The sequence below is a fragment of the Anguilla anguilla genome, chromosome 15 (assembly GCF_013347855.1).
Source record: "Anguilla anguilla isolate fAngAng1 chromosome 15, fAngAng1.pri, whole genome shotgun sequence".
In the NCBI taxonomy this organism is placed as follows: domain Eukaryota; kingdom Metazoa; phylum Chordata; class Actinopteri; order Anguilliformes; family Anguillidae; genus Anguilla; species Anguilla anguilla.
Genome location: NC_049215.1, coordinates 34779295 through 34836821, shown reverse-complemented (window position 1 = coordinate 34836821; position 57527 = coordinate 34779295). Strand labels below are relative to the sequence as shown.

The following is a 57527-nucleotide window of genomic DNA, read 5'->3' as shown; positions in this document are numbered from 1 at the left end:
AGGTTGGTAGAAGGATGGATGTGATGTAAGGAAGTGATGGCATGTTTCCATGAACCAAAGAGGTTATACCCTTGGTTACGACTGCATAAAACCCTGAGCAACATAGCTCTGCTTGTGAGTTTGACAAGTAAACTGATAAATGAAAAATAACTAAAAGGTTCAGATGACTATGATTAGGCCGCTTCTTGAGCACGATATTCTAACTCAATTTAGCGCATCAGCGCACATCAGATGCCCCGCCCCTCGGGCGCGCGCATGTTGTGTCACAGCATTGGCCATAACCTTAGCCGATTCAATCCCCGATATCATGCATCCCTAAATATTACTGCATTTTTCCACCCCATATTGAAGACACGGTGGGGGTTGCTACGGAAACAGAAGCAGAGAACAGTGGGCACGGCTCAATTTATTTATTCAAAGTGAAAATCCACAGGTAAGCATCACAGGTGGGCTGCAGGAGGAACGACTCCCAAGTGCGCTCTGTCCTCGTCAGTCAGTCAGTCAGTCAGTCATGGAGGGGAGTCCGTTTCCCTTCCCCCTCCAGGGGCGGGGCTCCTGTCCGCGCCCGTCCCGTCCCGTCCCGTCCCGTCCCCGAGGCCGTCACGTGCTGGTGTCGGACATGGAGGTCTCCAGCATCATGTCGCTCTCGAACATGAAGCACTCGGGCGGGAGCGAGCGGGGGAAGGCGGGCTCGGGCGGCTTGTCCGGGTTGGCGGGGGACGTCTCCAGCGCCATGATGCCGCTCTCCTCCAGCGGCTGCGTCCGGCTCTCACCCGCCTCCGCCGACGTGTTCAGCACCTCCATCAGCGCCGGCGTGCTCAGGCCGCCCCGCAGCTTGTCCTTAATGTCCGTCCCTGAAACGTTCAGGCGACACGTTGCTGAGCAACTCACGGGGGCCTAGTGTAGTCAGCCGGCTTTCCAAATGGATGCCGCTTTGTTTTTTCTTTTCTTATTATTTTTTCTCGAGCTCAGATTGACGATCATGCACGTTGTCACGGTAGCCCATGGAATGCCGCATTGTTATAACGCGGGACATTTTAAAATTTGCGTTTTCTATTTTTTTAAGCAACTCACTTGTGTTCCGATAAAAATTCAGAACATTTCTGCCATGACATGCCACCTCACAATAATAACACAAATTTATATCGTTAATAATTTTATTACGACACTTGTAACAGAAGCTAGAGGAAATGGCTGGATCAAATAAAATGTTGTGCCCTAGGAGCGATTTCAGCTTTAATATACTCATGTTGCGCACACTAGCTAGAGCATGACATCTCGTTCAGACTTTTATTCAAATTAAGCGCTTTTTGTTTGAGTCTCGCAGTGATACCAACTGTGTAAATAAAGGTCCATAAACAGCAGAAATGTCAGGCACCAAAACACGCAAACTGGCTCAAAGAAATGTGTAATTATTTTGTTGTGGTTCGAGTCTAGGTCATCACCCGTTGTAATCTTAAAAACCTCGTAATATTAGTTTATAGAACGCAGTGGAATTTTTTACCTCTGCATTTTGGCTCTTTTCTTTGCCTAAAAAAACAGAATTCTGCAGAATTAACGCAACCACGGTGTAATGAGAAGATCGGTACTGATAAAGTTTTATTATTTTTTTTAACAGAAGATTGGTGGTCATGCTACTGCAATACATTAATATAGGGGGCTTTCAGACGGAAAAAAGTGACGAACAAATCTCACCTATATATGCATCGGTTTCTCCGATGTACATCTCGATACAGTGGCCGAGCATGGTCACAGAAAAGGTATCGTCCCGCTTGAGACCAAGTGCCTGACAAAAAGGGGAAGGCAAAAAAATTAAGAAATATTCTACAGAAATAAAAAAGGTCAAACACACGTTTTATTGAAGGAAACCTTTTTTTTCTTTCGTGGAGTTGGACATGGAGCTGGATTAGACCAGATTATGAGCCAGGGGGACACAGCTACTCTGTTGTGTACCAAACGCATAAAAAGCTTGTTTTTGGTGCTTACCGTGTGAAAGTAGTCGATGGCGTTCTCAAAATCCCCCATAAGGCTGTGCACATATCCTATGGCGGAGTAGGTGGAGGCGTGTTGGGGGATGAGCACCAGGGCCTGCCGGTGGTACTCCAGCGCCTGGTCGTACTTCCTGCCGAGAAAGCCGCACCGTCAACGGCACAAACATCGCCTTCCTCACACAACTTTACCAACCGCGAGTTTCCTTTGATGGAGGAGAATCAGTTGTACGACTGAGGTAACGCACGGGCAAAACGCAATTCTGGTCAAGTTTGACACGGCAGCAACGAAAAATCTTTGCCGTTATTAACATCGATTTTAACGAAAAACGACATATTACATGCGCCATTATTTTATAATACTCGTTTTATAATAACATCTCTTCAATATCAAATTCAGGCACAACAGTAATGTCGCAAAACGAATATCAAAATGACACTGCTGGTATGAGATGTAGCTATTATTTGTAGCAATAGATTTTTTAAAAAGTCTCCTTTAAACAGCAATACATATAGCTGGGTTCTGACAGGCCATATCACAAACAACGCTCCTACCAAACGCACACTTACTTTAGCTTTCGACACACATGACCCAAGTTGTTCAACAAAGGCTCCCATTTGTCCACAGTAACCTGAAAGCAAGCAGACAATCGGCTACATAAAAAACACAAACGTCAATCCATCGGTAACGTACGCAACAAACTGGCCACAGCAGAAACCAGCCTTGCTTTTCCAACAGAATTAAGAATTCACATTCAAAAAAAGACTAAAAACGGCAACTTAACCGATGAACAATGTTACGACATCAAATTCCAAACCATAGTTACCTCGTATCCAATCGCTTTCATTTTCTCCATAGCGTCCAGAAATAGCTTCTCTGCCGTTTTCCAGCTAGACCATCACACGCAGCAAAAAAACAAAAACAGAAAAATAAGTCGTGTTTTTACTTTTTAAAAAATTTTTAAGTAATGACACCTGTTTTCGCTCTGTTGCGGACGCGGCCTCGCGTAACGGGCGAGCCCCTCCCCACTCACTCTCCGTTCTGGAAGGCCACCACCGCCACCTCGTGGATGACGAAGGGGTCCTCCGGAGCGATGCTCAGGGCCTGGCTGAAGAAGCGCTCGGCCAGCTTGGAGTTGTTGGTCAGGCCGTACTCCAGCCCGATGTACAGCATGGGGAGGTGGCACCTGCGTACACGGGGAGATCGAATCAGGGGTTCACACCCAAAGAAACACACACATAAACCTCAATACCGCTACTACAAGGTTTACAGTTCAAAACCTTCATCTTTTATTTCTTTTTAATTTAATCTTTATTTTACCAGAACGATCAATTAAGAACATATTCTTACGCACAATGATGGTTTGGCAAAATAATCCATCCAAGAATAGAAGAACAATTCAACACAACTTGCAAAAGCTTACTCGTATAAATCACACCCTGAGCAAATTCTAGGACAACACAAGCGTTTGTGAAGAGGGATAAAAGCATAAAACTTTTCGTTTTGAAAGGCAAGCAGGAGTCCGTACTGGTTGCATTTGTATTGTACATTTACATGCGGCAACAGCATCCCAGTTACTGAACGCATGCACTGTGCCTGTCATCGGACCTCCCAGCTACCTGCAGTGGCCATAGCTAGAAGGCCGTCTGTGTCACACACACACACACACACACACACACACACACACACACACACACACACCCTTTCATGAGCTGAGCGGCAGTGAAGTACGCGGCCATGGCCTGATCGTGCTCGCTCTCCACGGCGAAGGAGTGTCCGTAGGCGATCCAGGCCGGCCCGTACGTCCTGTCCAGAGTGGTGGCTTTGCTGCCGGAGAACACACACACAAGCATTAACACAACTTCAACAAAGATCCTTAACACCACAGGCCACGGGATGCCTTAACACTGCTCTCTGCTGCTTTTCATTCTTACCCTGCACTTAATCAATTAAGAGCAGGTGATGACACAGTTAACTCACTTCACCTGGTTACCTGGGTCTGAACTGGGTGCTGATTTTATGGGGGGGGGGGGGGAAAGCAGACCCCTGCCTTAGCCTATCAGAGCCCGAAAGCCAAATGCAAGACACACACTCAGGAGGCATTTAACAGTATGAAAAGACTGAAGGTGTGCAACATTAGCTGGCCTGTACAAAGGAGCAGCTCATAGCATTTCAATCCCTCATTAGTCATTAACAATGATATCTGCCCATTACATTCTGAAGACAAGCATTTGGATACATGTGCTTTTCTCCTATTATTATAATGTGTAGTATCTGCAAGTATGCTTTTGTAAAATTTCTGCCCAGCATATCTAAATATGAGGACATTTATTTTTTAAAAATTATAGATTTGCTGGTCTACGACAGCTCTTACCTGAGATATCTACGTGCATGTTCATTTTTATGGCCAACCATTAAATAGTAGCATCCCACTGCAAACCAGGACACCTGTGGAGAACATTGAGCAGGGGCAGTTACTCCCTGTCCTCTATGCAGGCATGAAGATGAGACCTTCTTAGAAGTCACAGTTAGACTGCGTCACCAGCCATCAAACAAAAATCCAACCTCGACACATGAATCATCGGTCATTTGCAAACCGAGGTTTGTGACACAGGGACGGCACAAGAACATTGAAATAGAGGAAGAAAACACTACTTACAGGACTATTTGGGTACAAATCCACCAATTTATGAGAGAGGTAAAAGAGTTCTGTGGAAATAAAGAGTTGCACATCACTATAAATACCAGTTAAAATGCATATGAAAAGAGTTCTATATCACACAAGGGGCAAGTGAGTAAAATGCACTTACCATTTGCTTTGCTAAGCTCAACCAGTGTTCCTATGTGCACAGGTAGACAGTTAGCATGGAATGGATCTTTCACCATAACCCTTGAGAAAAGGAAAAAAAAAAACCTTCAAAACAAAGATCACACACACTTGTCTCATATCAGGGTCAAACTCCAAACTTATACAAAGTTCTCCTGACATTGTTTATCCTGAAACATCATCAATCATCTTTCACATTTTTACAAAATTACACGCAGTATCTACTTTTAGCTTTTATTTTGAATTATTAAATGACTGCGTGGGTGGCTGAAGTCCAGTGTGAACTGCAGTGGCTGGGGGAGAGGGACGGCTTGTGTTCATTAAGGGGGACAAGCGGAGCGCTTACATGGACGTGAGCTTGTAGCACATTTTGAAGTCACAGTTGTAGTAGTGCCTCTCTGCTTGGGAGACAACGACGTCCAAGTTGTCCTGCAGGCCGCTGACTGTGTCCGGGACAACAACCTTGCTGGGCTTGTTGTACTGGGAGGGCAGAAAAAATGAGGACTTATTACTGGGATGAGTACAGCAACAACATTAAAATTAGCATTTGGAGAAAACAAAAAACAACCCCCCCCCCCCCCCCCCAACTAAACTACTTGCATGACAGTGCATACTTCTGTAATTTTGTCTGCGTACAGCATGTACCATAGAGTTAGAGGAAGGAAGGGGATAAGCATCTCTCCATGCCACAGTGACCAACCCCCGTCACACAGGCACCCACAAGACACGCATGAAGCGTCATCCTAACAGAATCTTGATAACCATTGTTTTGTTGTTTTGTAAATCACCCAGAGCTGGAACAATGAGAAATGGACTTTTAAGACACAATAGGTTTTTGAACGGCACTGATGATTTGCATTAAATGATCTATGAATCAAACCCGTGGGAAAGAGAAAACCAAACCGTTAGCCGTCGTCTCTCACAAGGTCAAGACACGGCCCTCACCTTCTTTAACCTGTTCTCAAACAGGAACCGGAGGAGCTCCTGTTCCTCCTCTGTGCACTGTTCACTGAGCGGAAGGGAATCCAGAAAGTCTTTTTCTGCAGAGAGACACACACACGTTTGACATGTGTCATCATCGCTATCACTGTTGTGCTCATCGCTGACACTTCAGTTGTATTGCACTTTGACACCCATCACTGGCTCGGTTGTCATGACAATATAATTATGTTCTCATCTGAGGTAATTATCTTTACCGAATTGTAAAGTCATCAACTAGCCTAACCCTATAAAAAATAAAACTGAAAACTACACACATTTGTGGAGATTTTGATACACAACTACAATTTTTCCATGCCTGTATGCTGCTGACCAGGAAAACTACAAAGACGCCATGAATGACTCCAATTTGGCGATGTGTCCTTATAGCTAAACTTGTTCCTACATTTTATGAGCGACGGCATTCAATATCAAATCCTAGAGATGATGGAACGTTGGTGACAATGCAACGATATCCATCGGCCAATCATACGTCGCCTAACTGCACACTGGCCTTCGCACCTCGAAGCCGCTTACGCTAATAATTCAGGGATAGCCTTGTCTCCAGCATGAACGGGGGGGGGGGGGGGGGGGGGGGACCTTTTAGTCTTGTTACTCAGTTAAGAAAAAGGGTCACTGGAGCATTTTAAAAAATCGAGACCTTGGTGTTTGCACTAAAATACACTGAAACTCTTCGCGGCTACTCCCTCGTAAACCTCCGTACCTTCCTGGGCGGTCAGCATGTGATGGGACGTTAAAAGGTCGAAAGCCTCGAAGCAGAAGACGTTCAGCTTCAGGGCCTCTTTGTAGCTGGACGTGGCCAGGGGCCGGTTGTCCATGGCGTCATAGACCTTTCCTCGCAGCAGACAGATGAAGCTGTTGATCTAAGAGAGAAGATCGACGGGACCCGGGTCAACTCTGTCAGTATCGCTCAAGAAACAGGCATGAATCAACATCCATCCATCCATCCATCCATCCATCCATTATCTATACCCGCTTATATTGCTTTGTGACAGCAGTCAAGACAGTCACTAAGCATTTCAAACAGCTGCCACACACCCGCTTTGAAAACAGCCATCTTGCTAGACAGCAGAAACTGGGAGTGGGATAAGCGGAGAGTTCAGACTCACAGACGCAGTGGACATCCCCCAGTCCTTGCTGGCCTCTTTGATCTCACTGTCCTCCTTCACACTTTTGTCCAGCAGCCTCTTGCTTGCGGGTTCCTCCATGTCCAGGATATCCAGAGCTTGTTGGTACTCTTTGGCAGCATACTTAACCAAAGACCACGAAGGGGCTCAGTGAGCTTCAAAGCATGTTTGGAAACATACTAAATTGTCTTGATGCTTTCTCTCATTTCACATTGCATCAAACTTCAAAATACTTACATGGCATTTAGCAGCAAGATATTGACAGGCCGTATACGACTGAATGGGAATGGCGAAGGGAAAAAAGATTGAGATTAGAATCAATATCTATGTTAATACAAACCCAGAAAAGTTGTTATAGGGTTCTTCAAAATGTCATTTTGAAATCACCACAGCAGAAACCGAATGCTAAAAGGCTACCTTGTCCAGCTTGCGTGACCGGAGCGCGTGAGAGGCTCGGTGATACTGCGACGTGAGATAAAGGCACTGGGCCAGCCAATAGATGTCCTGCGGGTCTTCTGTCGAGACAATAATGCAGACCGGGTCATTCGGCGCGAGAACCGTCCAATGAACACGGTATCAGAAATGCACAAATGTACTGGCAGGAATGGAACGTTTACAAACGCATGCGTCACCGTGCAATGCAGTACTGTACAATGAGGACAGATGATGTACAGAAACACAGACACACACACACAACCAACACAAACACCACACATATTAACCTTAGATTACTTCTGAAAAAAGAGGGTATAAATGAACAGATTCTCACCATGTGACAAAGATGCTATTTTGTCTGCAAAAAACAGGGCACTTTGATATTCTTGCTGTAAAAAAATAAATAAACAAAATAAATAAAAAGTAACAATGGACTGTGAGGTGCAGACGAATGGCCACATTTAAATAACTGTCTACTAAAATAGGCTAAGTTAATATTTTACTCATCATCAAACACATCAACACAGTGCAAGTCCACGCAATTATTCTAACCAACGAATGTGATCATTATTCTGAAAGTTAGTCGTTAGTTAGCTAACCATTTAATGATTTCAACAAATGAACAAACTGCAACTGTCGTACATTCTAAGTTACCAGCTGGTTAACTGAAACGCAGTGGCTAGCAAACTGGCAAAGGACAAGTTCATGACTGCCTAGTTTTGCCAGTTACCTAAACTTTGCAGGTAATGTCCCTAACAACCAAACATCGAACATACCGACTAGCAAAGTCTGTAATGTGAAGCGCATTCAATCAACACCCCGTATCAATTCAAACAAATGATGACTTCAAATAATGAATTTAAAGAACGTCAGTTACGTTACTAATCCAAGGGTAGCCCAGCTCTGATTTAACTTAATCTAGCCCTTTCCATGGCCAGCAAGCCATTTATCGAACTTGCATCGTACCACGGGAGCCGGAGCCGTGGTTTAAAGACGATGGCTAAATAGCTGACAGAATAATGCTTTATTTTAGTGAAGCTAGCTAGCTGGCTAGAAAGTAACTACAAACTGACCATTAGCGCGCGTAATGTTGAGCAAGCTAGTTTAGGCCCATATATAAGAATTACGCGCTAATACTAATGTTAGACTACCTTGTCAGAATCTAAATATAAAATAAAGAGTCAAAATTCAGTTGGCCAGCCACAGCGTGTTACGCGAAGTCACCAAATCCAGCATGCTAGCAAACCATCTCGGCTACCGCAAAGCCCACAATGCTAGCTAACATTAGCTTATGGTCAATTTGTCCTACCTGATCGATATACTGCCGTACACGTTTTCGCAGCCTCTCAAGATTCATATTGGCTATCCTGATCCTTATCCTGCAATTTAAAAACGTATCTTTCTAGCTACAGACATACGCATTAAAACGAAAATTTGAATATATAGCGAGCTAACTATGTATACGCCATAACGTTATCTACTAACGCTGTCAGAGTCTGCAAGACTGCAACAAGGAGTGTGAAGCTAGCCCAGGCGTGAGAAACTAGCAACAAGAAGAAAGTGACTTCCGGTAAGCGCTAGAAAATGTAGATTTCACAATAAAAGTTAGAATTAACGCTCTCTTATCAGTATATTTTTATATTGAAAAATACAATCTGCACGTATCATTCTGTAAATTTAACATGATTTTGTCACTAAAACATAATTGCAAGTCTTCGTTAATTCATTTAACCACACGGTCAACCTTGAGAGAGTTTTTCGGGGCACACAGACTTTCAACGACATCATTGGCCACGAAGCGTTTTTATTGGTTGTCTCAAAAGGAACTTGTTGTATGTAGGCGTGGCGCGGTTTTTGGCGGCCATTTTGAAAAAAACTTACTGACAGTTAAGGAGTAGCATTATGAATTTCTGTTGTTGTGGACCTGCAGTGCAAATGTAGACGTTATTGTTGATAACAGAGGTGCCAGTGATTATGTTTTTACCTGTATTACAACGATGGACGAAACGCAGGGGAACCTAGATGATGGAGTCAAGGTTTGTACTTTTCACAATTCCTAACGTTATCTTGCGACAACAGAAGATAATGGGAGCGCGTAAAAAGTTGGATAGGTTAGCATGCGCTAGGTATTTATTATTTCAGGTGACGCGCAAACATGACCCATGGACCGTCATCCAATTACATAAACATTTTTCATATCGCGAAGCTTAAAGTTGGTAAAGTTGTTCACAGGAATGTCCGGAATCTGAACAAGAGAAGACGTTAACTAATGTGATAACTTTACCTAGTTAGGGCATGCAACCCAAAAACTTGCAATGCCATCTAAATCCCTGTGGGGTCACTGTAGTCCATTATTTGTTGCAACAGTACAAACCTGGTACACTGCATGAAAATGTAATCTTCACAAAATAAATAGATTTTTTTTGATTAAAAGGAAGAAAAAATAAAATAAAAATTGAGTAGGGGATGTCATCTGAGATTTCACATGCATTTTTGAGTGCAGATTTTCCACTTGCAGAAAGTTAAAATCTAATCTAATATCAAATTTTAGATTAAACCTCTTTAGATTAAAGCAGCTGATTGAAAGGAAGACACAAAAACCTGCTGATACTGCGCCCCCCCCCCCCCCTACGGATTCCGTTTGACACCCCTCAACCCTGGTCCTGGGGACCCACTGTGCATGCTGGCTTTTGTTCTAAACCATAGAAACCAGCTGTGCATTGTAATGAGCTGATAATTGTTCTTAATTAGACTTTTTACATCTAAGATTTACCCTATTAAATCCATATTATGCCAGAAACATTTTCTTTGTTTATAATATAACCTACTGCGTGGGAGCTCATTGAACCTAAAAGGTTCTGCTGAGTTTTTTTTTTTGTTTGTTTGTTTTTTATTCTTTCTTTGCGTTTATACTATACCGGGGCAAAGCTCTCCCAAGGAATTTATAATACTGTAATGTTGTGAAGTATACTTAAGTTGCGAAATGAAACGTGTTGTTGCTAAAAGCTTCTGGTTTCATGTCGGGGCAGATTGCAGGCGATGAGATGCACCCCTCGATGCGGAGCGGTGCGGAGCTGCGGCAGGAGCAGGGTGCCGGAGAGGTTACCTCGTCTCGCCCTCAGGGTGCTCTGTCCGTCAGGGGCCAGGAGCTGGCGGAGCTGGAGGACCTGACGGAGCTCCACAGCGATGCTCGCGCGGGGGAGCGCGCGCCGGGCGTAGATCGCGGAGGTAACGCTACTGTGCGGCGGCCGAGCGCGGAGCGACGGGACGGCCGGCGGGGTCTGCAGAGGACGTCCCGCTCCGCACAGCTCCTCCGGGACTCTGAGGCGGGAAACGGCGAGACGGAGGAGCGGCCGGCGCGGGTCCCGGCGAGTCAGGGCGTGTCCGAAACGCACCCCCGCGAAGCACTGCCCAACGGGACGGAGGAGGAGGAGGAGGAGGAGGAGGAGGATGTGGTTCGGCTCAACAGCGTGGTCCAGGGGCTCCAGGTTCAGCTGAAGCAGGAGAAGGGGGCGGGGCAGCACCTGACGTACAGGTACGCCGCAGAGTCGTCCACCTATGAGGTGCGGCTTCGGACGCTGGTGGCGGAGCGGGAGGAGCACCTGGCCCAGCTGGCGCAGAATCGCGGAGCAGAGCGACAGCGTTTGAGTGAGGAGCACGGAGAAGAGATTCTGCAGACCCAACAGCGCCCGAGGACCCGCCAGGCCCACGGAGACCACGTTTACTGGTACATCAGAAACCCTGAGAACCTCGCTGTGCACAGCGCTCACACAGACCATCTGGACCAGGATGAGCCTGGAGAACCCTGGGAGAACCCGGACCAGGAAGGCTGCCTCACCAGCGGTCAGGACCACCTGCTGGAGAAGTACCTCGTCTCGGCAGCCCTGAGGGACAGCCGCTGGGTAGAGGACAGCCTGGATGATCGCCACCTGCTGGAAGGAGCAGGGAACTACAGGTTTCGGCTTTACAGTGAAGACCTTCTGGATGGATCGGCGTCCCTCAGCAGTGACTCGCCAGGCCTGGACGGAAGCTCGTCGGAGGAGGAGGTGGACCTGGGAAAGGCGCTGCTGGTGCAACAGTGTCGGGACCTGGCCGCACAGCTGGAGGACCGTGAGAAACAGCTGGAGGACCGGGAGAAACAGCTGGAGGACCGGGAGAAACAGCTGGAGGAGCTCCGGGACGAGACTCGCGGTTCCGCGGTGGAACTTCGCGCGGCCCTGGAGAAGCGCGACGCAGCGACGGAGGCTCTGGAGTCCGCACAGCGCCACCTGGAGGCGGAGAGAGCGCTGCGGCTGCGGAGCGAGGAGGCGGCTCGGCGCCAAAGCCAGGAGGCGGGCGACCTCCGGGCGCGGCTCGGTCGCCTGCAGAGCCAGCGGGAGGGGGAGGAGCGCGCCCGGGAGGAGGCGCTGGGCCTGATCGCCTGGCTGAGGGAGGAGAAGGAGCAGCTCCTGGTCCAGCTGAGGGGACAGGAGCAGCTGGTCTGGGACGCGCAGGAGCAGAAGCTGGCCGGGGACTCTGTGACGTGCGAGGTGCAGGCGCTCTTCGGCCGGCAGCTGACCGTGCTGCAGGAGCAGCGCGACCGCCTGCAAGGCATGCTGAACCGCCAGCAGGCCAAGAACCAGACCGCCTCCCGGCTGCTGGGCCAGAGGACCCTGGAGGTGGACTCCTCCCTGCAGGAGGCTCAGCGCCTCCGGGAGCAGCTGGCAGAGAGGGAGGAGGGCGTGCTGAGGGCCGGGAGAGAGAAGCAGGAGCTGGAGTCGCGGCTGTGTGGCCTCCAGGAGAGTCTGGCGGAGGCGCAGCGGGCCGCGAGGCGGGCGGCGGAGGAAGTGGCCGCCGGGGAGAGCCGCGCGGCGGAGCTGGAGACCAGGGCGAGGAGCGCGGAGAACGCCACGGAGACCGCCAGGGCCGAGTTCCAGAGCCGGCTGGAGGCGCGGGACCGGGAGGTGCAGGAGGTGAGCGCAGAGAGGGAGCAGAGCGAGGAGGAGCACAGGCAGGAGGTGAGCGCAGAGAGGGAGCAGAGCGAGGAGGAGCACAGGCAGGAGGCGAGCGCAGAGAGGGAGCGGGGCGAGGAGGTGCACAGGCAGGAGGTGGGCGCAGAGAGGGAGCAGAGCGAGGAGGAGCACAGGCAGGAGGTGAGCGCAGAGAGGGAGCAGAGCGAGGAGGAGCACAGGCAGGAGGCGAGCGCTTTGCAGACAGAGCTCGCGCGAGTCAGGGAGTCCCTGAGAGACCGGGACAGGGTGTGTGCGGTGGCCATGGAAACGTTCCTCCAGGAGGAAGCGGAGAAGCTCCACAGCGCTGTGGAGGAGGCAGCTGCCCCCCTGAGGAGCGGTCACCAGGAAGAGACGGGCAGACTCAGGGAGAAACACCAGGAACAAGTGAGAGGCGTAGTCAGGTTTATCATCCTCTGAATGTCCCTTAATATGAATAATTAATGAAAAAATACAAAATCAACTTGGTTTCGTTTGAAAATGGCAGCGAGATTGTGGAATTGCACACCTTTATTCGTTTTAAATCCTTTATGTGACCAGTTTAGAAGTGTGTGGAAGAAGCGTGGCTTCTATAGTGCCAGGTATGATAGACAGGAGGGGGAAAGCATGGATGTACGCACTTTTTAAATCCCTGAAAAGGTTTTTTCTCTCATTTCCTGGTGTACTGATGGTGTACAGGTGTTTGGTTTTGGTAAATGGCTGAATCCTATTGGTTCTGTTTGAAAGGTGAACGAGCTGCTGGAGGAGATGCAGAGGAAGCAGTCTGACCTGGGGGAGGAGCAGAAGAGTCGCATCGCGCTGATAAAGCAGGTGAGCTGATTCACCCACCCGCGCGCGAGACCATCGCCTGTCCTACGCCCGCCTCGCCCCCGCCCCGCCCCGCGCCCGTCCTACGCCCGCCCCGCCCCCGCCGCACACCCGCCCCGCCCAAACGCGCGACTCTCACCGTCCCCGTTTCCTCTCTCGAACCCGAGGTCCACGAGCGCGAGCGCCGGCGGGAGATGGCCGAGCTGGCCGCTGAGCGGGAGGCGGAGCTCAGCCGCCTGGAGGCGGAGCTAAAGGAGGGCATGGAGGCCGCCCATCAGGCTGAGCTGCTGCAGGCACAGGTCAGAGGGGCACACGCCTGGGGGGTACAGAGGGGCATACGCCTGGGGGGTACAGAGGGGCACACGCCGGGGGGGTACTGAGGGGCATACAGAGGGGGGTACAGAGGGGCATACAGAGGGGGGTACAGAGGGGCATACAGAGGGGGTACAGAGGGGCATACAGAGGGGGGTACAGAGGGGCATACAAAAAACAATTTTTTGATCCGCGAATGATGTTCGTCAGCGCACATACCAGTGACAGATAGGTCAGCATTCATTCATAGCTTTTGTGCATATGCCATAGAATGATTGGCATGTGCCAATAAATGACATCTCATTTCTCCCTGGTTCTTCTTCCTGGCGGCCTTGCTGCAGACGCAACACTCTCTGGAGCTGGAGAACCTGCGGCTGAGCCTGACCAATCAGCACGCTCTGGAGCTGGAGACCATGCGGCTGAGCCTGACCAATGAGCACGCTCAGGAGCTGGAGCAGTGCCGGAGTGCGCAACAGCGCCACACGGAGGCGGCGCTGAGCGAGCAGCGGGAGAGCCTGGAGGCCGGGTGGGCCCAGGACCGCGCCCAGCTCCACGCTCAGCAGCAGGCCGAGCTGGACCGGGTCCACGACCAGAACCGCGACCAGGCCCGGCGGGTCCAGCAGCAGCATCGGCAGGAGAAGGGTGAGTGGCTCCGGTCCGGTTTTGGTCCGGTCCGGTCCGGTGAGTCCAGCGGTGTGGTTCTGTTACTGCGTTCGCTCTTGTGAAGCCCTGAGTCCCCTGTTTGCTGTGTCTGCCAGTGCAGCGCTCCTCAAACATCACCTGCAAGGAATGCAGCCCAACAGGTCCTGCAGCTCCCATAGGACAGCCCAATCTGATGGGCGGAGCCCAGTCTAAAGGGCGAGTTTAGTTTACTGTGATCAAAGCACTCCTTTATTTTGCTTTGGTTTTCGTTTTACGACATTTGGGATTTATGAGGTCAACTGGAAGAAAGAATACAAGAATCGGAACAAAAACAAAGGGTTCCAACTTCCACCCCTAAAAAATGGAAGGAGCGTTTTCTACACCCAGGACGTCGCACAGGGCACGGTTAACTCCAGGCTGCTCATGTCGGGTCTACTGCTGGTTTCGTCTCCACGGTGATGTAAAGTAAAGGCTCAATGGCTGCCGCTGCGTTTACAGATGATTTGAACCAGGAGTGGGAGGCTCGAATGCAGAAAGAGAAGGTCCGGATGGAGGAACTGCAGGCCAATCAGATTGAGGTATTCATGTCATGTGCTGTAAACAATGTGCCATGTGCCATTGAGGTTAAAGTTCTTTTCATGGGCAACTGTAACTGTGCCAGAGAGTGAGGTCCTAAAACCGAAATTGCTTCTATTAAGCAAATATATCATATTACACAACTTTACAGCCGAAATCATTGTGATTTATTTTCTATTGTGCAGGTGAGCCCTTTAGGTAAATAGTAAAGGACAAAGGCCAATGAAATGGCTGTATTGTAGATGTATTGGGCATAATGAATAATATTGAGATTGCATACAGAGCTGTATAGCAGTAGCTGCCAGGCCTGTTCCTGGAGATCTGCCATCCTGTATGTTTTCATTTCAACCCTAATTTGGCACGCACCTGGTTTGACTAAAAAGCAGCTCAACAAGATCTCTTGTTGTTGAATGAGGTGAGCTTTGTTAGGGTTGGAGTGAAAACCTAGAGGACAGTAGATCTCCAGGAGCAGGGTTGGGCAGCCCTGCTGTAAAGTGAGAGACGGTCCAGTACGGTCGGGTATGGTACATGTACCTCCATCCAGAACTCATTGTGCCTTGTGTCATTGTCTTGATGTTGTAGCTTGTAAAGCCTCCTAGTTTGACTTAGCATAGTTTAGGTCAGAGTAATTACTGTGTTCATGGCTATGAATAACTGTACATGATGAGTATTGTACCTTATCAGACCTGTGTTTGCAGTTGTTCCCATGACCTTTGGTATGCACTTATTGTACGTCGCTTTGGATAAAAGCGTCTGCCAAATAAATGTAATGTAATGTAATGGTACAATCTGGTACGGTACAGTTTGTTACGATACGATACGGTCCGGTACAATTTGGTACGCTCCGGTCTGATGCTGAATGGTCTGGTCTGGTCCGGTTTGGTCCGGTATGGTCCGGTTCGGTCCGGTCCACTGTGGTACAGTGCTGTACAGTGAATGCGGTTTTCCCAGGCGCTGAGGGCGGAGTGGCAGGGGGAGTCGGACCGGGCCCAGGAGAAGCTCCAGAGCCGGCTGAAGGAGATGCAGGAGGCGTGCGCGGAGTGGGACGCCGCTGTCGGTGAGTCATCGCCACCGCCCCACCGGCGGCTCGGCCGTACCCCGAAACCTGCTCCCTACGGACCGCCATGTCCACCCAGGGGCCCAGGGGCCGACGAAGGTCTAGATGGCCGAAACCTTAATTAATAAATTAATTTGTTTCCCCAAAGTGAGACATTTGTGTGAGGTACATTAACATGAAGTCATTGGGGGGGGGACTCTTGAGTTTTTTATTTAAGTTCTGCACAAAAAGAAAAAGTTCCACAGGTGTGTTAAAGCAAGAGTGTAACTTAACTGTTCGGTTTGCAGCGCGTGCTGAACCAAAATTCCCGTATCGAGCGACGTGTGGCGCCACACCCCTAAACCAAACGCAGCACCATCTGAACTGAGGCTTGGAGGAGGTGTGGTGAATGAATACGCTGTTCACTCTATACTGCCATAATTCCTGTCAGGCTGATGAGCTTACAGCCCAGTACCTGTGCAGATGTGACGGATCGCGGAAACGCGTCCAGGAAAAACGGCAGATATTAATGAGCCTTTCACCAATGTGACCCTCAGGAGCGGACGCGGATCTGGTGCCCAGCCACCAGGGGGCGCTGCAGGAGCAGCAGGACCGTGCGCGACACCTGGAGGAGCTCTGTAGCGCCAGCGCTGAGAGGGAGCAGCGACTGCAACAGGAAGTGAGAACCGGAGCCCACCATGACTTCCAGCTCAGAGGATATCACATGACCCGGGACCTGCACTTAAGGGACCAGTGTATAGAGCGCTTATCTGTCTACTGGAACTTTCTTTAGTTGCAATACAAGTTGTTTGTCGGGTTAACATTACACTTAGTGTGCTTAGTGATTATTAATGGGGCTCTGTGCCTTCTTGGGGGTGTTGAACGTTTTCTGAAAGCTACACTGATGCTCTCCACTTCTGTACGTAATGCCAAAGTTTTCTTTAAGTGTTTGTTTGTTTTCCAGGTACTGCTGATGTGTTCATGGAATGTGCTGTTGTCTTAATCATTTTTTTAAATCTTTCTTGCATGTGTGCGTCAGGTGAAGAGACTGCAGGCAGACCATGTGACCCTGAAGTGGAGCTCCGAACAGGAAGTGGACCGTCTGCGGACCGAGCTCGAGCGCATGAGGGCCAGCTGTCAGGAGCAGGAAGGTAAAATAACGATCGGATTGTTGATTCGCTGCCATGGTAACACAGGTGAGGAGGTCCTGTGTGACCCCCTAACGGCGGTCCTGTGTGACCCCCAGGGCTGAGGGAGCAGCTACTGGCCCGCTCCCCCCGGGGGGAGGAGGTGCAGCCGCAGGAGGAGGTGCATCGGCAGGAGCTCGCCCAAGCGGAGGAGGAGGTGCAGCGGCTGACGCGGGAGCTCTCCCAGGTGGAGGAGGTGCAGCGGCAGGAGGAGGTGGAGGAGCTGAAGCAGGAGCTCTCCCAGGCAGAGGAGGAGGTGCAGCAGCTGAAGCAGGAGCTCTCCCAGGCAGAGGAGGAGGTGCAGCAGCTGAAGCGGGAGCTCTCCCAGCAGCAGCAGGAGATCCAGGAGCAGAAGGAGGCGGAGCTGAAGAACTTGCGCTCCTACTTCGAACGGCGGCTGCGCGTGGCGGAGGAGAGCCACCGGGAGGAGGTGGCCCTGCTCCAGCGCCGGCTGGCGGAGGGCACCGAGGAGAACGCCGCCCCCCAGGGGGGGAACGCCAGGTGCGCTTATCACAAAAAATTAGCCCAATATTTCGGACTGAGCCTTTCAGTGTGTCTGTACGGCTAACTCATGAGGGACGCTGACAGGACTCTGAATGCGTTTGTCTGCAGCTTCCTGTCGGAGGGGGACGTGGATGAGGACAAGGCCGACATGCTCGCAGAGATAAACATGAAACTGGAAAAACACAAGGTACCCCACGATCTGCACTGAAATCCAGCACATGGTTTAGTTAGGAAATCGGGCATGAAAAAAGAAACGAATGAAGAATACAATACCATTCACCTCTCTCCCTGTCTGTCTCTCTATTTCTCTTCCCCTCTCCCTCTCTGCTTCTCTCTCTCTGCCTCTCTCTCCCCCTCTCCCTCCTTCTCTCTCCTCTGTTCCCCCCCCCCCCCCCCCCCCCCCCCCCCCCCCCAGGAGGAGCTGTACTGTCTGCGCTTGCGGTTGGAGGAGAAGCACACTGCGGAGCTGGATCAGCTGCAGGCCAGCCTGACCCTGTCGCACCGCGAGCAGCTCCTGCAGGTGAAGACGCACCTGGCCGACCGCTACTTCCGCCAGACCCAGGACCTGAAGGCCCAACACTCCCAGGAGCTGGAGCAGCAGCGAGCCAAGCTGACCGAACACCACGCCAAAGGTGCTGCTCCCAGCGGCATTTAGATAGTTAGATAGTTAGTTCGTTTTATTTGACTAATTGATAAGATGTAGTCTTCCATTGTCAAGGATGGCCCAATAAAGTTAAAAACTTATTTCCATCGTGGCCCTTGATGGTAAGCAGTAGCAGTCCAGGCCAGATGACTGCACAAGTGCAGTCAGAAGTTGGATGCCTAAACAACAAACTGGGTCCACCCAGAAATATAAAGACGATCAAATTTACAGTCTAAAAACATCTGCAAAATAATATCAGAATTAAAAACATCCATTTTCGCTTCCAACCAGTCCTTGTGCGTATTATAACTTGTCTCCCCACAGTAAGCTTCTGTTATTATTTTTTCCATACGTTGCACGCTCCAGGTTCACTCTGTTTTGTCTTCTCTGCCCCCCCCGCCCCCCCCCCCTCAGAGATCAGCAGGCTGCGTCTGCGCAGTGCCCAGGACGCGGCTCGGCAGGTGGAGCGGGAGCTGGAGGAGAGGGGCCGGGTGCTGGCGGGACAGGCCCGCTCGGAGAGGAGCCGAATCCGGGGCCTGGAGGAGCAGCTGGCCGCTCTTCGGACTGAGCAGGAGGAGCAGCTGAGGCAGGCCGCAGAGCGGAGCGGGGAACTCGCCCGAAAGGCCCAGGAGAAGGTGAGCTGGGAGCGCCCGTTTCTCCCGCCTTTTTTCCCCAGTACGTCCCACTCAGTCCACAAACGGCTCTGTGGACGCGCTTTACCGCCACACGTTCAGCGGGTAGACAGCGGCAGTGCTCAGGTTTAGCGGGTAGACAGCGGCAGTGCTCAGGTTTAGCGGGTAGACAGCGGCAGTGCTCAGGTTCAGCAGCGCTCAGGTTTAGCGGGTAGACAGAGCGGCAGTGCTCAGGTTCAGCAGCGCTCAGGTTTAGCGGGTAGACAGAGCGGCAGTGCTCAGGTTCAGCAGCGCTCAGGTTTAGCGGGTAGACAGAGCGGCAGTGCTCAGGTTCAGCAGCGCTCAGGTTTAGCGGGTAGACAGAGCGGCAGTGCTCAGGTTCAGCAGCGCTCAGGTTTAGCGGGTAGACAGAGCGGCAGTGCTCAGGTTCAGCAGTGCTCAGGTTCAGCGGGTAGACAGAGCGGCAGTGCTCAGGTTCAGCAGTGCTCAGGTTCAGCGGGTAGACAGAGCGGCAGTGCTCAGGTTCAGCAGTGCTCAGGTTTAGCGGGTAGACTGAGTGGGCAGCGCTCGCAGCGCCTGAAAGACGCTATATCGTGTGTTTTTGTTTGTTTGAAAGCTGAAGCAGGAGTTTGCGGAGCAGCTGCGTGTGGCCGTGCGGGAGGCCCAGGCGCAGGAGAGGGAGCGGGCGCTCCAGGAGCTCTCCCAGGAGAAGGAGGAGGCGCTGGGCAGGCTGAGGGAGGAGCTGCGGGCCCAGGAGGAGGCCCGAGTCTCCACCCTGAGGGAGGAGCTGGAGCAGGCGGCCGCTGAGGAGCGACGGGCCCTGCAGGAGCAGCAGGAGGAGGAGGAGCGGAGGCGCGGGCGCTCCCCACGGGACAGTCCGGAGAGCGAGAGCGACCCCCGCGTCCTGGCAGTGAGGCGCAAGGTGGAGGCGCAGTTCCAGAGGGAGCTCCTCACCGCCAAGCGCCTCATGGCCGAGGAGGTGAAGGAGCTGAACGCCGTGCTGCTGGAGCAGGCGGAGGCCAAGCTGCAGGAGGCGCAGAGGAGGTGGGAGACATCCGTCATGCGTTTAATCCACACTGCAGCATTTATACAACCAATCACACACTGCAGCATTTAAACAACCAATCACACACTGCGAATTTAAACAACCAATCACACACTGCGCATTTAAACAACCAATCACACACTGCGCATTTGTACAACCAATCACACACTGCACATTTAAACAACCAATCACACACTGCACATTTATACTACCAATCACATATTGATACAGAGTATATTTACCAGAGGGAATTGTGAAATTCAGAAAAATCCTGAGACAATTTGGAGAAAACCTAGAAAATGAGTGTGGGAGAAGGTCATCCAGAAACACTCCTCAGAACATGGTGGCCACAGTCATGCCTTTTTTCTACTATTATCACTGCATCGGCTGAAAGCAGACGTTGGGTGTTGAATTCAGAAAGTCGCTCTTTGTGTTCTTCTGCTCTCATTGTCACGTCAGCCCCTGTGTGTCAGTGTGAATGACCACACTGATTACTCCTGGTGCTGCATTAACGGGGTCACGTGCTGCAGGTTCGAGAAGGAGCAGAAGGAGCGGGAGGAGAAACTGGGCTTGGAGCAGGAGGCCGCTCTTCGGGACCTGACCAAGAAGCACGGCGAGGAGCTGGAATCCCAGAAGGCTTTGCTGGGGGAGCGCGTGCGCAGTCTGGAGGAGGACCGTCAGAATCTGGAGGAGAGGCACAAAAACAGGGCGGAGCTTGATTCGCTGAGGGCGGAGCTACAGGCCAAACACAAGGCGGAGCTGGACTCTCAGGAGGCGGAGCTTCGGGCCAAACACAGGGCGGAGCTGGACTCTCAGGAGGCGGAGCTTCGGGCCAGACTCCAAGGGGACAGGGACGAGCTGGAGGCCCGGATGCTGTCCAACATGGACACCCTGGAGTCGGCCTACCTGGCGCAGATCCAGGCGGGTCGAGACGAGAGGGACGGGGCGCTGCAGGCCCTGCGGGACCGGGAGAGGGCTCACGCGGCGCAGCTGGACCGGCTGAGAACACAGCACCAGGCCAAGCTGGGTCTCATCTGCATAGAGCTGCGCAGAGAGCTGGACCAGCTGCTCATGGACAAGCCCTCCAGCACAGCACCTCAACCAGCCCAGAACCAGCCTTCCACCACAGCACCTCAACCAGCCCAGAACCAGCCCTCCAGCACATCACCTCAACCAGCACAGAACCAGCCCTCCAGCACAGCACCCCAACCAGCCCAGAACAAGCCCTCCAGCACAGCACCTCAACCAGCCCAGAACCAGCCCTCCAGCACAGCACCCCAACCAGCCCAGAACAAGCCCTCCAGCACATCACCTCAACCAGCCCAGAACCAGCCCTCCAGCACATCACCTCAACCAGCACAGAACCAGCCCTCCACCACAGCACCTCAACCAGCCCAGAACCAGCCCTCCAGCACATCACCTCAACCAGCACAGAACCAGCCCTCCACCACAGCACCTCAACCAGCCCAGAACCAGCCCTCCACCACAGCACCTCAACCAGCCCAGAACCAGCCCTCCACCACAGCACCTCAACCAGCCCAGAACCAGCCCTCCACCACAGCATCTGAACAAGCCCAGGCCCAGAAGGTGAGGGCTATGATACGTATGACCCAGTGCGTTCACATGTAGAAAACACAAAAGTCCTCCTTGGTTTCCCCAGTGCAGGGTCCATTCGTATCTGGAAAGGGCCGGTGTGAGGGCAGGTTTTTGCTTTAGCCCTGCACTAGGACACCTGATTAGACCATTCATTTAACTATGTAACTAGTCCATGGTCTTCAGTCACGACCAGAATCAGGCGTGTAGGAGCCGTGCATCAGTCGCATTTCCCCACAGGAGCAACTGCAGGGAATGCGTGCCTGCGGGGGTGGGGGGGGGAGGGGGTCTGCTGTTTGGGTGTAATGGGGAAAGGGCGATTAGCACGCTCCTCGGGCAGTGGGCATGGCGAGCGTGCTGGCCTGTGTGTCGTGCTGCATGTGAGGGTATTCGCTGATAACAGGATTCCTGTCTGTGGCCTCCCTCCTGTCTCTGACCCAGCTGAGCGCTGGGACGTCCGGCCGGGAGGACCCAGAGGAGGAGGTGCCAGTGGAGGTGCTGGTGGAACAGCTGGAGGAGCCGGACTTTGTGGCTTCTGGAGACAGGGTCGCTCTGGGGCTGGGACAGCTGTTCTCCAAGCTAAAGACTGATCTAAGAACGGTGGCTGAAGAGAGGTGAGGTGGGCGGGGTTAGGGTTAGAACACTGGCTGAAGAGAGGTGAGGTGGGCGGGGTTAGGGTTAGAACAGTGGCTGAAGAGAGGTGAGGTGGGCGGGGTTTGGGTTAGAACAGTGGCTGTAGAGAGGTGAGGTGGGCGGGGTTTGGGTTAGGACAGTGGCTGTAGAGAGGTGAGGTGGGCGGGGTTTGGGTTAGGACAGTGGCTGAAGAGAGGTGAGGTGGGCGGGGTTTGGGTTAGGACAGTGGCTGTAGAGAGGTGAGGTGGGCGGGGTTTGGGTTAGGACAGTGGCTGAAGAGAGGTGAGGTGGGCGGGGTTTGGGTTAGGACAGTGGCTGAAGAGAGGTGAGGTGGGCGGGGTTAGGGTTAGAACAGCGGCTGAAGAGAGGTGAAGTGGGCGGGGTTAGGGTTAGAACAGAGCTGTAGAGAGGTGAGGTGGGCGAGGTTTGGGTTTCCATGGCGAGATCAGGGCCAGTGCAGCTTCTGAGAGAATGGAACAATGTATCAGACGAGCATGTTTCCATAACAACCACATAAACCCATTTGAATGGGATGAACTCCATTGGCCTCCATTGTCAGTGAGCTGGCTCAGTGTAGTGATGGTGTGTATAAGGAGAGGTGCTGTGGTCAGCAGTGCAGTTTTACTGAATGTAATGGAAGCTCTTCATCAACCCGTAATCCCAGGAGAGGCTTGCTGGAGGCGCACATGCAGCTGCAGGAGGTGCTGCAGGAGGTGGTGAGGAGGACCGTGGCCACAGAGGAGGAGGTCCTGCGGAGGATACGTGCCCACGCGGAGCCCGGGGTGGGCTGCGGAGGTGAGTCCTGCACCCGAGGAGCTCGGAGAGGGAGGGGGGATGTCCCGGGACGTCCGGGGAGGAGGTCAGATCCGCCCCACAAAATCCGCTTTCAGCTCCGAGCAACCTCACTTACCCCCACGGTCCTGCTCCCTGAGCCAGGGGTGTCCAATCTTATCCGAAAAGGGTCAGTGTGGGTGCAGATTGCTCTTTCAGCCCAGTGCTACCACTCCTAATTTAAGTATTCAACTAATCATGGTCTTCAGTCATGACCTTGATAAGAAGAATCAGGGCTAAAACAAAAACCCACACCGGCCCTTTTCGGATAAGATTGGACACCATTGCATTACAGGCATTCAGCAGACGCTCTTATCCTGAGAAACTTTTTTTTTTTTTTTTTAACATACCATTTATACAGCTGGATAAATACTGAAGCAATGCAGGTCTAGCACCTCACTCAAGGGTACAACGGCAGTGCTGTACCCGGCAATCTCACCCTTAGGTTACAAGACCAGCCCCTTACCCATTATACTACCCTGCCTCCACCCCTGCTAAAGACTGACTTCAGTAGAAAAATCAGCATAAGAAACGTTACTCTGCCCTTCCCCCCCCAGGGGAGGCGGGAGAGAAGCTTCCGGACTCCTGCCTTCAGTCGGCTCTGACGGACGAGGGTGTGGGCCTATCGCAGAAGCCCTGGCAGAGCCTGTTCTCCGGGCTGGCGCTGGGGCGGGACCCGCAGGTGGAGGAGGCGGTGCTGGGAGTCTCTGCCCGTCTGTGCTCTGTGGTGCGCAAGCTGCTGGACCTGTCACAGGTAGGACAGGGAGCCGGGCGCCGAGAGCAGAGGATCATGGGTAACGTCTACTGCTGTGTCCGTGTATCTTTACGGGAGTCACGCTACGGGCCTGATTTGTTTAGACCTTTAGCTCATGCAAAACCTTTTAGGTAACGTGACCAATCAGTGCTGTGGTATTGGCTGTGTGTTTTGCGTATGCTGAAGGTCTTAGTAAACCCGGCCCTATGATTGGTATTAAGCTTACAGTATCCATTGCAGTCTCCAATCTCATGTCATGGTATTCTGCTTGATAGATTGATTGGTGAAGTTATTATTTAGGGAAACCCTTTCTGAACCAGGGGTGCCCGTTCTTTCTCGCGGAAAGGGCCGGTGTGGGTGCAGGTTTTTATTTCAGTCCGGCACTAAGACACCTGGTTCTGCTTGTGAAGGCATTGACCAAAGCGCTAACGCAGTAGCAGAGGATAGCAGTGCGGTGCCCTGCCTGCTCAGGCTGGCCGACGGACCGGTGCAGTGTGAGGCGGGGGGGGGGGGGGGTACGCTCTGAGGAGAGGACTGTGTTTGTCCTGCTCTCGTCTGTGTAGTCAGAGCAAACACAGCGAGATAGTGAGGAATTCCGGTGTACTTTCTCACACTCCGGGGCATTCCGTGATAACGCTCCTGTTTTTCGGGCAGTTGGAGCCGCACCCCCCGAGGCCACAGGTGCCCCTGGAGGAGCACCTCATCCAGAGCGGGCCGGACTCTGCCCCATCCCAGCTGCAGGAGTACCGCCCCCCAGAGCAGCTGCACAGGGGTTAGTATTGCTTCTGATTGGCTGCTGGAACTGTCACTCAACTGAGTATCTGCACAGCAGTGGCTGTGATGTATTTGTTTAATAAAATGGCTGAAGTTTCATTTTTGCGTGTGTGTGTATGTGCAATTGTATGTGTGTGTCTATGCGTGTATATGTGTGTGTGTGTGTGTTTGTGTATGCATGTATGTGTGTGTGTGCATGCATGTGTGTGTGTTTGTGTATGCGTGTATATGTGTGTGTGTGTGTATGTGATTGTGTATTTGTGTGTGTGTGTGTGTGTGTTTTGTAATCAGGGCCAGCTGAATTTGGCACAGTGGAGAAGGCTGCTCTGGAGGAGGTGCTACAGCAGAAGGAGGCGCAGGTGCAGGAGCTGGTGGAGGAGCTGCAGCGGCTGGACGCGGAGCTGCAGGAGCTCCGTGAGGAGCGTGCCCTCCTACTCCGTCAGAGGGAGGCCCTTGCTGAGCCCCTGGGGGACACAGAGCGGGGTGAGGATGTGTCACATCCGCTAGGTTTCAGGAAGCGAGTTTAGTGAAATCAGCACTTAATGAATCCCACATTCACACGATGCCTGTAGAGCAACAGGCTCAAACTGGCCCTGTCCTGTACCTGTCCTGTACCACCTGTAAGAAAAGCTGGTTACCAAACAGAACCACGGGATTGGAGCACGCTTGTGAGATCTGTGACCACAATTTGTTGCCGTGGCGATCATTCCATTCAGTGCATCCAATGGCATGCAAAGGATTCGCCCCATGTGAAATGCGAGGGCGTACATGAGGTGGTGAAGCAGGTCTAAATGTTGTGTGTGTGGCTGAAAGCTCCAGGCCACGTAGAGCGGTGGTGCCCAATCATGTGCCATGAAGGGGCGGAGAGTACGCAGGTCTTCATTCCAACCAATCGCCACACCTGCTGACCTCACCAATTAGCACACCTTCAATCAGACAGGAGGGAGCTGATTAGTGAAATCGGCGGGCGTGCTCCTGCTCTCTCCTCCTCCACAGCGCTGCTGGAGGAGGCGCAGCGCCTCCTGCAGGAGAAGGTGGAGGCGCAGCGGCAGGCGGAGGAGGACCGGAGCAGGCTGGCGTCGAGGCTCCGGCTGATGGAGGTGGAGGTGGAGGAGCGGGACGGCGGCAGGCTGGAGGCGGAGCAGCAGCACCGCGCCCAGGTGGAGGACCTCCGCCTGCAGGTCCACGCCCTGGAGAAGCAGCTCCGCCACCACCGGCAGTTCATTGACGTGAGTTCCAGCAACACTCATATCACATCAAATCATTTTTATCTGTGTAGCGCTTTTTACAGGAAACTGTCACAATGACGCTTTACAGAGTAGCAGAAAAAGACCAGTGGGGAGGATGACCTCAAATGGTGGCAAGAAAAAATATGCCTAGTGGGATTAAATCTCAGGAGGAACCCGGCTATAGAGGGGGAGCCCATCCTCCACTGGCCAGCCTGGTGTAAAGTAGCGGTAGAATGGATGTACAGAAATGTAATAAGGGATCTAAGACTCCATTACACCAATAATTAATGCATTTTCATTATAAACATGCAGCCCTGTATATGGGAAGCATTCAGTCTGCTCTCAGTGCACCAGGCACATGCCCCCGTGAGCTTTGGGCTGAACTGCTCGAGAAAGGAGGGTCACAAAAAGCATCTCTGTGCTGTTTACACCCCTCCTCGGTCCGAAGGAGAACAGGCTACAGAAGGAGACGCGCGTCTTGGACCGCAGTGCGACCGCAGGCGTTTGTGTAAAAGGAAAACGGTCGCTGCGGAGGCGAGCGCTGATTCGCCCGATTTCTCTGGCGCTCGCGTCCGCAGGAGCAGGCCGTGGAGCGGGAGCTGGAGAGGGAGGAGTTCCAGCAGGAGATCCAGAGGCTGGAGGCGCGGCTGAGGCGCTCGTCCCGGCCCCGCCCAGGAGGAGGAGGAGGAGGCGGCGAGGAGGACAAGGTGGAGTCTGCGCGCTCTCCCGCCGCCGCGGCTACGCGACGAGGGCGAAGCCACACATCCTCATCCCCAGCTGTCCCAGCATGCCTTGCGGACGCAAAGAATCGGCTCTCGTTGAAAACGAAAGCAGGCGACGTGAGAAATTGGCTTCTCATTGGAGGATGTGTGGCTTCAGCCTAAGAGCTGGCCCCGCCCACAGCTCTTTAGCGACCTAGCCTTCGGCGGCGCGCAGGAGAGCGCTGAACGCAGCCGTGCTAAAGGTGCACGTTTCGCGCTCAGCAGGAAACCCGGACATCTTCACGCAGGAGGCGCGGCTGTAACTGATATTTAAACGTCGTGTCACGCCTTGCTCAGAGTTCTCTGTGTGTTAAACGATTCTTGTGCTTAAGTGGTAAATGCAAAATTCAGCGTCACAAGGAGTTAAAGTGGCTCCAGACTGTGACCCTTTTAAAGGCTTAATGGTGTTATGAAGCTTATGATCTTTTCAGTGTTCTTTTTGGCTGGACTGCATCAGCGGGGCCAGCCCTACAAACGCGAATGTCTACGACTGACTGACTGACTGACTGACTGTGATAAAGTTACACCACGCATGTCTGTGACGTCGGCCGGTTCGGTCCAGCCATACACTAGGTTTTAACCTGGTCTTGTTTCTTTTCTCTTTAATTTTAATATTATAGATTGAGGACTTGGTTCTCCAGGTATGGAAACTTAGCTTCTCCTTAGCTCTGTAGACGCTTCAGTGCATGATGTATGGCTTACAGTGTTAGCAGATACAACTGACATATTTTATCTGCGCTGATGTGTTTTAGTACTTTAAATTAACTTTAGCACTGGCCTTGAACAAATAGATTTGTGGAACAAAAAAGTAGATTTGCTTTGAGTCTAATTTTCCCCAACCTTTGAATCTTTGCCAAATTTTCCAGCCATGTTTAATTCATTTTGGGATGAATCCAAATTTTTCTTTTGTTTGGGTTCAGGGCTACTTTAGATTGTCCACGCTCCAGGAATTTAAGAGATTATTAAACCAGTGACTAAGAAAGTTAATTTAAAGGAACAGCAAAATTTTCGCCTGTTGCTGCATATAGGTGCTTCAATTATTAGTTGAATCTGATGCTTTAGCATGTGTGATAATGCTTTGTGCATGGAATTGCTCGGTTGTGCAGTTTTAGTGGCAGTAGAACTAGAATCTCTGCTTATTCCTTATCCGTATCTTTCTGATTTGTGTATGCTGTCAATCCTGCTTTGATCAAACGCTCTGTAGTAACTTCCTAGATCGGTTTTGGGAAAGAAAGCGGGATTGGGCTAAAAGTTTGGAGGTCATTTCATTCTCTCATTTCTGCGGGGGGACTGCGATTATCGGTTGTTATGGAACGCAGGTGTAAGTCAGACAGGAATAAGAGTGTGCTTTATACCTTAAATGGTTGTTTGCATGTAAGAATAAAGCTCACGATAACGCACGCGCTGGAACATGACTTTGCGGAGTCCGATCCGCGCCTGCGGAAGAGAACCGTTATTCGGTTTCCAGGATACGCGGCGCCCTAACGACTAACGATCGCCTGTTAACTACAGGTGGAAAACCTGCGGGCGGCCATCAGGCAGAAGAGCGAGGACTGCGAGCGGCTGCTCCTCACGAAAGAGAAGTACCGCGGCGACGTGGCCGAGCAGAACGAGCAGATCCACACCATGGCAGCGCGCATCTGCGAGCTGGAGCGCGCTCTGTTAGACACGAGCCCGTCCGGTCACACGCTGGCCCCGCAGGATGCAGCGCAGGTAAGGCTCCTCCTAGAGGCAGAATATGAAATACAGGATTCTCTGTTATTATTACATTGCATTTATTTGGCAGACGCTTTTATCCGAAGCGACGTACAATAAGTGCATAATTATGTTGCACTTTGCTGACTGTCAGTCACAACACATTTCCTGAAGACACCATCGCAACGGAATGTTTGTCCTCCTGAAATTAGTCCACGGAGAAAAGACTGTATTACAAACGAAATTCAAACATCCGTGACTTCTTAATTACCAATGTGACTGTTAGTAGGAAATCTTTATTAAATGGTCTTTAAAACTATCCAAGTGGAAATACACATTGTAATACCTGCTAAATAGCCACCCATGATCACAGGTGTTGCTAATAGCTTTTTTTTCTCCCTGGTGTTTAATTCCCCCCCCCCCAGGACAGAGCCCCCCTGCTGTGCTCCAGCTGCCTGCAGGTGTTTGCTCTGCAGCGTAACGCAGACGACCCCCGTCAGTGCCCCCCCAGGAGTGGGGCGGGCCACCCCCTGGACCAGCAGCTCCAGGCAATACAGATGGAGCTCCGTACAGCCGGTGTGGGGCAGGTACAGGTGGAGCTCAATACAGCCGGTGTGGGGCAGGTACAGGTGGGGCTCAGTACAGCCGGTGTGGGGCAGGTACACTGAATTCATTGAATACTTTAGTTTGATCGGTAAGCTAACGCTGGTCTTCCCGGGTTTAAAGTCCAGCGGCAGCCTCCAGCTGTCTGTATTTGGGTTGTGATGGTAACAGCGGCCTGTCTCATTCCCCCCCTCAGGAGAACGATCACGCCGCGCGCCCCCTCCCGGAAGCGGACGGACACGAGGACACGCCCTCCGTGCGTCTGGACCCCCCGGACCAGCTGGAGGAGCAGAGGCGGGAGATCCGCCAGCTCGGCGAGGAGATCCTCCGTCTACGCCGGGAAGCCGACGCCTCCCAGGACCAGGTGAGCGAGTCCCGCTTGGCGGCTTCTGTCCTGAGAGCGTGTAGTCATGGTAACCACGCGGATCTGAGAATGTCGGGGTCACACTTATTCATTAATTTTAGCCCGTTGTGGTGTGAGATCACTAATGTGGGATTAGAATGCTCTTAACTGAACATTCCGATGCTGATGTCACAATCGCTGCTGGTAACTGAAAGCAATGGAGCTCTAGAACACGGACTTAGAATTTTGGGGAGAAAAAGTCCTACTCCACAAAGGGTTAATTTTATTTAACTCTCCCCGTCTTTCCCCCCGTAGGCAGTGGAGGAGGCGCGCGCGGAGGTGGAGGAGCTGCGGTCGCAGGTGGAGCACCTCCGCAGCGACAGGGAGCGTCTGCGGCAGGACAGGGAGGTGGAGGAGGAGCGGCTGCACGAGGTCATCCACAAGCTGCAGGAGGAGCTGGAGCGGGCGGAGTCCGAGCGGTACGAACTCAGCACATCCTCCGAGAGCAGCCCCGCCCCGCCCCTCCCCCACACCCCCCGCGGCCTGGAGCACAGCCTGCGGCAGGAGCTGAGCCACCACGCCCCCGTCCCAGAGCCGCGGTGGGAGGCGCAGCCAGGTCCTGGCGGGACGGGGGCGCAGAAGCGTGGGGGAGACGCTCCGGACGGGCCCGTCCCAGCAGAGACCCTCCGGACCGTGCTGGAGGCCCTGGAGGGCCAGGTTCAGGAGGGCCAGGCCAGAATACACCAGCTGGAGACAGAGAAGGAGGAGCTGAGGCAAGCCAAGGGCCGGCTCCAGGAGGAAGTAGGAAGACTGCGACAGGAAGTGACATCAAAGAGAGACCACATCCAGCATCTGAACTCTGGGCTAGGGGGAAGGACGACGGGAGCAGGGGACCTGAAAGAGGTGCTGGTGAGTGTGTATTTCCAAACGCAGCTTACTCTTAAATAAGCCCAGCAAATAGGACTGTTTGGGTGAACCAATCTGATCCAGCTCTGAGATCATAGTGATAGTGCCATTGCAGATTGTTCATCTCTTGGATGGATATTTTAGCCTGTTTTAAGTGCCCTTTTAAGTGGTTATGGCTGGCTGAAAAATCCAGTAACCTGTATTTTTTATTTAATGACGGCAGCCTTTCAGCCTTCCACAGCACCACCCAGTGGTGTAATGTGAGCATTGCGGTTAGTGCTGCTTTACACTGGAGCACAGTCAGCAGGATCTGTGCCAGACGTAAGGTCTGTATTGGCTTTGGATGAATGCCTGGTCCCTGGTGGATGGCGATAATGATTGGTTACATTAATGATCACATGCTGCGTTCCCATCAGACCGTTGCCGAGGAGACGCTGGCCAAGGCGGAGGTGGCTCTGAGGGAGAACGAGGAACGTCTAGCTCAGGGAAGGGCGGAGCATGAGGCCTTGAACAAGGAGCATGATGCCTTGTGGGCGGAGCATGATGCCATGAAGGAGGAGCATGAGGGCTTGTGGGCGGAGCATGAGGCCCTGAAGGCGGAGCATGAGGCCCTGAAGGAGGAGCCTGATGCTCTGAAGGCGGAGCCTGATGCTCTGAAGGAGGAGCATGAGGCCTTGAAGGAGGAGCATGAGGCCCTGAAGGAGGAGCATGAGGCCTTGAAGGAGGAGCATGAGGCCCTGAAGGCGGAGCCTGATGCTCTGAAGGCGGAGCCTGATGCCCTGAAGGAGGAGCATGAGGCCCTGAAGGCGGAGCCTGATGCTCTGAAGGCGGAGCCTGATGCCCTGAAGGCGGAGCATGAGGCCCTGAAGGCGGAGCATGAGGTATTGTGGGCGGAGCATGTTTCCTTGAAGATGAAGTTTGCTGCTGTACAGGAGGAGCTGAGCTCCAGCGCACACAGGACAGAGACGCTGATGCAGGAAAGCCAGGTGCTGTTTCTGCTTACTGTCCTTCAGTTAGCCACACTGCTATACTAGCCCACTCTCCTGATTTAAACCTACCCTGGAGTTTTCTTGTGCTTGTAAATATGTAACTAACAAACATTCATTTCTTTCTTGATGGTTTATAAGTGCAGTTACAGTTACAGTGCAAGCTTTTGAGATATTTTTAGTCTCTTAGAATTATTTTAGTTGCATGAATGGTTTAAACTCACAGCTTTGATTCAGTAAGAGCTGATTTCCTGTTATCTGAGCGTGCTCCTGTTATCTGAACGCTGATTTCCTGTTATCTGAGCGTGCTCCTGTTATCTGAACGCTGATTTCCTGTTATCTGAGCGTGCTCCTGTTATCTGAACGCTGATTTCCTGTTATCTGAACATTCCTCCTCTCATCCTCTCAGACTGAGGACAGAGCGCTCGCTGACCTGGGTATCCACAGCCAGCTGCTTGGGCTGGCCGGCCAGCAGGGGGAGCCAGAGAGCCGCAGCCTGCAGGGCGATGCCTGCACCCGACACGGGGCCCCCGGGCGTGGCTCCTTCCTGCTCGGCCTGCGGTACGAGGCCTCCTCACGCCCCCCGGGAGGGCTGCGTACCCCGAGCTCCAGCGGGGACCCCGCCTCTGAGCTCCCCTCCCCCCCGCTGTCCCAGGACCTTTCCCAGCCCCCTGAGGCCTTCAGCACCCCGCTCACCCTCTCCGCCTCCGCCTCGGAGCGCCCCTCCACCCGGGACTCCCCCCTCTCTGAGCAGGTGGGTGCTGAAACCTGAGAGGCCCAAAGGACCCAGCGTTACGGCAGAAATTACCCATGATCCTTCACTCTCCCATCCCTCTCATTCTCAAAAGCGTTCAAGAAAAGCTCTGATGAGGGTTTTAGACCCAAAGCGTAGCTCTAGAATTAACACTTGTGAAATTTGCAAAGGGAGAAAATGTGCAGATGTCCTTCTATTTGAATTTATCATTTTGCCCCCAGAACTGTTCTGAGTGTGCGGTAGTTCTCGTTATGCATTCTCAGCTGCGTGTTTGGTAACTGAGGGTAAACGTTGGCAGGTGAAGACCCTGGACGAGCGGTACTTCACCGGACTGGAGGAGTGGCCCAGCGATGCTGACTGCAGCAGTGAGTCACTCCCGCTCCTCTCTAGGGTCACTCTGTCAGCAGAGTGAAATACCCAGCTGTGCGCCGGGTGGTACTTTTCACTGCAATTAAATGCAGCCGCTGAGATCAGACCTGTAAGTCACAGATAATTTATCATAACGTTATATGTGGCTGTTAACGCTCCTGTGGGAAAACATCGCTCTCTTTGACCCTAGTGTAAGGTAGTGTGGATGCCCAGGTAGGGAGGCTGTGTAGTTTAATGCGTAGACAGTTTGGCAAAGTTTGCAGGTTCGATTCCCAGTTAGGACACTGCCATTGTATACTGCTGTTCAGCACGATAATTAGCCTAGGTTACGTCTGTATATATGCAGCTGTATAAAATGCATGCTATGTGAAAATGAAAAAGGTGGGGTTAGGGTTAGGGCTGTGGATAAAGCCACTGGATAAATTATAATGGCTGGGCTGCTAGGGTAAGGGTTGCAGGTTTGAATCCCACATAGGACACTGTTCTTGCTATTGAGCAAGTTACTTCACCTAAATGACATCTATATGCTGTATATATGCAGCTGTGTAAAATGCACGTTGTGTGAAAGTGTCGCTCTGGATTGAATGTCTGTTAAAATGGCAGTAGTAAAATGCCCTGTTGGGGTAACTCGGGGGTAATGCGGGTGTGTTGTTCCCGCAGGCGTAAGCTCGCACCGGGACACCACTCTGCAGGAGCAGTGGGGTGCGCCGGAGGGCCTGAGTGCCAGTTTTCTGGAGTACCTGCACAATCGGGACATGTCTGTGGCAGAGAGGACGGACAGCGCCACGGAGAGCATGGGCCAGGACGCCGAGCTCCTCTCTCCCGAACTACAGGTTCCAGCATCCTCTCTGCTTTTCCACTGCCTCTTGGGTATCCTGGCGTTAAAGGGGTTAAAGGTTACATTAGCCCATGGGTGTGGTTATGGTACCAGGACAGGTCTGAGTGTCTCGGGTGATTGTAGAGGGAACTGCTGAGGGAGGAAGTAGCCACTCCACTGGGAGGAAATGCCTTGGAGCAGTGCCTTGTAGTTCTTTCCTAGAGTCCACAAGAAAAGGTGCATTACTAGTAGCTCCTTGACATCAACGTTGTGCGTGTGTGTGTGTGTGTGTGTGCGCACGTGTGTTTGCGTGTGTGTATTTCAGAGCTGGCTGAAGAGGGTGTACAGGGAGGGACACAGGGTCCTCTCCTTGTCCGAGCGCCCTGTCCCGGTCACCGTGACGACCCCCAGCCCTCTCGAGGCTCCGCCCCCCTCCTGGCAGGCAGAGAGACGGGCTCTGCAGCAGACCGTCCTCTCCCTCAGAGAGCTGCTGTGCAAGATGGCCGCCAGAGAGCCCAAGGTCTGTAGCGCTACCTTTGGCGAGTTCCTAAGTCATTATATGTTCAAGACATTGATGATGCAGCAGTTTTGTGTGTGTGTGTGTGTGTGTGTGTGTGTGTGTGCGCGTGCGTACGTGTGTCAGTGTGTCAGTGAAAGCCAACAGAGCTGGTTTCCACTGCTTCAGAGCATGCTGACTGGATGGGCCCCTGACAATTTAACTGAGGCATATTCTCGTTATAAATCATTATACATAATTAAAATTATTATACTGATGTAACAGCAGTGCGTCACCGAGGTGGCGCTGAACCAGAATGTTTTATCGAAAAGTGAGTCTGACATTGAAAGGATTATTTTTAAAAATTTATTTCTTATGCTTTGTCCCTTCCTGCCACATATGTGTTCTCATGGCTGTGTTCACTGGGTTGTGTTCTCAGGGCTGTGTTCTCAGGCCTGTGTTCACTGGGTTGTGTTCACTGGGTTGTGTTCTCAGGGCTGTGTTCACTGGGTTGTGTTCTCAGGGTTGTGTTCACTGGGCTGTGTTCACAGGGTTGTGTTTGCCTGTTTGTCTCTGTCCAGGAGGAGCAGTGGCGGCTGCACCTGGAGCAGCTCCTCTCCGCGGACCGGCTGGCCCTCCTGGAGGAGGTGCAGCACCTGCGCTCCCTGCTGTGCGCCTCCAGCCTGCGGAGCCAGGAGCAGCTGCGCCTCCTGCAGGCCTCCCTCAGCGCCTCACAGCAGGAGCACAGCCAGTACCGACACGGTGAGCCCACAGGTCAAAGGTCACGCGCCGCGCTAGCGATGCTAGCTCCTGAGCGCCAGGTCTGCTCCCTTTCAGCTGCCTGTGAAAGTGAGCTGCACTGTGGCGCAATGCAGGTGTGCTGGGGAGGTTAATGGGCAAATCTGGGGTTTTTTTTTTTTAAACTGCTACATTAGCCTCACAGATACTGTGAGTGTGAGAGCAGCCCTCTGTGAAGCAGCTCCTGCATCTGTCTGTAAGTCCTCGTTCCGCAGACGGACGGATTTTCAGAACGTCAGTGTGAACTTTCTGATGCAGGAATGAGAGGGTATAATATATAATGCATCTGTGTGTTCATCCGCACAGGGGAACTGCTGGAGCCCCATCTGACAGAGAGGCAGCTGGGACGAACGGATCAGCCAACTACACAGAGGGCAGGAGGGGCGGAGCAGAAGGCCCAGCTGTGGGCGGAGCAGACAGGAGGGGCGGAGCAGAAGGCCCAGCTGTGGGCGGAGCAGACAGGGGGGGCGGAGCAGAAGGCCCAGCTGTGGGGGGAGGAGCAGAAGGCCCAGCTGTGGGAGGGGCTGGTGAGCACGGAGATGTCCCAGGAGGCCGAGCGTCACCAGCAGAGCGAGCAGTCTCACTGCGAGGCGCTGATCGCAGAGGAGAGCAATCGGGCTATTGACCACGCCCGCAGCCTGGAGGAGGAGGTGCAGAGGAGGCGCGAGGCGCTCAGACAGCTGGAGGAGGAGGTGCAGAGGAGGCAGGAGGTGCTCAGACAGCTGGAGGAGGAGAGGGTGAGCCACGTCCACAGCCTGGAGGAGGAGGTGCAGAGGAGGCAGGAGGCGCTCAGACAGCTGAAGGAGGAGAGGGTGAGCCATGCCCAAAGCGTGGAGGAGGAGACGCAAAGGAGGCGTGAGGTGCTCAGACAGCTGGAGGACGAGAGGGCGAGCCACGCCTGCAGCCTGGAGGAGGAGGTGCGGAGGAGGTGTGAGGTGCTCAGACAGCTAGAGGAGGAGAGGGTGAACCACGCCTGCAGCCTGGAGGAGCAGGCCCGGCAGCACGAGGAGGCGGTGTCCGAGGACAGGAGGTTCATCCAGGAGCTGCGGGCTCAGCTGGAGCAGGAGCGCGGGCAGAGCGAGGAGCTGGCGGCCGCCATGGAGCGTCTGCACCGGCAGGTCGTTCACACCAAGCGGCAGCTGGAGGAGGAGGCGCAGAGGAGGCGAAAGGCGGCTCAGGGGGAGCACAAAGCCGCCCTCGGTCTGGAGGAGCAGAGGCGCAGAGCCAACCAGCTGCAGGCACAGCTGGACCTCCTGAGAGAGGAGGCGCGCTCTGTGAAGGACGAGTGCAGGACACTGAGGAGGCAGGAGGAGCAGGAGGAGACAGACAGAAAGCACAGCTCCATCTGTCACAGGCTGGTAAGTTGGGCATCAGTACGTCTGTAACAGCAGGAACTCTTCAGACTGCAGATAAAGGATGGCTTCAGTGTTCAGAGATTTTTTTCTTGCATATTTATCAGAAAATATACCAGTGAGATGTCTAAATGGGAGAGAAGATTCACCACTCATTCACAATGGTGGAATGTGATAATTCACAGCCTGACTGGTGCCTGTGTGTGTGTTTGTGTCCTGGCAGAGTCAGAGCGCCGCCCTGCAGGCTGATGGGTGTAATGCTGAGACTGAGCTGCAGCTCTCAGTCCACATGGCAAACCAGCCCTACAGCAGCAAGGTGAGTCAGCCCTGTTCCAGTGCAGCCTGACTCTCTCCTGCACCGCGGCTGAGCTTTCAGAGTGAGCACACTGCACAGCACCCGCTCGTGCAACAAGCGTGGTGTACCTGCACACATCTCAGAATTTACATCACCACAAAGCCCACAGTGTGTCTGATCCTCACATTTAAACATTAAACTCATCCTCCTCCTGCTCTTCCTCTCCTGCACTTTCTGCCCTATGATGAAGTTGCTGCTCTTATAGCCACTTTTGCAGGGTTAGCATTGGTTTAGAGTCCCTTTCTACTGGCTGGGTGTTTTTACTGAGGCGATCCTGGTTGCGCACAGTTCAATGCCCAGGGTTAACTCAACTCTATCAGAGTACATACAGACCCTGCTGGACTCCCGTGTACTCTGTTAAAGAGCTGCATTAACACTGGGCGCTGTACTGAGTGAGCGCAGTATCGGAGCGCGCGTGTGTGTATCGCTGCTCTGCTTGGAAGCCAAACTGGCGCCCTTTCAGGTGACAGCCTGGTTCGTCCCAGCGGAGTCACTCTTCCTCCCTGAACGCTCCCCCTCCTCCCCCTCCTCCTCCTCCTCCCCCAGGTGCAGCGGCTGTACTGCCGGTACTTGCGGTCGGAGAGCCACAGGAAGGCGCTGGCGTTCCAGAAGCGCTACCTGCTCCTGCTGCTGGGCGGGGCCCTGGACGGCCAGCACGCCACGCTGGCGCTCGTGGCCCGCATGGGGGCGTGTCCCTCGCCTGCGGCTCCGCCCCCCCGGCCCAGCCCCGCCGCGCGCTTCAGGACCGCCGCCCTCGCGGCCGTCGCCGTCTCGCGGTGAGGCTGACTGACACCCTCCCCTTCACTAACCCTGCGATTGTCCCGTGGAATTGTGGGTAATTTTTTTCTTTCCCCCCCCCGCCCCATCTGTTCCTCAGGCTGTCGCTCCTGGTTAGGAAGTGGCGGAGGGCCTTCAGAACGGTCCCGCCGGACAGCGCTCAGACCACGGAGCACAGCTCCAGAGCCGGTAAGACTGTACACCAGCGCTGGAACATTTGGGGTAAACTGGGGCAGTAAGGCATCAGCGCAGGAACGTTTGGGGTAAACAGGGCAGTAAGGCATCAGTGCTGGAACGTTTGGGGTAAACAGGGCAGTAAGGCATCAGTGCTGGAACGTTTGGGGTAAACAGGGCAGTAAGGCATCAGTGCTGGAACGTTTGGGGTAAACAGGGCAGTAAGGCACCAGTGCTGAAACATTTGGGGTAAACAGGGCAGTAAGGCATCAGTGCTGGAACGTTTGGGGTAAACAGGGCAGTAAGGCATCAGTGCTGGAACGTTTGGGGTAAACAGGGCAGTAAGGCATCAGCGCTGGTACGTTTGGGGTAAATTGGGGCAGTAAGGCACCAGTGCTGGTACGTTTGGGGTAAACTGGGGCAGTAAGGCATCAGTGCTGGTATGTTTGGGGTAAACAGGGCAGTAAGGCACCAGTGCTGGTATGTTTGGGGTAAACAGGGCAGTAAGGCATCAGTGCTGGTATGTTTGGGGTAAACAGGGCAGTAAGGCATCAGTGCTGGTATGTTTGGGGTAAACAGGGCAGTAAGGCATCAGTGCTGGAATGTTTGGGGTAAACAGGGCAGTAAGGCATCAGTGCTGGAATGTTTGGGGTAAACAGGGCAGTAAGGCATCAGTGCTGGAACGTTTGGGGTAAACAGGGCAGTAAGGCATCAGTGCTGGAACGTTTGGGGTAAACAGGGCAGTAAGGCATCAGTGCTGGAACGTTTGGGGTAAACAGGGCAGTAAGGCATCAGTGCTGGAACTTTGGGGTAAACTGGGGCAGTAAGGCATCAGTGCTGGAACGTTTGGGGTAAACAGGGCAGTAAGGCATCAGTGCTGGAAGGTTTGGGGTAAACAGGGCAGTAAGGCATCAGTGCTGGAACTTTGGGGTAAACTGGGGCAGTAAGGCATCAGTGCTGGAACGTTTGGGGTGAACAGGGCAGTAAGGCATCAGTGCTGGAACGTTTGGGGTAAACAGGGCAGTAAGGCATCAGTGCTGGAACGTTTGGGGTAAACAGGGCAGTGAAGCATCGAGGTCTGGGTTTCCAGTGTGAACATCTCTGTCCCACAGGCTCCAGCATCAAACCTGAGGTGCTGAGACGACAGCAGCCGTCTGCGGCCCAGAGCTCCGCCCCCTCCTGTTACACCCAGCCTCTCGCAAGAGGGCGGGGCTTCGGTCCTGTCCGTCAAGTCACCCTTCAGCCTGTGCAGCAGGTAAGACTAATCTCAACTCTCTCTCGCAAGCGCTCTCTGAGTCATTGAGTCCTGAGTCACTGAATCATTCACGAGTACAACATGAATGTTTACAAACACACTGGAAATATCTTTGGAGAATACAGGAAAAAAAACAGGAAAAGGTTCAGGAAAAAAATTAAGTCAAATAAAGAGCAAGCTATCCGGCCAGCCATTTTAATGAATGGCTTTGCAGCTAAGGTAGGTAGCCAACTCAGGTGTGGCATCCTAGCTCGCTGCTGCACATCCTTATGTAAAAATACATTGGCCCATCCTTTTTACCACTGTTCCCTACAATTGGTCACTTTGAACAGATGTTGCTATTGGATGAAGTAAATGTTGACCAAAGGGGAGACTGAAAACGATGTAAATGACTCCATCGTTTCTGAAGGTCTAATCGGGACCACGGTTAATCAGGATGAGGAAATGATGAGGAAATCTAAAATAAGACAATCGATTTCAAGATTAATAAATGTGGCGGTGTGAACCTGTATCTGAACTTAGTGTGTTTAAATGAGGTCAGAGTGCGGGAGTGAGTGTAGTTACCTCTGTGAGAAATCCTGATTAGGGCCTAACTGTCTGTGCTGTACAGGTCTGAGCACTGCACTGCCAGCCTGTAGCATGGCAAAGGGCATACCTACATCCACTTAAGCATTTTCTACATTTTTTAATATAAAGTCAGGTTTAATTTTAAACACGGGTTTCTTTAACCTTTTCTTTTCCTTTACAGGCTCAACCGCAGACCATCAGACAGAAAAGTAACTGAATACCTCATCTTAAAATTATACTGCAAAGCATCAATCAGTGTGTACATTATGTATTAAGGTTTCAATAAAACATTTTTTATAAAAACAAATTATAAAATTGTAATGCGTTTCATTAATTTTGAAGAAGGTAATTTCGCTAAATTGTTTGTGTTTGTGACTTTTCATTATCACATCGCGCTCCAAAAAGGTTTTCATTCCTTTGGACAAAAACATTGTTGTGAGTCGACGTGCAAAGTGTGCGTAATCCTGTTTAATATGTTTTCTGTGACCGTCGAGTTGAGAATTAGTTGCTGTTTAATCGTGACTCTTGTCACTGGACCCTGCGAAGGCAGCTGCAGGCTATAAAAGCAGATGTCATTTTCAGTTTCATGGTGTAATCAAATCATGTTCCAAAATGGTGTTCAGAACTTTTACATTGTTTGGACCTTTAATAACAAATATTGTTACACTTCATGCGCAATCATGTTTTGAAACACTCTTTAATAAGATTGTGCTGGAGGCAAAGTTGAAATTATTTACTGTTAATACACAATGAAGACAAGCCGATTGCTGATTTCTACCATTTTATTACATTTATTTTTATGTCAGCATTTATGTACATTAAACAATAATAGAATCCTCATCTGAGAGCAACACAATGAATCTCGAGTTTCAAAATATATATGACGTTTTGAGGGGAAAATATTGGTGCCAAGTAACATATTCCTACAGGATCATAGGTTATTCCACCGGAGCCAAAGAATAAATAGAGAACAGGCAAGTGGTGTTTTTTCATCCACACTGCCATCTAGTGGGGGGAACGGGGAAAAGGAACAAGAGTGACAGTAAGCCCAGAACAGAAAACACAAAAATGATTATTTTTTTTCCATTAAATTTGACTACAGTTGTAAAGGGCATTTATCTTCTGGATGTCCAGGGCACTGGGTCCATCCCGCTGGCCAATCTGAACAAACGGATCTGGTTTGGGCACAATGGTTGGGTCGCCATCTTCAGAGAAGGCATACCTGCATCAGAAAGGGGAGCGGTTGTTCATGCTGTAAGGATTGTGGGTACAGTTGAAATACCACCCCCTTCCCATGATTCCACTCACCTCCCGTAGTGCATGATGGAGGTATAGTCGTACGCAGTGTTCAGGTTGTTGGTCACGTACTTCTTAAAGTTGTGGACCTGATCTGTGGAGGAAGGGAAAAAGTACAGGAGGAGGTGCTCAGGACAGGAGGTGCACGGGAGAGGAGGTGCTCGGGAGAGGAGGTGCTCTGGAGAAGAGGTGCTCAGGACAGGAGGTGCACGGGAGAGGAGGTGCTCTGGAGAAGAGGTGCTCAGGACAGGAGGTGCACGGGAGAGGAGGTGCTCGGGAGAGAAGGTGCTCTGGAGAACAGCTAACTGCTGCTGACTGCCTGCTTCTTAGCGCTTAGGGTGGAGGTAAACAGCTGTGCTCACTTGAGCTGCAGAAGTGAATCTGGCTTACGTTTGCTTTCGCTGCTTAAACTGTGCAGGATTTTATCAATAAATTTACTAAAATTTCACTTTTCCGTTTGTCCGTTTGACATATACATGAATCAGTGATAAAACAGCACAGGGCAAGTTTGCACCGGAAAACAATTATATGCAACACCTGAATGTGCATTATAGGCCAACAATATACTAAATGGAAAATAACTGAGGGCACCAAAAGAATGGGGAAAATAAGCCTAGTCAAAGGGTTAGCTGTACAGGATGAGCTCTGTGGAGGGGGTGGGGGGGTTTACCCAGGTTAGAGAGGACAGGTTTTTTTTTTTTCTCCCCCTGGCGTGACACTGACCTTGCAGAATGTTGTCCCACAGGATGGTGACGTAGCGGTCCCTGTCGGACCGAGACTGCTCGTGCACGAACCCCAGCGCGTGCATGAGCTCGTGGGACGCCACGCCCGCCCACATGCACCCGGGCGTCTCCAGGGAGACGGGCTGGGCTCCGCCCACCACCCCGAGGAAGGACCAGCAGCTTCGGGAGAAGGGGGGGGGGGCATCGTCATCAGGGAGGAGCAACAGAGCAGGTCTCAGATAAAAACAGACTTTACTGAACCCCGTGGGGTAATTTGTCCTCTGCATTTGACCCATCCTAGTTACTTAGGAGCAGCGGGCAGCCACAGTGCAGCGCCCAGGGACCAACTCCAGCTCTGAGGTCAGGTGCCTTGGTCAAGGGCAATGGCAGGAGTGTACCTAACATGATGGGCCTGTCTTTTGGTGCAGGAGGAAACCGGAGTACCCAGAGGAGACCCGCAGACAGGGTCCCAACGGGGCGGTGCACTCCTGTGCCGCCCAGTTTAGGGTGATGCCCACTGCCCCACAGTGTGCCCAGTTTAGGGTGATGCCCACTGCCCCACAGTGTGCCCAGTTTAGGGTGATGCCCACTGCCCCACAGTGTGCCCAGTTTAGGGTGATGCCCACTGCCCCACAGTGTGCCCAGTTTAGGGTGATGCCCACTGCCCCACAGTGTGCCCAGTTTAGGGTGATGCCCACTGCCCCACAGTGTGCCCAGTTTAGGGTGATGCCCACTGCCCCACAGTGTGCCCAGTTTAGGGTGATGCCAGCCGGCGGATATCCTGATGTTTTCCAGATGTTTTTCTCAGAGATGGCGCTGCTGATGGCTGCTCGAGTCCGGCCTGTGGAGGGGGGTACTCACCCACCCTTGGGCTGGATGTCCAGGTAGTCGGCCTCGTGGCTGCGGGGCACAAACTTCACACACGTCCCGCTGGAGATGTCCTGCATGCCGGTCTCTATGGTCATTCGGTCCATGCTGTCTGCAGTCACAATAAAAGCGCTTTCCTCACACAGAAACATCACAAAAAAGTCACAATAAAAGCACTTTCCTCACACAGAAACATAAAAAGTAATTTGCTGAATAAATAAAAAATTTTATTTATGAGATGACGCACGCGCACGTACACGTGCACTCACCGTACTGCGGGGAGATGATGCACGCGCACGTACACGTGCACACTCACCGTACTGTGGAGAGATGATGTAGGCCACATAGACATTGCCGTCCACAGATTTGGGCCAGAGGCAGCTGTTGTCGGGGCAGGTGATGGCGCTGCGGATGGTGGAGTGCGCGATGTCCCCCTCCCTCAGGCTCATGCCCGGGAGACGCCGCAGAACTGCAGGAGAGGAGGAGACACGGCTTCCTCAGCCCAAGCCCCGCCCCTCGACCCAATCTCCGCCAATCACCCCAATCTCCGCCCCTCGACCCAATCTCTACCCCTCAGCCAAAACCCCGCCCCTCAGCCCAAGCCCCGCCCCTCGACCCAATCTCTACCCCTCAGCCAAAACCCCGTCCCTCAGCCAAAACCCCACCCCTCAGCCCAGTCCCCGCCCCTCAGCCCACTCCCCACCCCTCAGCCCACTCCCCACCCCTCAGCCCACTCCCCACCCCTCAGCCCACTCCCCACCCCTCAGCCCACTCCCCACCCCTCAGCCCACTCCCCACCCCTCAGCCCACTCCCCACCCCTCAGCCCAAGCCCTGCCCCTCAGCCCAATCTCCACCAATCAGGTTAAGCCCCACCCATCAGCCCAAGCCGCACCCCTCAGTCCAAGCCCTGCCCCCCAGCCCAGTCCCCGCCCCTCAGCCCAAAACCCCGCCCCTCAGCCCAATCTCCACCAATGAGGTTAAGCCCCACCGATCAGCCCACTCTCCATCCCTCAGCCCAAGCCCTGCCCCCCAGCCCAGTCCCCGCCCCTCAGCCCAGTCCCCGCCCCTCAGCAGAGTCACAGTCTGGTGTGAGGACGCCGCTGCACTTACACCGGTTGGTCTGCAGGATTCTGTCCATCGCGTTCATCTCCATCTGACCCCACAGCTCCTCTGCAAGAGCGAAGGGCACATTCACCATTCAACACGACGGAGCGTTCAGTGAGTCACAAGGCATGTCCCGATAATCACAATCATTTAGCCTCATCAGCTTATTCCAACATCAACGTGAGAATAATACCTGGACAGGTGCAATTTCAACCTTTTATCAGGAGTTTCATGTTCTCAAACCTGTCGGTGTAATGATCTCAGACGCTACCTGAAATTTGTCTTCTGAACCGAAGTATCGCATCGTGCGCTGCAGACACATTCTGTGGAGGAAACACAAACAGCATCAGCACTGGCGACCGGACATGCGGACTCCAGCAAGTGATCGCTTTACCTGGACGGGGAGGCTCCAGGTGTGTGTGTGATGGGTTTACCTGGACGGGGAGGCCCCAGGTGTGTTATGGTTTACCTGGACGGGGAGGCCCCAGGTGTGTGTGATGGTTTACCTGGACGGGGAGGCCCCAGGTGTGTGTGTGATGGTTTACCTGGACGGGGAGGCCCCAGGTGTGTGTGATGGTTTACCTGGACAGGTGTGTGTGTGATGGTTTACCTGGACGGGGAGGCCCCAGGTGTGTGTGTGACGGGTTTACCTGGACGGGGAGGCCCCAGGTGTGTGTGTGACGGGTTTACCTGGACGGGGAGGCCCCAGGTGTGTGTGTGACGGGTTTACCTGGACGGGGAGGCCCCAGGTGTGTGTGTGACGGGTTTACCTGGACGGGGAGGCCCCAGGTGTGCGCTGCGACACCCAGCAGGATCAGGAGGGCGGTGTGGTCCATCGTGGAGTGGCAAGCCCGGTCGAGTCTGAGAATCTTCCGCTGCCGAGCCCTCTGGGTCGTCGGCTTTTATGCCTCCTGCAACTCCTCCAGAATGCTGGAACGGCATTCTGGGTAAGCCACGCCCTCTCGCTCGCTCCTGCACGGTTGCCAAACATCTTCCTGACGTCATGGCGACTTCGCCACAAAAGCGCCCGTGAAAGCGCAGCCTGTGCAGGGCCCGCTCAGGACTGCGCACCCTGTACTTTGGATAAATTAGCGGCTCCCGCGTCCCGCCGCGCGACGGGCGGCTCGCTGCTGTTTCCCTGACGGGCAGCGGACCCAGGCTTAGACTAAGCAGGGCTGAGGGAGCCTGACGCAGCACTCTTTAATGACTGACCCGATCATCCGCTGCTGATGTGCTGGACGCTGTGATTAGTCTAAACTAGCGGTTTGCAGCGAGGGGATAAAAAACGGGCTTGTGGATGCAGGGCTGCTATCATTTCATATTTATTTTGACCTTCGGTCAGGGCAACGGATCAAAAAATGAAATCGCTCGCTAACGAAGAGGTTTCATGCAAGACGAAGGAGTTTTATGCAGTTATAACGGTATCAGTATCATTTTATATCAACATCAGAAATAACCCGATGGGACATTTCATAAATGGTGTGCTGAAATGTGGCATGATGCCGGCATATATGTGTCCATATGAGGAGCAAAGTGGAAAATGGCTGCTTGTGTTATGCAGGAATAAAACTGCGATGCAGTGAACAGGTTTTATGCACGTTACGTGTTTTCAGTGGTGGTTTTCAGGGCCTGTTCATGCACAAAGCTCAGGGCACAGATGAGCATGCTACACATGAAAGAATCTGCAGAATGAACAATAACAGACAGAAATTTATGAAGTGATTTTATGATCTGGAGGCACTTTACAGAGAAGCTGCAGAGTGAATGGGGTGTACTGCAATGTATCTAATTGGGTGACCTTCCATCGTCAGCCACCAGAGGGCAGAACCAGCCGCCATGTCCACCGTGGAAAGCATGCTTCTGTATCTCAACAGGATTCGGTTTAAGTTTTTTTATTTATTTAAATAATTAGGCGAATAAACTGAGGGATGATTTGCATTGCACTCGATTACATCACTTAGCAGACACTCATCCAGAGCAACTTACACACATTTATTCATGCAATCAATCCACACAGATGGATTTTTTTCCTGAGCAGGTTTGCAATGTTGCCTGGGCACCAGGGAACCCTCTGCAATTTGCAATGTGTCACTGGATCTTTAATGACCACAGTGAGTTAGGACCTGGTTTAAATGTGCTATAACTGCACCTCACATTTTAACCTGCACACTACACCAAAACATTGTTGAAACCTCTCCTGTAAATATTGCAAGATAAGAAGAAATATGTGAGAAATACTTTGGAACAAAGTTTTGTGATAATTTAGTCGATCTACAGTATTTTCTATAAATTCAGTAAATTCAAGAAAAAAGTTACCACCAGGTAGCACAAATGACGGGAAGGGAATGAAAACACAGTACTTTTACATGTTTTTTTTTTCATTTCGGCAGGGATATCCTTCTATTGTGATTGTTTGATACACTGGCTTATTCAGTTGCAGACGTATGTAAGGGATACACTGTCTTACGAAGTTGCAGAGGTATGTACGGACAAATGTAGGTCTGACAGTACACAAAGTTGATCGAGAGGTTAAATTATTTTCCTGATTTGGTACACAGAGTGATCAATTACTTCAGAAGGGGGAAAAAGAAAAGAGCAACCGCCCGAACAGGGACTTGAACCCTGGACCCTCAGATTAAAAGTCTGATGCTCTACCGACTGAGCTATCCGGGCTCTGACAGGAGTAGGTGGAGTGCTTCTTTTAGTACCTCACCTTTACTCGTCACACTCTCTGCAGCCGGTACATGTTGGACAGCATTTTTTATACGCTAAAATGTCGAAATCCTTACATAGACTACCATTGGTAAACTGACAACATAATGTAGCGTTTTTTCCACTCACTGCTTGTAGTTAAGACAGACACATTGGTATTTGTCTCTCTGGTCATGTGATCTACTCCCCTCTACGGTTTTGGCCATGCTACTGGCTCTCAAACATCACGTGAAGTCAGCTTCTCGCGAAGTTGGGAGAGCGCGAGAGTTTGAATTTGAAATCCCGTCTAGTCTGAGAAGCTGGCTACTTCTGTCTTCAGTCGGTATTTTTCTTTTATTTAAGATATTCGCAACGATGGACATAAAATATGAAATGCTGAAATCACTGCTTGATGCTGATATTTCTGGTATGAGACCAGAAGAATCCAAGGTATGCACGGTGAAGACTCCGTTAGTTAACGCTACCGTTAATCCCAAACTGGCAAGCTTACTTTATTATTCCAAACGACGTTTGCTAGCTTGTTAATGGTCGCCTATTCATCATTTCTATATTCTATAACGGGTAGCAAATTATCTTATTTAGCTAGCTAACTAACTGTTTGCCTGCCTGAAGTCCCTGTTAATTAATGGTTTGTGTTCATGCTTAGAGGTTGATCGACCAGCTGAGGAATGCAATCTCTAACACCAAAGAAGAGCTGCAGACCATCCGCGAGGAGCGGGAGCGCATTGACAAGGACATGGAACGCTGGTAAGATTATGTTAAATACTTCGTTAAGCCATCTAGCTATGTGTGATATGGCACATACGATAATCACTTCACTGCTGTGCATACATTTGCCACTAGAGGGCAGGCGAGAACGAGTACATAAATTGTTCAGAGAACTTTATGATCTACCCTATACAAAACGTACAGTGCCTATAAATTCTAACAAACAGCAATATATGACATGTTTTAGTGTCAGCTGTAATGTATTGCAAGTAAACCGAAGTTGAATGGGATTAGTAGACGCTAGTCTACTAATGTGTTAACGTGTTAAAGTGTGTTTGCTGTAATTTAGCTGAGATTTATTTTGTAATTACAGTCGGAGATCTAAATCGTGCAGCTAAAAAGAATTACGATCAATTTAAAAACGCAACAATTGCAAACGAGCGCATCTAACGTTCATAACTGAACAGCTGATGGAACTCACATATTTTGACAGGATTTTAAACAGCGATCGACTGATGCCCATGGCAGCAAAACACGCTGAAGCCCTGAGAGCGTGGGACACAGAGAGGAAGCGGAAGCTTGCACTCTCCCGACAGGTGGAGGAACCGGAAGTATCCCTTTCCAGGTATGTAGGGGCATACACATGTCTATGTGTAAGGGGGGTTCATGTGGCCCCTAAAAGTGTCCTAAAACAATGCAAAGGCATACTATGCACGATTTTTTTTACATTGTATGTAGTATAAAATATACCATGCGTATGCATATCTATGATGCACTCACTGGCAGTCTCTTGCTTTACACACTTTCGCCGAATTCGTGCACCTTCACCTGTATATGTTGTTCTAAAATGTGTTCAGGACGCTTCTGGCTATGACGTTATTTTCTGTGTGGGGAGGTGGGTGTGGCTGCAGAGCGAGCTAGCGAAGAAGTCCAGATACAACGAAGCAAAAAGACAAGCTGACGACTCAGTTCAAGAACTAGAGTAGAGTTAATAACATTTCCTCGGTGACGTCAGCTCAAGTTAGCCAAAGGGATTGGGACGACGACGCAAATTGTACGTCGCTTTTGATTAAAGCGTCTGGAAATAAATGTAGAATAATGTAATGTCAGGTAGGCTACAGTCGCCAAATGTTGATACAGGCGTTACTTTGCTTGTATGAGACCCAGGGAAGTAACGGTCAGTCAAGTAAACATTACTAAATCTAAGGCATCTGGAGCGGGATTGTGCGTTTTTTCTTTAAATTACGCTTACGTATAGCATAAGTATGACATTGGGCTAAATGCACCAGCTAACATTTTCTTTTTAAAAAAAATACGGGATTGTGCGTATTTTTTAAATTATGCTTATGTATAGCATAAGTATAACATTGGGCTGAATGCACCAGCTAACATTTTCTAGCTACGTCGGCTACACAGTTGTAGAGGCAAGAACAAATTTCAACAGAAATTGAACAAGCAAGATAATTACCTGTCCAGCAGAAATTCTGCAAACTCAGTGTCATTTTTGACGCACTTCCCTGAGCTCTAGCTGAAAAGCCGAACATTCACTTGAGTCTTGTCTCTGGTTTGTTTTATTCCTTTTTGGTCCTAATCTTTTCTTCTACAGTCTTTAATTGTTTTTTTTAAATATGAAAAATATGTAGGCCTATACTTTACGTCAAAGGCGGAACTGGTCATTCTGGTAGTTTTTTCTCTGCCATTCTCTGTTTTCTTTTCTAGGCAAAGGGTATCCCTGCTCATGCAGCGCAACACGATTGACAGGCAAAGAGCTGTCCTGATTGGTTGTTTAAATTCGATCGCGGTAAAAAATTATAGTGGCTGATTTGAGAGACTGGGGGTCAGTCAGAAAGACCGGATTTTTTTCTTCCATTTTTTAATTTATCGATATCTGTCGGGATGTGAAGGAAATTTAACCAAATATGAACAAAGGTGTTGCATATTGCACGATAAAGTATGAATAAAATACAATGCCAAATGAACACCTGTAAAAATAAACACTAATAAAACAAACCATTTCCCGCCTATACATCCTTTTAGAGCTTGTTTGAAGAATAATAATAATTTAAAAAATAAACTCTAATGAAAAATGAACACCAGTAAAAATAAATACTTATTTTTAAAAAAGTAAAACTATTTCCGACAAAAAAATGAATATGAACAAATATTTTGTAATACATGCATGTTAATTTAATATGGACAAAAAACTCAACTTTAATGTTGAAAAAACGATTGGTCACGTTAGTTATTTTTCATTAAGGGATTATGTGGTAAAATGAGATGAGGTGTGTGCAAGTCAATATTAGCTCGTAGCTAACGTCAACTATAGCCAGTCATCTTGAAATGTAGCTAGCGAACCAATTACCCAGGAAGGCTGACAATAGTGTTGTTTTCATGGGTAAAACGGTTAAGCTGGGGGAAAAAAAACACACAATCTTTGTGGATAGTCAACATTCAATACAAGTATAATTTAGATTTTTTTGTGTGTGTAATGTCCCTTTATCATGAACACGAATCGATTTTTGATGTTTCCTTTGACATTCGCGTCATAAAAAACATTAACCGTTATTAACATTGTGGCGTTATTGTTCGACAGCTCTTGTGCGCCCGCGGAGGGCGGTATGAAGGAGAGGAGGCGAAGGAAAGCCTCTCTGGAGAAGGAGGAGAAGAGGCTGACTGCGCTGTGCAGTCAGAGCAGGCAGTCACTCGCGGAGGTGCAGTCCCGATGCCTGGCAGGTGAGTGCTCTTCACTCTTCCCATCACAGGAGAAATCAGGCGCAATTTTTCTACCTGAACAAGGAAGCTGGCCAACCAGCACGCGGTCTAACCGTGCGGTGATGAGAAATTCTACACATTGTCAGCTGCGGAAGGGCCTTATCATTCATAACGGTTTATTTATTTATTTGTTTGTTTTTACCCTTTGGTGTTGATGTTCGAAGAAAATGCAGGATTTGTCGTCGTGACTCTGAACACTGGATATCTGAGAGCTCATTGGGGAAAGAAAGTTAGCCATATCCCTAATTTATATAGATCTGGATAATTGTGGTCCACTAAACAAACAGCCCAGTCTGTGCTAAATGTTCTGGTATTGCACGCAAAATACCCGCTTGTTTATTGTAGCACAAAATCAGTTTTGCTTTAATGGAAGCTGGTGTTGTTGGCTCCCAGCACTAATTTTTGCAGCTGCAAAATCTCAACAGTAGAAATGCTTGTTGTGAATCTGCAGTTTGTCGTCCGTTTTAGCGTTGCCATTTTCAATGAGGTCCCTGGCGTGAGACACAAGATTTTGTTTTCTTGTCCCTTGGCCTTCTGCTGTAGTTGCCTTCTTCAGAATAAATTTACTTTAATTAACTACAATTGAATGATTCTGTTGCAACGCCTGTTTCGTCATGGCTTCGTTGCATCGGGGATATCAGCGGAGGAGGAGCTTCGGCGGCTGCAAGACCAGGTCGCCATGGCAGCATCCGGCCAATCACAGAAGAGCAAAGAGGAACAGCTGGTGGACGAGTATGTGGCCAAACTCGACGTCGCTGCCACGGTCCGCTACGCGGGTGTTACCGGCCGCAGCGCACCGCGACGGGGAGGCAGAGAAAATCATGCTGCCGTCAGTGCGGACTCCGGCTCCCAGCAAACAAGCTCAAAGCCAAGGAATAACAGAAAAGCCAGGAAGTAGAGCTTTTTGTGAGGCCTGCAAAAAGTTCTGCGACATGTTCTGCTAAGCTGGTCTGTGGCGTGGTGACGTGTGCCGGTTACAATGCTGAGGGGCGGTACAAAGGAACTCCTACTGTTTACTGTCTTAAGCTTTTCCTGCGGGGGAAATAAAACCAAAAACAATGGGGTCGAGTTTCTTGCATTATATGAGCAGTAACAAGTTTCACCTTTTTAACTACACTCCCTATTCACTTCCTCACCAGCTGAATAGGCACAAAGATATTGAGACCTTGTGCAATTGTGTGTGCGATCGTGTGTGCGCGCGCGCGCACGTGTGTGTATTTGTGTGTTTGCACTTTGTTTTCCCTGTGATCCTTCTGTGACCTTTATACTGTGTACTTTAATGTGATGAGTCTTTTTATAGACAAGACTAATAAAAAATAAAAAAAAGACAAATTTGCTATTGTGGAGATTTTTTTTGTATTTCAACTCGAGGATGGCCTTGCTGAGGGGCACTGCAGGGCAGCTGCCAGAGGTGGCGCTGTTGCGCTGTGAACCTGAGCGGTGCTTTGGTAGAGTCCACACCTTTCCTCCATCCATCATGTTGAACGGCCGTCTGAAAGAAGGCGACGCTGGTTTCTGGCCTCTAATGAAGGCGCGTGGCAGCAGCTGCCTGGCGTCAGCACATTCACACGCAGCGCCCTTTCACGCGCCTGTCCTCATCGCTCCGGGCCAAGGTGTGGCTCGGGTCACATGTCCGATGCAGCAGTTTCCACGACGATGGCCACCGCGGCGTCCACAGCAGGGATGTTTTTTAACGGTATTACGGGTCAGCTCTGCAGGTAGAGGGGAAGCGGTGCTGTTTTCGGCAGAATCGTACCATGTCTTGGCCCCTTTTGTGACTGCTGATCTCGGTGTTGTTTTCACGACCTGTCATCGGCTAAGTGCCTTTCCTGTGCGAAGGACCCGCGTCACCAATGCAGGTGAAGCGAAATCCGTTTTGAGGAATCGGGTATTTATTAGAGTTGCACTTATAGCACATGCAAATAAAGTTAAATCTGTTTTGAGGAATCAGGTGTTTGTTAGTGGGTTGCATTTGTTTTCCTTTATAGTCCTTAGAGATTTGTTGCAAATTAACCTGTGTTTTCCCTCTTGCAGTTAAGTTTTGCCATGAGAGAATAAATATCACATAAGTTTGCTAGATTTTTAGTTGGTTTTGCAATGGCCATTTTAAATAAAAATAAAAAAACTCAGGTTGGCCGTTAAATTGAATTTGAACCTTAGGGCAGTGGTAGTGGAGGTAAGTCTCAGTGGTGCAGTATTGTATTTGATATGAATCTGCCTCTTTCCAGACTATCTATATACTGGAATCAGGTGTCCTTTATCATAAGAAATAAATCAACCGCTTCCACATCTGTGGATTCCTCCTGAACAGTGTCACAATGGAGGATATTTATCCTCTCACCAGTTGGTCCACGTGGTCATTTGTAATATCCAAATGGCTTTCTCTCAGAAATGGGCCTGATTGGTGATCAGCACTGAGACTGACCTCAGAATCACAGAATGATACTCCGGTTTCTGCTGCAGAGGTCCGTTCCTCTAAAAGGGGGGGGGGGTAGCTTTAAAAGCGAGGGCGACACAATGCAGAATTTAAATGCAGCTGATGCCGTGCTTACTATAGTATGCAAAAAAAAAAAAAAAATGCTAGTTTTTTAGAAGCGTACAATAAATAAAAGGCACAGGTTTCCTTTGCCACAACAGACTGTTATTTTAACAGGTGGGTTGTGTTAAGCGGCCTCTGAACTTCTCTCACATCTATTCTGTAAATGTTTACTCTGGATGGACTTATGAATACAAGCTATAGTTTTCACGATGACGGCACTCATGAATACAGCTATGGTTTTCACGATGACGCCCAGCTGGTGCTTGAGCACATCTGCTGTGCAGTTTGTGGTGATGGACACTGACTGAATAAAGGGGTGAGTGTGTGTGTGTGTGTGTGCAGGACGGGGCTAAGGATTTAAGGTTTTCTGTGTTAAATTAGGTGGGTTATACAGTTCATGTTAAGACGAGCCTGTTCTCGATCTCGCGAGCAGCAGCTGTTGGGTTGTGTGGATAACTGTGCCCCCCCCCCCCCCCCCCCCCCCCCACAGCCCTGCAGTGTCTGCAGATGCTGAATGGAGCCCTGTTGGAGTTCTGTGTTGGCTTGGTGTAAACGGCCTGTTTGCAGAAACAGTAGCTCGCTCTTTCTCTTTTAAATACATCTCTCTCTCTCTCTCTGTTGCAATGAACCCTGACGCTAGTGGTCGACATGAAAACCGTACTTCCCTTCAGCCGTGCTGAGCAGTGCTCGTCCGTCCGCAGCCGTCTCTTGTGCTGCGCGAATCCGCGTGCAAACGCGAGGGGGCTCACATAACGACATGTGGGTTAAAAAGACGTAGTACGTCACAGCAGACCGGTCGGTGTGCGCGTTTGACTTTTATGAGGCTCGTCTGCCATCTGTTCCGGAGCCGCGAGGGGAGACGAGCCGTCCCAAAGGAGACCGCGCACCCCAGGCTACCTCTCCACTCTCCTCTTAGCGCTAATTATATTACATCATCATTACTCTCACTCTCCAAAACCCTTCTCGTAACACGTATTTTTTATCACCTTCAGACGAGACCTCGACCCCTTCACGCGTCCATCTATTGATGATGATCTCATCAGTAGAAGTAATAAAACAAGAAGAGACTACTGTGGCTCAGTTGGAATATTAATTGATTTAATGAAAGGCTTTTTTTAAAAAATGTAATTTGCGAGCTCCTTGCTGCTTTAACATACCCACAGCATGATGGCTGAGGTGTGTTATGATTGTAGCAGCTTCCTGTAATCAGGCCATTTGTTAGCTGGGTAATGTAGTCCGTTATGAAGGTCTGGTTAATATGGGTTAATCAGCCGTGTGCATGCACAGAGAGTGGCATGCTAATTCAGTCATGTCCTCAGCACGCAGTATAAAGCTTCTTCCTGTTACCTTATAAATATGAAATGAACGGCACATCAGTTTGTAGTCAAGAACTTAAAGTATTCTGAACTCTCGCTGTTCCTTTCTAGTCTTGAGAAGTTTTCTCTAGAAAGAATCCGTATCAGTTTATATCTGGCTGGGATCATAAGATTTATGCAGGAGGACCCGTTTGAGTTTTTATGGGAGGGCAGGCTGTGGAAAAAAAACTTTCCATTCATGAAACAGGATTATGATCAAAGACAAAGCGTTCTTATGGTTTGCTGGTTCTGGAATTATGTAACCTCCTGATAATTCTTCTCTCAGAATCTCGTCTTTCTCTTGACATTCTTATGATGAGAGATAATGATGATGAGGTCCTAATTTTCTAAAGAATGTGGAAGGGACCTTTTATGTCAACTGTTGTTGAGTTACCGCTTCAGGTACGGAGGTACTGAAAAGTGCAATTTTATAAAATTGAGTTGAACGTTTAGAACAACAACAAAGGGCTTGGACATTGTCAAGCTAAGGTATAGACGGTTGATAAATCCTACAGAAACACTCCCAAAAAAAATAATAATAATTTCCTTCAAAACCGTGCCTTCCCCCATCATGCCTTGCTGATTGCATTACATCCCTGCCGTTGGACCACCGCGGGGTTGCCATGGCAGCTAATTCGGTTGGGGAGACTTCCTGTCATCTGTGTGATGGGAGGAGGGGGCCGAGAGGAGCCCCTCGTCACGGAAGGGGCGCCTCCCGGATGATGTCATCCCAAGGGAGTCCCTAATTAAATTGAACACGCCCACTCCTTCTGTACCCCCTCCTCGGGCTGTCCCTGTTATCTTTTTGTCTCGTTACCCCCCCCAAGACAAAGAGTTGAGCGCGTCAGATAGCGGGGTATTCAAAGCCCAGAATATTTACAAGCAGACAGAGCGGAGTGTCTGAGTGACAGTAGTACTGTCAGGTCCCAGACCAGGCCTAGCAGCACCCTTTGGTGTGTCTGTACGCACGTGCCCAGTGAGTGTCTGATTGACAGTAGTACTGTCAGGTCCCAGACTGGCCTAGCAGCACCCTTCAGTGCGTCTGTACGCACGTGCCCAGTGAGTGTCTGTGCTCCATTACCCTTGCTATTGCCCCGGGGGAATGATAAATGAATCTGCTGCTCTCAACACCGCGGATGTATAATGAACCAGAACCTGGACCCCAATTAAGGGGGAGAGATCTGGCAGATGTCCAACAAACAAAAACCTTTTTTCATGAACATTAACTGATAATAATGGATTCTTCATCAAAGCAACCTTGCTGTTCCTTGATGTGCTGTTTTTTTTTTTTTTTTTTTTTTTTGAAGGGATTGTGTTGCTTTAAGAGATGATGGGTGCCTGATTCAGCTAAGTGGTGTCATTGTAGTTTCCTAACGGTGTCAGTGCTCTCTGTGCTCCACATTAACTAGCACAAATGACTGATCTCTCTGTTCTAGGAATCTGAGACCCTCTTAGTCTTGAGTCACCGAAGTTGACTCACTTGGGAATTTCAGGCTCCTTGTGCTTGGCTAACATGACTGTGCTCTATTCTTGAGCTTGCCACCTACCTCGGGAACTCAGGAAGTTACTCAGGAAGATAAGATAACAGATAAATATAACCTGCATTCCCATGATGCATTGCTGCCCAGTCTACAGATCTGCAAGCGGCTGATCATCATGGAATTATGGGATAAAATGACAGTTACTACGTCTTACTGTCAGTGTTTTTTTGTTTTTTTTTAATTGTTGTTTTTTCTTTGTCATCTGTTTCCCGGCCTCTCCTCTTGGTTCTTTGCCACATCTCCCTTTTCTGCTGAAAGGGATTTTTTGGTTTTGTAATAACTGCTGTGAGTGACTCAGAGTTTCTCTTTCTGTTTGGGTGAGTGGATTCTGGCGAGTCCACTGGCTGCTGCCAGTCTGCTGGGGGGGGGGGGGGGGGGGGGGGGGGGGGGGCGGGGGGGATCTGGGAGATCTGGCGGTGGGGGGGGGAGAAGGAGAGCTGGGTTGGGCATGGAGTGGAGGATACAGTCTTGACAGGTCGGGGATTGTGCTGAAGAAATGGAATTTGCAGTCCTCTGAACTGGTCTTTTTAGATCATATGGCTAGATAATTGGAGGTTGGGGCACATAGTGCAAAAACTGAGCATGCAGCTGAAGTTCCATCTGTGTAGACATTCGTGTCCCTCCAATCTAGCCCTGCCCTGTCCTTGTGCGTTTACTGCTGAGTTCCCCCCAGGAGGTCAGCATTGTCTCAAAGCAGGGTATCTGGCTGCTCAGTGTGGCAGTTAATTATTCATGGACCAGATTTGTGGATTCACGGAGTCGTCATGGTTATGGTGAGAGTGCCCTGATTGCATCATTATGCAGAGGGGATGGGAGTGTCTTGTTTTCTCTTTTGTTTGCTTCACTGGGAAACAGGTTCTGATTGGTTGTCTTACCCTCAGATCAAGCACAGGCCAATGGCAGGCATGAATCATTGTGTGTTTGTGTGTGTGTGTGTGTGTGCTTGCATGCCTATCTGTGTGTGTGCATACCTGTTATATTTGTGTGTGCGCATACCTGTGTGTGTTTTGTGTGTGCGCGTATGCTTGCATTCCTATCTGTGTGTGTGTGCGTATGCTTGCATGCCTATCTGTGTGTGTGTGCGTATGCTTGCATGCCTATCTGTGTGTGTGTGCGTATGCTTGCATGCCTATCTGTGTGTGTGTGCGCGCATATGCATGCTCTTATCTGCATCTGTTTGTCTGCATCGGTCTCTGTGTGTGTGCATGTATCTGTGTGTGTGTGTGCACCCATGTGTGTATCTGTGTGTTTGTGTGTGTGTGTGTGTGTCTACGTAAAAGACATGACCCTCCTGAGAGAACAAGTGACTTATTTCTCTGAAATAAACAGTTGATTTGAAAATGAACGCTGTGGAACAAAGCAATCACGTCAACCGGGCAGAGTAAATGCATGCTGACTGCACAGTCAGCGTAGCTGGTTTCATTAGCTAGACCATGCAGTGTCACTTTACATATCAGTTTGCAATTGCCCTCCGCATTGCATTTGCATCTCAATGGCTGATGTGGTTACGTGCACAGATGTGTACTTCACTGACAGTCAAAAGGGACGGTGACAATCAGTTTAAGTGGTGCTTGTTAAAAGAGGAGATAAGAGTGATGGTCCAGGCCCAGCTAATAACGCCTTTTCATATACATGTCCCTTTCACATCATTCCTGGTGGGAGGGGGGAAGAAGAAATTTCAAGAGTTGAATGGTCATAGTATTGTGTGTGTGTGCGTGTTTCTGTATGCATGTGAGATATCGGTTTATGTGACTCGTCTTAGAATAGCTGTGCCGAACACACAAAATGTACACTTGAAGTAGTAGTGTGTGTGCACGCGTGTGTGTGTGTGTGCAGGTGCACACGTACGAGCGTGTGCGAACCAGACTGTGAATGTAGGAGCATGGGCTTTCACCCCATTAGTAAATGACTTTGATTTGACACGTCCCCTTATAGACACTATACATGTGTTTTATGAGTCGCACGGATAGTTACAATCAGGGGACAGCATGTATATCACTTAACTATCAGATCATTTGCATGTATCTTCAAGGTCAGAGCACCATTACCTCTGTCTCCTCACTGCATTGGACACTGTAATGGGGAGCTCTATCGAACGGGAAGACAGCAGAAGAAAGTGAGTCTAGATAAGCGTTTTATGTAATTGTTTTAATCAGTTGAACAGATATTCAGATTGGCGCATTTAACATTGTGACTGAGTAGCTGGAGATTTCTGCTAAATGCCTGTAATGTAATAATGTAATGAAATGTTCATAGCTAGCACACTGCCACAAAGTAGAATGCCTGTTACCAGCTAGAGCATGTAAGTTGCTCTAGTTAAAAGCATCTGCTAAATCCCTTTAATAATAATAATAATAATAATAATGACATCCATGGAAGCATGAAGGCTTGGAGGATAGAGGGAACTCTGAAATTAAAGTCTTCTGTTTGTAGGAGATTGTAATCAATTATCACGTTTGTTTTAATGCTTAAATTAACTGCGTATTTAAATGACAAAATATACAATAAAATACACTGGTACCTATAATTCAGTCTGACACAAAGAAAATTCCTTTTTGGAAGTAAGAGTAAAAAAAAAAAAAATGCTTTGAATAACGTTGACTACGAGAACAACCCATGTGAAAAAATAGTATGCTGTTAAGTTTATGTTTTTACACGTCAGAATATCTGAAGTTTAATAAAGGTTTATAACATGATTACAGTATGCTGAGAATACAATTTTTCCACATGGGAGTCTGGAGATTTTACTGAGCGGGGAAATTAAGAACAAAAGGTACCCTTGACTTGAGTATTGAAGCATTAATGTAAAATCTAGAAATCGATAACAATCGAAAGCATTTCGGTAAGTGGCAGCTGTGTGTGTTATTTTAAGTCCTCGCCCGTATCACAGCTTTGAGCGCCTGGGGGGAGGGTTCTTTCTCACAGGGGGCCTATCGGTGGCACTTTGTCTTCATCTCGCGGCTCATTGTTAGAAAATGGCGGCGTCGCTTTCTCCTCCCGCCCGCGACCTTTCGCCGGGAGCCCTGGGACGGCGAACTCGATAGGGCTGAACCTCCCGTCTGCGTTATTAAAATGGACGACAAACAAAAGAGATAGTAATTTTAAAAAAAGAAAAGGAGTAGTAAGCTGTGCCAGGATCCCTGGAGTCGGAACATCTTCTCAGGAGATGAGTAATGGTTAGGGTCTGCGGCTTTAAAGGTGGCCGCTGAGAAAATGACATTTCTAAGGGCCAGAGGAGAACGAATGAGACACACAACAGCCCAGTATCAGTATGAAGCATCAGTATCTGTCTGAGAGTTCAGATGATGAGTCATAATCATCCGAGCAAACGTGGGCACA

The 57527-nt window shown here is 50.6% G+C and overlaps 4 protein-coding genes and 1 non-coding gene across 5 annotated transcripts; 2 read left to right on the top strand and 3 right to left on the bottom strand.

Annotated features, from left to right (window-relative positions):
* Positions 1–388: 388 nt before the first annotated feature.
* On the bottom strand, positions 389–8892 carry cdc16 (cell division cycle 16 homolog (S. cerevisiae)). The gene is made up of 18 exons (XM_035393224.1): positions 8687–8892; positions 7712–7766; positions 7360–7457; positions 7180–7218; positions 6925–7065; positions 6519–6678; positions 5762–5856; positions 5163–5296; positions 4800–4879; positions 4649–4698; positions 4364–4437; positions 3691–3816; positions 3023–3175; positions 2816–2879; positions 2559–2620; positions 1987–2122; positions 1696–1786; positions 389–854 (listed from the first exon to the last, which is right to left on the bottom strand). Exons 1-18 carry the CDS (start codon positions 8732–8734, stop codon positions 601–603), a joined length of 1860 nt encoding a protein of 619 aa, XP_035249115.1. The 5' UTR covers positions 8735–8892; the 3' UTR covers positions 389–600.
* A 117-nt stretch (positions 8893–9009) lies between these two features.
* On the top strand, positions 9010–38880 carry LOC118214427 (centrosome-associated protein CEP250-like). The gene is made up of 40 exons (XM_035394352.1): positions 9010–9413; positions 10407–12752; positions 13092–13175; positions 13340–13471; positions 13826–14126; positions 14625–14704; positions 15654–15759; positions 16296–16417; positions 16778–16889; positions 16985–17426; positions 17538–17616; positions 17845–18061; positions 18487–18707; positions 19321–19748; positions 20280–21336; positions 21784–21956; positions 22640–22770; positions 23364–23560; positions 24215–24332; positions 24626–24817; positions 25331–25563; positions 26142–26270; positions 26945–26965; positions 27837–28037; positions 28445–28612; positions 28819–28986; positions 29281–29874; positions 30288–30857; positions 31267–31611; positions 31910–31976; positions 32641–32813; positions 33123–33317; positions 33875–34055; positions 34383–34783; positions 34826–35449; positions 35667–35759; positions 36345–36574; positions 36676–36764; positions 37862–38004; positions 38753–38880. Exons 1-40 carry the CDS (start codon positions 9375–9377, stop codon positions 38786–38788), a joined length of 11238 nt encoding a protein of 3745 aa, XP_035250243.1. The 5' UTR covers positions 9010–9374; the 3' UTR covers positions 38789–38880.
* Positions 38881–39657: 777 nt separating this feature from the next.
* LOC118214426 (high choriolytic enzyme 1-like) lies at positions 39658–43397 on the bottom strand. The gene is made up of 8 exons (XM_035394351.1): positions 43332–43397; positions 42833–42884; positions 42568–42627; positions 41773–41925; positions 41451–41568; positions 40591–40769; positions 39880–39961; positions 39658–39793 (listed from the first exon to the last, which is right to left on the bottom strand). Exons 1-8 carry the CDS (start codon positions 43395–43397, stop codon positions 39658–39660), a joined length of 846 nt encoding a protein of 281 aa, XP_035250242.1.
* A 1764-nt stretch (positions 43398–45161) lies between these two features.
* trnak-uuu lies at positions 45162–45234 on the bottom strand. The gene has a single exon. It is a non-coding gene; the product is annotated as a tRNA-Lys (tRNA).
* A 288-nt stretch (positions 45235–45522) lies between these two features.
* LOC118213968 lies at positions 45523–49815 on the top strand. The gene is made up of 5 exons (XM_035393261.1): positions 45523–45702; positions 45920–46020; positions 46475–46606; positions 48575–48714; positions 49395–49815. Exons 1-5 carry the CDS (start codon positions 45628–45630, stop codon positions 49649–49651), a joined length of 705 nt encoding a protein of 234 aa, XP_035249152.1. The 5' UTR covers positions 45523–45627; the 3' UTR covers positions 49652–49815.
* The last annotated feature ends 7712 nt before the right edge of the window (positions 49816–57527 follow it).

What these genes read in the sequence shown, in the direction of transcription:
- cdc16 (XM_035393224.1), bottom strand. Translation starts at nt 8,734, where the DNA reads ATGAATCTTGAGAGGCTGCGAAAACGTGTACGGCAGTATATCGATCAG. An exon ending in AATAGCATCTTTGTCACATG is followed by an intron (nt 7,458 to 7,711) that starts GTGAGAATCTGT and finishes TTGTCTCGACAG; the next exon opens with AAGACCCGCAGGACATCTAT. An exon ending in ATCTTGCTGCTAAATGCCAT is followed by an intron (nt 7,066 to 7,179) that starts GTAAGTATTTTG and finishes TCTTTGGTTAAG; the next exon opens with TATGCTGCCAAAGAGTACCA.
- LOC118214427 (XM_035394352.1), top strand. Translation starts at nt 9,375, where the DNA reads ATGGACGAAACGCAGGGGAACCTAGATGATGGAGTCAAG. An exon ending in CCCCAGGGGGGGAACGCCAG is followed by an intron (nt 17,427 to 17,537) that starts GTGCGCTTATCA and finishes GTTTGTCTGCAG; the next exon opens with CTTCCTGTCGGAGGGGGACG. An exon ending in CCGACGCCTCCCAGGACCAG is followed by an intron (nt 28,987 to 29,280) that starts GTGAGCGAGTCC and finishes TTCCCCCCGTAG; the next exon opens with GCAGTGGAGGAGGCGCGCGC.
- LOC118214426 (XM_035394351.1), bottom strand. Translation starts at nt 43,397, where the DNA reads ATGGACCACACCGCCCTCCTGATCCTGCTGGGTGTCGCAGCGCACACC. An exon ending in GTTCAGAAGACAAATTTCAG is followed by an intron (nt 42,628 to 42,832) that starts GTAGCGTCTGAG and finishes TCGCTCTTGCAG; the next exon opens with AGGAGCTGTGGGGTCAGATG. An exon ending in CATCATCTCTCCACAGTACG is followed by an intron (nt 41,569 to 41,772) that starts GTGAGTGTGCAC and finishes TTGTGACTGCAG; the next exon opens with ACAGCATGGACCGAATGACC.
- LOC118213968 (XM_035393261.1), top strand. Translation starts at nt 45,628, where the DNA reads ATGGACATAAAATATGAAATGCTGAAATCACTGCTTGATGCTGATATT. An exon ending in GACAAGGACATGGAACGCTG is followed by an intron (nt 46,021 to 46,474) that starts GTAAGATTATGT and finishes ATATTTTGACAG; the next exon opens with GATTTTAAACAGCGATCGAC. An exon ending in CCGGAAGTATCCCTTTCCAG is followed by an intron (nt 46,607 to 48,574) that starts GTATGTAGGGGC and finishes ATTGTTCGACAG; the next exon opens with CTCTTGTGCGCCCGCGGAGG.